General features: G+C 39.6%; 1 protein-coding gene across 1 annotated transcript; it reads left to right on the top strand.

Moving 5' to 3' along the window:
• The first annotated feature begins 421 nt into the window (after positions 1 to 421).
• Positions 422 to 24,399, top strand: rgs9a (regulator of G protein signaling 9a). Its single transcript, XM_070856101.1, has 17 exons — positions 422 to 490; positions 5,448 to 5,544; positions 7,899 to 7,949; positions 10,228 to 10,334; positions 11,234 to 11,285; positions 11,575 to 11,633; positions 12,789 to 12,865; positions 13,343 to 13,424; positions 13,575 to 13,637; positions 14,865 to 14,894; positions 15,156 to 15,217; positions 15,502 to 15,615; positions 19,500 to 19,615; positions 20,547 to 20,634; positions 21,902 to 22,040; positions 22,331 to 22,413; positions 23,633 to 24,399. Exons 1-17 carry the CDS (start codon positions 422 to 424, stop codon positions 23,787 to 23,789), a joined length of 1,446 nt encoding a protein of 481 aa, XP_070712202.1. The 3' UTR covers positions 23,790 to 24,399.
• The last annotated feature ends 47,690 nt before the right edge of the window (positions 24,400 to 72,089 follow it).

A 72,089-nucleotide genomic window follows, 5' to 3' on the forward strand; every position in this document is an offset into this window, starting at 1 on the left:
TGGTGAAGTGAGTCTTTTGTGATTGTGACATACTCCAGCTGAAGTGCTTGTAAACTGAATCTATCATGACTCTCTCTTCACATAAGTCAATTTAAGAACCTTCCAGACAGGATTTTTTCTGGGACTGGGGAATGACGGAAGAGGCTTCCTACAGCTGATTGGTGATAAATCCACCCTTCCCACCCTGTCTTTCAATCCCCACACAGGTGGACTGTGTTTAAGTCCACTGCATGCACACACTTGTCTTTCAGCAACTAAACTTCAACTATAACTCACACCAGGATTTTATCTATCTATCTATCTATCTATCTATCTATCTATCTATCTATCTATCTATCTATCTATCATTCTATCTATCTATCTATCTATCTATCTATCTATCTATCTATCTATCTATCTATCTATCTATCCGTCTGCAATTATGACAATTAGAACAGCCCGTCCAAACCAGGGACAACATTTCCGGCCCCGAATGCACTGCTTAAAAAAGGTGGGTGGATAACATAATTATTGTTCTTTTTGTTATTATTGTTATCATTATTGCTTTTATTTAGTTCTTCAACTCTGATATTTCATTCGTAATATCTTATCCTTATTTACTCAGCGAGGCAGACATTACAGCTATATCTATTGTTTAAGTTATTCTAAAGTTAAGGTAAATTTAATATGTCTGAATTATATACATTTGTTTTCATTGCATTAAAAAATAGAACACATGCATAGCTATAAATTTCTGCTCCTTAGTATTTTCAAAAATAGGCTTATTTTTTTATTTTGCTAGGTACACAAGATATCTCATTAAGTACATGCTTATTTGTAAAAGATTTACACTTGGTAGCACATGGTTTGTTTGCCACCAGAAGAGCAGGGGCTTGTTAAAGATCATTTCTAATTCAGCCTTAAAGCCAATTAGCTCTGCTGCTCTGCTGTGAGCCGTCACTGCAGTCTATATATACTTCAGCAGCATAATCTGACCTCACCTGATATGCACCTCAGATGAAGTGTTCATTTCAAACTCACTGATACACTGAAGCAAAAGACAGAACAGAATCAATTTGTTTATGATATGAAAGGATGCGGACAAACAGAAAGCACTGCTAATTGATGATGAAATGCACCCTGTGAGGTGTTGTACATTGTATATACAAGTATTAATAATATTTTGTCCACTCCCTGTGCATTTGAATATATATGCAATGTATATAGTCCACATGTATGACTATGGTCAGTATTGTTTATGGATTTATTTTCATGAGCCATGTGCAGTCTGAACAGATGAGTTTTCAGTTGGTAATGGAAGATGAGTGAGATGAGATGATATGGAAGAGTGCACTTGCACAGTTGGCAAGTACCACTGACTCAAATTGGATTGAAACGACCACCGGTAGCCAGTGCAGTTTGCTGAAGAATAGAGTAATGTGGGAGAACTTGGCTAGATTGAAGACACTCAGGCTGCTGTGTTCTGGACAAACTGCAGAGGTCAGATGGCGCATGTAAGCAGACCAGCCAGAAGGGAGTTGCAATAGTTTAGGCACGCGATGACAAGAGCTTGGACCAGAACCCCCTAGGTGAGGAAATGATGTATCCTCCTGGTATTGAGGAGCAGGAATCTGCAGGAGTTGCTTGTTGCAGTGATGTAGGCAGTGAAGGCCAGCTGGTCATCCAATGTCTCTAACCCAGGTTCTTTGCAGTCCAAGCCAGAGAGACCACTGAGTCCTCAATGGTAATGGAGGGGTCATGAACAGAAGGTGCCTTCCCTGGAAGGAGGAGCAGCTTGATCTTGTCAAGGTTGAGCTTCAGCAATTCTGCTCCTCTACTCCTTTATGATCACACATAGAACTGATCTTTATCAGTAACATTTATAACTTAAAGCACCCCCAAAGCACCAGTTGTAAGCCATCTCCAAGTCCACAAAGTACATGGCGTTCACAGGCACTGCCTCCGACCTCCATGTAACACTTAAAGAGGCATGTCAACCAAGACAGCTGAAAAATGTCAGACTTCTGCCTGGATATGGGGTATAATCACAAACCAAGTGCTACTGTGTTGGTCCCCTTCAGGGAATGAGAGAGTAGCCTCTGTGTGAATGAGAGTCGCCTTCGCGAAATCCGGCCATCTTGGAGTCACTGGATGCATCCTGGAAAGGTTACAGGGGGGGGGGGGACTCATCCATAGGCAAGGTAACCTTAAATGACTTCTGTTGTGATCTGACGCTATATAGAAGAATAAACTGTGGGTGCCGTTGGGGGTCCGCCCCCCTAATATAATGGTAGGGGAAACACTGGTGAGTGTAAAGGACCCAAATTTATTGTGGTTAAATATGTGCAGTTTTATTTTGAAATGTACTTCTTGTTTTTTATGTTCCCATTTCCTGTGATAAAGGAAGTTTTATTTTGAAATGTCACTGAACGTACGTAACGAACTGAAAGTTAAACAACACACGGTAATGACGGTAAGGTCCACGGAGAGAGAAACAAGTGATAAAGCAGTAAGGAGTAATAAGGAGTTTAGCTCCAGTTGAAAGTGGCAACTAGGTACGGTAATTGTATGCTCTCAACCTCATGGTTTAAAAGAAGTACTGTGGTAATTGTGAAGCAAGCTAATGTGACATTTTTGTGTTTTATTTTCTACTTAGCTCTTATGTTGGTTTTATGTTGCTCTACTCAATCAACGATACGGCCAGGCATTTGTTATTCAAAGAGCCTTTACAGGAAAGCAATCAAGCTGGCCAAAAATTCTGTCGAAAGATGTTGAAGGACTAAGAAACTTTGCAGACTTCACAAATACTTGTCTGTTAGCGATGCCTCATGTAAAGGGCCTGGAAATATTAAACGATTGTGAAGCCGCCAGATGGAACCGCCAGGTGACAAAGGCCCTGATGGAAGGTAAAGATTTCCCTAGCTTTAAGGATTTTGCATGCAACCCTGTCACTTCCATCCATGCTCTTCATTCTTCTGAGGTACACAGCGACAAAGAGAACCTAAAGGATATTAAAAGGAATAAGGCAAGTGTCTTCAGGACAAAGGCTGCACACAGTGTCCAGCACACATCAACCAGAGCATATATGGGATCTCTGTGCATGTTGTGCCAAAACACACATCAGCTTCAGAAGTGCCCAGGCCTCATGTAAAGGTTGCTGAAAAGTAGAAGGACATATGATAAAGACAATAAATTGTGTTATGGCTGTTTAAAGCAAGCCACAGTGCCAGGGATTGTCAACACCGCCTCATCTGTGACATTTGCATGAAAAGGCACTCGACCAGTCTTCATGATGAGAACTACATCAAATATGTGAAAGGAGAAAGGCATGTGAGTATGGAAAGTGCAACACAAAACAACACATTGGAAGCTCCTGTTATGTCACTTAAAGTTGCCAGAGAAAGGACACTCTGCTTCAATGATTCTTCCAGTGTGGGTGTCATCTGTTGCAAACCCATACAAAGAAAAACTGTAAAAGAGGTCCCTTCAGTAACCCCCATGGATGCAATTTGGGCATTAGAAAGTGACTTCAAAGAAGTAAGTGGAAATGACAAAACTGTTTCTCAAGAGGATCTCATCTTCCTCGACAGACTTAAAGCAGGCATAAAGAAAAATGAACAAGGACATTATGAGATGCCACTGCTCTTTAAGGGAAGGCCATACGTGCCTGATAACAGACAGCTTAACCAGACTAAACCACCAGAAAAAGAAATTTTCCAGAGATGAAAGATACAAGGAAGATTATGTCAGATACATGAGTGACATCATCGAAAGAGGTGACACGTAGAGGAAGTTCAGGATGAAGGAGTTCCTGGTGAGAAATGGTACATACCACATCACGGCATTTATCATCCAAAGAAACCAGAAAAACTGTGTCGTTTTTGACTGTTCAGCTAAGCATCAAGGAACCAGTCTCAATGAGCACCTCTGTCTGGACCAGACATGATAAACAATCTAACTGGTGTCCTTGTACACTACCGACAGCATCCAATAGTTCTGATGTGTGACATAGAAAAAATGTTTTATCAGTTTAAAGTCCAAGAGGGTGGTCGTAACTACCTCTGCTTCTTATGGTGGAAAAATGAAGACTAAAGTGCACAACCACAAGAGTACCGGATGACAGTACGTCTCTTTGGTGCAGTGTCTTCCCCAGGATGTGCAAACTATGGATTAAAACATCTGGCCCAAGAGAACAGCCTTGCATATCCATTAGGTGCACAGTTCATTGCCAGAGACTTTTATGTGGATGATGGTGTTGCCAGCGCAGAGATGGTGGAAAAGGGCATACAGCTGGCACAAGAGGCATGTGAAATGTGTGCTAAAGGTGGTCTGAGATTCCACAAGTTTGTATCAAACAACAGTGCCATTCTAAACAGTATACCAGCATCAGAACATACAACACACACCTGTTCTTTACATGCTTTTATTCTTGTGCCATTCATGTTGAGATGTTAGAGGATCTGTCAACTGATGCTTTCGTTGATTAATGGTCTACGCTGCTTTATTGCATTAAGAGGCTCAGTCAGACAAATTAAGTGTGATCAGGGTACCAATTTTGTTTTCCATGCAAGTCATGCAGGTGGAGTATAGGAACGACAGATAAGGACTGTAAGAACTGTTCTTATGTCTACACTCTCACTTTCTCCTGGTAGAGTCAATGACGCCTCCACCACTCCACTGCAGAATGTAAAAACTAAAGGTGCAAATGTACCTGTGTTCTATAAAAGGTTATTTCATGTTAAGAAATTATTTGTGTTTTAAGTTAACATAGGTAAAACACTTAATAATTTGGTGGGAGTGTAAACCCAAATTTATTGTGGTTAAATATGTGCAGTTTTATTTTGAAATGTACTTCTTGTGTTTTATGTTCCTATTTCCTGTGATGAAGGAAGTTTTATTTTGAAATGTAACTGAACGCACGTAACGAACTGAAAGGAGCACAGGGAGAGAAACAAGTGATAAAGAAGTAAAGAGAAACGGAGGAGTAATAAGGAGTTTAGCTCCAGTTGAAAGTGGCAACAAGGTACGGTAATTGTATGCTCTCAACCTCATGGTTTAAAAGAAATACTGTGGTAATTGTGAAGCAAGCTAATGTGACATTTTTGTGTTTTATTTTCTATTTAGCTCTTATGTTGGTTTTATGTTGCTCTACGGTGGTCTAAGTTGGACTTGCAAAACTGCAAGTTGGTTTTAAGACCTGCATTCACAATAAAAGACATTAGACCATCTCTAGCTTTCACTAATTTCGACTGCTACACTACAGTGAGGTGTCTACAAGTTCATAACTCCTTCCTCTGGAAGAATGAAAATCTGTCGTTTATCTCCAAGCTGATGCCTCTCTTTTCCTAAATGGTACATGGACATCTGATGTGACTGATGTACTGATATATTGTAATTACAGTATGTTTGAATGTCCTTTGTATTTGGTTCATGTAAATGAATCCTGATTGCTGTCCCTCTGCTTTCAGCTGGAGGCCATTGTGGTGGAAATGCAGGACCCCAAAGGTGGGGTCGAGGGCTCAGAGCAGAAACTCGTTGTCACTACAATCCCACATGTTGTTGCCGGTGAGACAGAGAAACACACATTCACAAAGCCTGAGTAGTGGTGTCAAAGTATTGAATTGTTCATATTGTTCAAAAGTTAATATAGTCATATTTTCCAAAGTGAGAGTATATTTTAAGATAAATGCAATCTGCATGCCATCAGATTTATAAGGTACTATAACAAAATCAGGACGTGTATCTTAAAAGATCCACAAATTAATAATCTTATATTAACAATTAATCAAATTAATCTGCGTGTGTGGTTAACACACAGAGAATTATTATCAACTCTTGTTCTTTTGCAAATTTTTTTGTTTTTTAATGACGGCATGCCTTTATTTATTGATTATGGTATTTATTGATTATTTATGATCAGGTTTTATTTATTTTGTGTAATTACAGTAACAGTAATTACTTATAAAGCCTTGAATTGTGTAAAGTTAGTTGTTTGTGAACTTAAATATCCCAATGACAGCACTTCGTCATTGCACTAATTAAAACACGGACTGAGTGAAGACACTGATGAGCCATCTTGCTGTCTAAGCTGCTAACAAAGGCTAAATAAGGCGGTCTATAATTGGATGAGATCTGGACAGTGCCTTAGTAGCCAAAGTGGCTTTTTAATCCGATCTAAGACCAGCAAGGGAAAGGTCAGACTGGCCACATAGGCTGAAACTGTCTTTAAAACTCAGTGAGCTAAGGTGCTCTGAGTTTAAGCACCTCTTCCTGTGGTAATGCTGTGTTCACACTGAAAGCGATGAAGTCACATCATACAAGTCTTTCAGTGCTCCAATGATGCAATTTAACACCAACCAATTATACGTTTTCGTTTCACTATTGCTGTTCTCTGTGTTCTCAGTTCTCTGTGCTATTTAACCACAGTGTTTTCACTAATGAATACAAAAAAAATGCAGGTTGGCAGAGGGTGGTAGGTATTGCAGGAGTATGTAATGTACATGTAATGTACGACAAATTGTGGTAGTATTATGTATGCTAGCTAATGTTAGCTTCCATTGCTACTAAATTGTCTTTTTTAGCTATTGAAGATAATTGTAAATTAATGTCAATGAGTGCTTGAACAACACTTCAACAGCGACTTGGTGTCAGTGTAGCTGGCCACGAATGTTGTTTTGTAGGTTTGTTGCTTGTAGTGATTAGGTGGAGCAGATGCCAAGCAGTTTGATTCAGCAAGAACAATTGTGATCCAGTTACTCATTTTGTTGTCATCTCTCCTGGCTGATGCTGCCTGTTATTGTGTTCCTACATCATCCCTACAATTAATTGCCGATGTGATGTCACAGTGACCACTTGACATAGATGATAGCTAGTGAAAAACTAAGAAGGTGAAAAGGTAAGACCAAAGAGTGTGAAAGTCTTAGGTTATTATTAACCATTACTTACTTAACTTGAGCAACAAAATTGAATAATATTGCTGGTAAACTTTTCACAAGTAATAATTACTTTTAATAATCACAGTTTTTCTAGTGCCTTATCTATCAAATGTATCATTTTAAACCCTCAAATCTTTCGAGATTGTCAAAGAAATTATCACTGTAATCACCATTTGTATTCACCATCTTGCACCTATTGCAATATTGTAGTGTCCTTTGAGTGCAGCAGTCCACTTTTTGAGGTCAAGCTCATGTCATCAGAGTCAGCATTGTCATCCACATGCCCAAATTATGCTTAAGAGTAGCTACTTTGTAGCTACAAAGTACTGTTGCAGTGAACCAAGCTCTACAACAGCATCTTGTCATGGAACAATAACATTTCATTTTTAAGGTGGCACACTGCTTACACATTTTTACATCACACATTGTCAGTTGGGCCAGTCAACCACTTCTGCCCAGAATGAAATATTTCAACAACTATTTGATCAATTGCCATAAATTTTGGTTTAGAGAGCCCAGACAATAAATCCTCAGAGCTGACTTTTCCCCTAATGCATCATTAGGTCTTCAGGGCTTCCTCCCACAGTTCAAAGATATGCAGGTAGTTTAATTGGTGACTCTAAATTGCCTGTAGGTGTGATTATAAGTGTGAATGATTGTCTGTCTCTGTGCATCAGCTCTGTGATTGACTGGTGACCTGTCAGGGTTGTACCCCGCCTCTTGCCCACTGTCAGGTACAGGGCCGGCTCTAGGCATAGGCCATATAGGCGGTCGCCTAGAGCGCCGGCTGCTGGAGGGGCGCTGCTGCAAGCCGGTAATAATTTGCATCCCCGAGTGGCGCCCCCCGTCCGTCCGCCGCTGTTGAGACGCGCGCGCCCCCCCGTCCGGCGCTCCTGAAACGCACGCACTCTCCCCCCCCCATTTCTTTATATGTGTGCGTGTAGTTTGTGCAGTGTTTCAACTCTTACCTTTCTTCCCACACAGGTAAGGACATCATTGCATGGATTGCCAATAAGATAAAGACCACCCCAGAAGGTAAAATGCTGTAAAGGTCAGGACTGGTACTAGACAGACAGACAGATAGATGAGCACAGTTGCACATTGTTAAATAAAAAAAACTGAAGTAGATAAAGCACTATTGCATACAGGGGGACAGGTGCCTGGGGAGAAAGAAAGAAAGCGCCTCTCTAGTCATTTCAACTACTCAAAGCACTTTTACATCACATCCTCATTCACCTATTCACACATTAGGAGGAATCTAAGTTGGAGGAGACTATTCTTTCACACACGGAAGCCATGCTTCAGGAGCAAGTTGGGGCTCAGTGTCTTGCCCAAGGACACTTCGACATGCTGACTCATAGCCGGGGATCGAACAACCGACCTTCCAATAGAGGGACAACCCACTCTACCTCTGAGCCACAGCCTCTCTGGGGACAAAGGATCCCTCTGTACCACTCAGTCCTCAGCTGCAGCGAGAGGAGCCATCCACTTCGGCAGCTCCTCTGTCCTACCAGGGTGTGGTGAAAAGGGTGACTGACATTGTTCATGGCCTGCAGCTTGCATTTGTGTGTCTCTCCACCACCATCCCCAGTGAATCCAGACTCCTACCGAGCAGTGAGCCAGCCTTATTAATCAGCGTATCCAGCCTCAGCTGTCATATTACCTCCCCAGCAGACTGCAGCACAAAACAGCCCCTATGCTGCTCGCCACCATCCTAGGGATACATTTCCAGAGCCTGGCAAAATGTGGGTGCCCTGTCAGGTAATCCGTGATCCAGGAAGAGAAGGAGGGATCCACCCCCATCTTTTCTGGCTTATCTCTAAGTGTGCACACTACTGGGGGGCACACTGCTGAAGTGGTGGAAGAGGGGATGGGTGAGGCTGTGCCATCATGGGCAGGGCAGGGCACTTGTGGCCAATGATCGTCCTCATACCCCTCAACATCTCTCTGGTGTTGTTGTGCTGCAGCTTTCTCTCTGCTTTCCTTTTGTAGACAAGCACTTGCTTGCAAATCTCTTTGCTTCCATCCCTAAAGGCCTCATTTTCTGGTTGAGGAGTGTCTTAATGTCACTGGTGATTCAGGATTTATTATTGGGAAAACAGCATACATACCTTGCTGGTATAACCGTGTCTCTACAGAAGTTAATGTTGTCTGTAGTGCAATCAACCATTCTGTCAGTGTCCTAGTTATTGTTATTTGCTGTGTCCCCAGCAGTATGTCCAACCTGTGCACTCAAAGCAGGCCCGAAGAGATTCACTGGCCTTTGGTGTCCACTTTCTGAATGTGCGGGTAGTGATCTGATCTGCCAAGTGGTGCAAGAGCCAAGCAGTGCCTCTTTTGCATTTGCATAAAGCAGATAAAGTGTTCTGTTCCCTTGTGTGACAACATACTGAGTAAAGCCAGTCAGATGGGAGATGAGGCTGACATGATTAAAATCTCAACAGTGTTGTGGATGACGTCACACGCTGCTCCAGGCCCGGCTTGTGTTTGAATGTAAACAGCTGAGACAGTCTGAGACCAACTGCCAACAGTTCAACATCCTGACAGCAGATCTTCTCCTTTACAGTGATGTGACCAGGGTTGTGCCATCTGTTGTTCAGAAACAAAATTAGTCGCCCACCTTTGTTCTTTCCACTTCCTCTAACGCCTCTGTCGGCTGGTACTGCCTTGAAGCCGTGTAAAGCCACACAGGATGCTATCATTCAGCTAGCTCTCCGTAAAACGCATGACACTGCACTCACAGTATGCTTGCAGGTTCTTCACAAGTGCCTCTAGCTTGTCACATGTTACATTTACTTGTTAACTTTTCCCATGATAATCAATGGAAAAGCTGACTTGTATCGCCCTCTCCTACCTGCTAGATTAGTCTTAAGCTTAGTACCAGCTCCACACCCATGGTATAGATTGTTCAGCCCAACTGGGAGGGGGTGTTTGGCTCCTTGTTCAGTCTTTTGCAACACAAGGAGTACTTCCATTGTGCATATATAACTTTCTTCGAACCTGTAGTCAATATCATTGGTTGAAAAACGTGAGAAAAGACACACGAAAAAAACTGTTAATATACTGTATAACTAACCACAACAGCTACAAGGATGTGCCACCACGCAGTATGGCTCATCATTTGAAGTTAATTCATTTAATTCCATTAAATTAATTAACTTCAAATGATGAGCCATACTGCATTTCATTTATTGAATTTAATGGAATTGATTAATCGAGTCAATACTAAAACATGAAATGTAAGCTATTTTTAAAAGACATATCCACATTATTTACAGTCTAATCCATTCATTTCTTCTCATTTGTGTTTCAGAAGCTCAGGCCTTTGGCACCATGTTAGTGGCCTTCGGCTACATCTACCCCCTGCAGAACCACAAGAAGCTGGTCATGTGCAATGACACCAGCCTATACCGCTTCCAGGTACAACTTAATCATTGTGCCTTCTTTACTGGCTATATTTGAAATCAATGTACTTCAACATCACAGGGAAACAGGGTTTAGAGAGGATTTTCTCTCACTTAAGATAGACTGGCTGATTTTGTTAAAAGAACAACAACAAACATGCCCTAATCACCACTTCCTGCACATGTTGCCACTGATGCCATCATGAGCTATTAAGAAGACAGTGAACTAGGAGGAGTTATATGTATTTCATTTCGTGCTCAGGCTTGCCAAGCACACCTGTGCTGGACTTCTGATTGGAAAGAATACAAATGATACATCATAGCCCATCTATGATGTATCAGAGGCATGCCAGAGGCTTTCACAACTATGAGCAATCACATTCACTACTTTAAAAACCCTTTAAACACAGACATCTCCCTGCCATGACACACTGAAAGTTAAGGAATCCTATACAGTGTTTTCCTCAGAGGAAATTGACTGTATGCTACAGTTTCAAATATGACACTTTTTGCTTCATTTCATTACTTACAGAATCATGGTTCTACTGTACTGGAGGTACATGTAGCTAACATTGGCAAGCTTCTGTGTACAGGCCAGGTTTTACAATTTTTAGCTGTTAAAGTTGGCCCAGGGTGTCCAGGACCCCAAACAAAAGTGTAAGAAAGCATTGGGTCAGGGCATAAAGTGACAAAACCCAGTTTTGTCACTTTGTCAATGGCCCAAACTAGCAGCTAAAACCTGTGCAGGTCAGGTAGCAAAGCTCTAGTGCAAATGCAGTGTGTATGGAACATTTTATCAGGTGTTACTTTGATACTACCACTATTATATTATAATAGATATATAGTTCAAATAGATCTATAGACACTCTACACACTGAATCACTAATACTGTATTTCCGATGTAAACCTTTTCAGACCCCATACTTCTGGCCTACACAGAAATGGGTTGCAGAGGACTGTGACTATGGTGAGTACAGCATGCGATTCAGGATGGGCATTGATTAAGACAGTGAAAACTGGATGAGTATCAATGATAGGCACTATTCCCTCCTTCAGCTCAACTGCCTACAAGTGAGCTTTTTAGATAGAAGATAAAACATGTAAGTATGGCAGCTGTGGAGTTGTAGGAAGGGTACTTGACAGATCTAGACTAGTTGTGTCTCCATATGTCTGCACTCAGGCTAAACATGTACAACTGTTTGCAAAACTATATAACAAGGGTGACTAGTAATGATTTTGTTTTCCTCTGTCCATAGCAATTTACTTGGCAAAGAGGAACATCCGCAAGAAAGGCATACTAGAACCCTATGAACAGGTTTGTGTAGAATTAAAATGATGTAACAAATGTGCTGCTTTCACTTTATATGGGAAAGGCTTCAAGTAGTACCTATAGTGCTCCAGAATCGATGTGTTGCAATGACTGCAGCTACTTCAGCTTTATATTTAATTGGGCTGGGCAAGTTAACACGTTATTATCACGTTAACACGTTAATTCATTAATTAATTTTATCGCGCATTAACGCAGTTGTTTTTATTATTATTTTGAAAGTCCGTTGCTCACTGGCTCTGAATACACATACAGACAAACCATGGGTCACAAGTTGGGTGGGATGTTGATCAGTATTGGCTTGGGCTGAGCGTCATCACATGTCTCAACCAATGAGAGCATTTGGGGTGGGCCTTAGGTCGCTTTCACACCAGAGCTGTTTGGGCCGCTTTAAACGGACCAGAGCTTTGTTTGGGCAAGTGTGAAAGCTCATCCGAACTCTGGTGCGGACCAAACAAGTGAACTCTGGTCCGCCTGAAAACGTGGGTCTTGGTTTGCTTGCAAGTGAACCCCGGTGCGGTTCGCTTACAGTGGGAAATGCATACGGGCTATCCAACGAACCAAAGAGAGGAAGTAACGTAGAGCGCAGTGCCAAAAAAACAAAGCCAACAGCGCGAATCCGAAGAAGCAGAGTAAACAAAGAAAAAGTTGGAAAATGTCTCGCGGATAGAGGTGGAGTAGTGAGGAGGTGCAGGCGCTTATTGATATATGGTCAGAGGACTATATATCGTGGTTGCTTGTGGCTTCCGTTTTCGTTTTAAGTTGAGATTTACAAGAAATATTTGAACTGCTACTGTGTAAAGGGAATACTGCTGTTAAAAGGCACCTTATTTGTTTAAAGTGTTTGCAAACCAAATGTTATTGCACTTTTGTTCATATAGCAGTACTTAAAAAAAATAAAGTACACTACTCTTGAATTCATTATTGAATTTTGTGCATAACAATGCGATTAATCGCAGAAAATCATGCGATTAATCGAGATTAATCGTTGCCTGGCACTAATATTTAATACAATGCAATTAACCACAATAGTTTATGATGCCTTTCTTTTGACTGTAACATCTGTTTCGTTCTACATAACAGATGAGGTGAGATTTTACAGTTTACTGCTTTATACTGTCACTGTATTTATGTTTTAAACAGGTACATTACAACCACCTCCATGAATGGCTGAATCACAAGTGGGACTTTATCGTGATGCAGGCCACCGAGCAATACAAGTAGGCAAAACTATGATACCTTGGTATTGAACCTCTGTGCTTTCTTTTTTTCCTAAGTAAATTTTTTGGGGGGGCATTTTACCTTTATTTTACAGTTACAAAAGTCAAATATTCTACAACAAGATTATGAATCTGACCAGACATCTGATGCCATCTTTCAGTTCTTGACAGTCTTAGATTCTCTGCACAGTATGATGGTATTGAGCTTCAATATCCAGCCCCAGATGGGTTCTTAAATCTTTCAAATATCAAAGGTTGGCACACAGGTCAGATTATTTAAGAAGTTAGATATTTTTGACAGCTATGGAGACCAATATAATTAGTTCAACTGACCAATCCATTGTTAACACAATGATTTTGTGTTGAGGTTTTAAAATTTGCCAATAAATTAATCTCAACACGCCTTACTTTCCATTCTGTTTGTGTGTCTGTTTGTGTATCTTTATGTGTGTGTGTGTGTGTGTGTGTGTGTGTCAGGGCTGGTAAGGAGAGAAAGAAGCCGGATCGTGTGGTGTTTGACTGCCAGGAGAGGGCTTACTGGATGGTGAACAAGCCACCGGTCAGTGCGTGACTCTGTGTGCCTCTCTCTCTGAAATGCATATTAGCGACATCTTCAGTAGTCGCAGAAATAATGTACTTATTATGCATTGTACTTTATCCTTATCATACTATATACTATTTATTATGAACTTGTCCTGTGTGTGTCCAGCGTCGTACTCACAGTGCTATGGACTGTGGTCCAGAGCGTCTTATTGATCCCACTGCAGATGAGGTAACAGGTCAGTTTATACACACACAGAAACATACACACAGTGGAGAGATTGAGGCCAGCTGGTCTAAGAAACTTACTGGAGCTTAACATAAAGAGTAGTACAGCTGGACTGATCTCATATCCACTTAGAGACAAACTTACACAACTCTCGTTCACTCTATCACTCCTGTCTTTCCTCTCCTTTGTTTTCCTTTTCTGTCTTTAACTTTCAATTCACAGAGATTCATCCACTTTTTACCACACCAAAATCAAGTAACTAAGGAATAACAATAACAGAACCTTTATACCTTCACCTTTATAGGGATGGCCCCCATTAGTGTTGAGAAGACCAGTTCTTTTACGTACAGTCCTTGCCCCATGCTATTTGAAAGAACAAAAATTGTGTGAATTGGCAACTCATCCTGGCAGTTGATTAGCTGCCTAGATTCAGACAGTTTCAACAACCTGACTCTGACGTCTGGCTCACTTGGTCTTTGGCTTGTAGGATTAGGGGGTTTGTAATCATGGAAGACTTGTATGTCGGCTCAAGGGGTGTGCTTGGTGTTGCACAGCTTAATGCCTGAGAGTCTATTACTAAGCAGCAGCTGTCACTTGTTCATTTCCTCAGGGGTCGTGCAGAATGAACAAGTTTTGCCAGTTTAATTTAAGTTAACCTATACACAATCAAGTTCGACACTACATTGCACTGATGGGGTTCTCATGATGTCTTGGATTTTATCAGTAATTTCACAGCCATACAATATCTAATTCTCCTGTAAAGAGAACATTTTTCATTCATTACACTTTTCCTTGTTCTGTCTTTTTCTCTTTTCAAACAGGCCTCTGTATACTGATGAAGATTAGAGAGTAAAGCTTTATAAAAATAGAATAGTGTAAAGTATTTGTACAGCTTGTTGTTCTTGTGTGTTAACTTCACTTGTGTCCCATGCTATCTTTAAATGGTCTCTTCAGGAAATAATGATGTGGCAATTGTGATAATTAATCTAAGATGAACAAGACATTGCATTATCTTCAAGGGATTGGAATTTTGTCTAATTCCCATGATAATGCCATAATAAATTGGTCATAGTGGAATATGCTTACAAAAGATCAAGTATGCTCTATCCTGGAGGGACTATTTTTTTTGGTTCTCTCTCTCTGTCTGTGTCTAGAGTAGTAGCTATCACACTAGCTTTCTTTAAGTGTAACACAAGTTGAAGCAAACATTTTTTTCCTCTTGTTTCTCAGAAAATCACCTTTGACCAGTACAGGCGAATGGTAAGTCTTGGTAATTAGTAATGAAAAATAAAAATACATACACTGAGAGATACTATTGAATTTGATAATAGGACACGTAAATCCCCCAAATTTCTCCAAACTCATTGTTGATTGTTGTAAGCAGGACATTTTCTCATGCAAACGTCTGTCTACAGATTTGAATGGATATAGTTTGATATCCTGTGATTCATAAAACTTCTAATAAGAAATTACAATTACAAGTTTATAGAAAAAGATTTTTGTGTTCCTCTTTCATCCTAGAACATGTTCTATCAACAAGCCATCATGAGGTCAAAGGTCAAATCCAGCGTGTCCCTTGGAGCGTAAGTTGCTCTGTCAATAGCTTTTTGGGAACCCTCTAGGGATTTCAAAGAATTTGGAGCATTTACGTGTTGTTAAGATCATCCTGTAATTATGCAATGCATCTTGTGAGTATGAGATCTCTATCTCCTTACTGATAATTGTATATGATAAAATATCTCTAATAACTAGAGCAGGGTCTGTTCATGATCAGTATATAGTGATCAGTGACAACATTGGCTGAATTTGTTTGGAAACACTAATGTAGAAAAGTTCCACTGGTCTGATAATAGTTCTGTTTCTGTAGACTGGTCAAGTACATCACAACCTACAAAAACCACGACCCATTCCTGGCTCCCTGTCTACCTAGCAATCCCTGGCAAACAGACAATGACGCATACTGGACTCTCAACACGAGAAGGTGAGACCTGCTGTCTGTCTGGTTTCATTATCATAGTACTTTAAGGTATCAATCTATAAATTATCACATTAGCCCCTTTTCCACCAACATTTCCAGGAACTTTTATTACCAGGAATTTATTTACCTGGGTAAAAGAAATCCTAGTAATCTGTGTGGTTTGCGTTTCCACTGCACCTCAAAGTTCCGGAACATTTATTCAAATCAGGCTGATGATGTATAAAATCTTGCACAAGTTTCTTCAACTTTGTGCGAATTTGTTTCGGTGTGTGCCCTACGTTTAGCTCCGCCAGTTTATCGGCTATTCTTCCATTGACTCGATCGTTTCAAGTCGCCGACTCGAAGTCCCGCTGAATTTCTTCCTCTGCAAATACACTCAAAAGAGCCTGGACCTCATCGTCCGTCCACTTCTCGTAGCTTCTCTTCTTTTGCTCCATTTTCCAAATGATCAAAACACAAACGAAGTAAAGCTTGTAGAAATTAATTTAACAAGTTTGCAGCCACACTGGCTTAAACACGGAAGTGAGGAACGCTGCAAGTGTGTTCCACCAATCAGCGTTCTTCAGCACACAGCCCCGCCCCTCAAGAATTCCGAGTAATCTGAAAAGTTCCTCCTCGCTACTAGGTACTTTTCCGGGGGAAAGTTTGGGGTTGAGGGAAAGTTTTTTCCCAGGGTAATTTCGGTTTTTCAAAATCCCGGGTAAATGAAAAAAGTTCCTGATGGAAAAAGGGCTATTGATGGTGAGACATTGGTATAGCAGTGGGACATTATAAGCCTCTTCAGATCTGTACACTGACTACACTATTGCGAACTTCTATTTTGGATTTGGGGTGAAAGATGAATGATGATGATATGGTTAAATTGCTTTGCAGCACAAAGTAGGAAGAAGTTTCTTTTGATATTTTTTTTATCTATTTGACAGTCAGACAGATAGCATGCAAGAAAGGGCTGGGGCCAGATTTGAATCCCTAGCTGCACAAAAGAGTAGCCACATTACAGCTGCTGTAGCCATCACCATAGCATCATGGTAGTGATCACAATTGTAGCCACAATCCCAACAATTCAGGAATTCAAAATTAAGGATTCAAGAATGCAAGTCCACATGAGGAAGCATCAATGGGAGGAAACCTTGAACAGACCCAGGCTCGGAGGTGGGCGGCTTTCTGTCGGGGTCCATGTTGGGTGGGGGTTGGACAGAGAGAGAGAGGGGTCAACCAAAATAATAACAGAAACTATAGTACTGACAATGGGACTATGATTAATAATGAGCAATGTGGTAACAGTGAAATACCTGACAATAGTTAATATATGAATAATGATAACATGACTAATATTATTAAAATGTGTCGGCGGCCGATGATTTGCAGCAGTGATTCATGGAAGCCAGAGAACCGCAACCATGAGAACCAGAGTAAACTGAGAGATGACCCTCAATCAGAAGGTCGGGGGTTCGATCCCCAGCTCCATGTCGAAGTGTCCTTGGGCAAGACACTGAACCCCAACTTGCTGGTGTTTGTGTGAATGAGTGTGAAAGAATAGTCTCCTCCATACTCCGTTCTGTATGAATGATGTGTGAATGAGGATGTCATGTAAAAGTGCTTTGAGTAGTTGAAATGACTAGAAAGGTGCTATACAAATACAGACCATTTACTACACTACTTTTGAGGACTTGTGGAAATGCAAAAAATGGAAATCAGGCTCCTCTCCTTCCAGTTTGAGTTCAGGGGGCAGACACCCTCTCTACATTTAAGATAAGGATAAAAACCATCCTTTTTGATAAAGCATATAGCTTAGGGCTGGCTCAGGCCCTGGAGCAGCCCCTATTTATACTGCTATAGACTTAGACTGCCAGGAGACTCCCCATGATGCACTGGGCTCCTCCTCCGCTCCATCCCTATGCCTCATGTCTCTTTAATGTCTGCTACTAACTTGGTATCTTCCCCGGAGCCTTTCTGTCGCTTTTTACTGATATTAGTCCTGTTATTCGTCATGCATTTCAATGCTACCATATTGCTAATTTCTTAGTCACATTCCTAATGTCAGTGCTATAGTTGCTGCTAGTATATTGGTTGCTGTTTGTTTTCTCTCTCTCTCTCTCTCTCTCTCTCTCTGTCTGTCTAACCTCCACCCAACACGGACCCCGACAGAAAGCCGCCCACCTCTGAGCCTGGTTCTGTTCGAGGTTTCTTCCCATTAAAGTGGAGTTTTTCCGTGCCACTGTTGCCTAATATAATATCTGATGCTTGCTCATGTGGGGATTCTCTTGGTTTTCTCTCTTACCTGCTTATGTAAAGCGTCTTGAGATAACAGTGTTATGAATTGCCGCTATATAAATAAAGAGAAAGAAAGAAGGACTTATTGGGGCAGCCTGATAATAAGGAGTTGCAATAGTCCAACCTGGAAGTGACAAATGCATAGACTAGTTTTTCTGTATCATTCATAGACAGGATGGCCCAGATTTTAGCATTATTAAGCAGATAAGAAAGGCAGTGCTGGAAATATGTTTTATGTGGGAATTAAAGGACAAATTCTGATCAAAGATAACTCCTGAAACTGAAAATATGTCTCTAAGGTGTTTAGGGCCAAGCACAATAACTTCAGTTTTGTCTGAGTTTAGCAGCAGAATATTGCGGGTCATCCAGGACTTCATGTCCTTAAGGCAGTCTTGGGAGTTTAGTCAACTAATTATTCAGGATTCATCTGGCTTTGGTATAGTATAATGTATAGTGTAGTAGTAGTATAGTATAGTGTTTCCTGATAATATTACCTAGAGGAAGCATATATAAGGTTATTTACCTTTTTATTATTTACCTCCATTGGAACTCCATGTCTAACTTTAGTGTGGATGGACTCATTGTTAACATGTACAAACTGAAATTGATCTGATAAATACAATTTAAACCAGCTTAATGTGGTTCCTTTTATGCCAATGAAGTGTTCCAGTCTCTGTAGTAGGATGTGATGGTCAGTGGAATCAAATGCAGCACTCAGATCTAACAAGACAAGCACAGAGAGTCCTCTGTCTGATGCCATATGGAGGTTGTTTGTAACCTTCACCAGTGCTGTGCTATGGTGTGCTCTAAAACCTGACTGAAAATCCTCAAATAGACTATATATAGCCACACAACCGTAACTATTTGTGCTCCTAGCAGTGGCTGTATTCTGTCAAATCTCTGCGTTCAAGAGGACTAATGAGCAATAAATAAATTATGTAAAATGTCACATCATCTTTAATCCTCCTTTCTGTAGTATTTCTAACTTTCTCAAGGACTGGCCTAAAACACAAACTGTTCTCATGAATCAAGAGAAATGCAAAAAGACCAAGGTGTAACAAACATAGTTCAGAATAAAAATCCTACCAGCCACCTTTCAGTGGCTTCATAACATGCTGATCTTTCAAACTTAACAGAAAAAAGGTTTTCAGAACGTCAAATACTATGATGGGATAATCAACTCCCACACGTTCTCTTTTGTAGGGAGAAGTAAAGAGGACAGACAGGATTTATGGAAAGAATGGTCTTTATCTGAGACACAGTAGCATCATAATCATATGAATGGTGAAGTTTAAATGTATCTAGTGTTGAAGTTCATACTTTACCCTGGAAACAGAAAAGAAAAAAGGAAACAACATTAATTCAATTTCCATTTACTGGCGTATTTATTAAACATTTATGAGGTTTTTATTTCATATGTATGATAAAAAACAAATTTGTTGTTTGAATTTTTATCGCACAAACACAACTCCATACAGATGGATCTGCATAATAAATTACTCATATAGCTGTAATCAAACTGTTTGCATGTCTGTAAAGGTGTAATGTGGATATTTTGTAAAGCTGAGCAGTGAGAGTTCCAGTGAGTGACTCAGCCTGTATTTGTTGTCCAGAGTTGATGTCCCCACTAAAATGCGAGTAGAGCGCTGGTCTTTTAGCTTGTTCGAGCTGCTGAGTGACCTGAGAGGCAGAGACGACTTCAAGATCTTCCTCAAGAAGGAGTTCAGCGGTATGTTGCCACATTTGAGTAACTAACATAACTTATTTTGGGTAGTAGTACCCTTGTCTGTATCTTCTTTAAATGCTTTTTTCAACCTTTCTCATAGTGGGGCTATGGGAAGTATTGGGTTAGCAATGCATAGTCTAAATTGTGATATTGTTGCTCCTTCCATGTCACTGAGATGAGATATTTTAGATTTTTTTCAGTCCATACTTGCAAAATATATATGACATGTAAATACATATGTATTTGAACGCACAAATAAGTGTTTCCCAAGACAATAAGTGAAGCACTTGGGACAATCTGTTTGATATGGCATCCACCATCCAAAACATCAGATAAGAGCAACACTTCAGAATGAAGTGTTGCTTGAGGGGGGTTGTTAAAGTTTCCCAGTAGGTGGCTCCTTGATTATGTACAGATTATGTACAGAACGCTGCTCATTGTAGCAAAATGAACCCCCAACAGGGTGATGCAGGACCCTGACGTGAAGCGGCAGGGTATTGAATCATTCTGAAGCCGTTTGTTTTGTAACAATTACTACTGCTCGCTGTATAATATCCTACACAGCCTCCTCAAATAGATTTTCTTGCTACCACTATCAGAACGGCATCCATAGCAACAGTCTGTTATACATGGCAATGGTCTGCTCTACAGAAATAACCAATCACAATCGAATATTCAACAAAACCATGCAATAAGTAAGGGATAATGTACAGCAAGCTGGTCATTATTGCAAAAGGATCCGACAGGGTGATGCAGGAAGGGATTTGTTTTGCAGAATGGCCCCCATAGCAATGGTCTGCTTTACATGGTTATGATCTGCTAGACAGAAACAACAGACCATAGGATGCTGTAACTGACAATTGAAACAAGTATTCAAGAGTTCAAGATATGTAATAAATAATTTCATACGTGTGTGTGTGTGTGTCCGTCCCAGGGGAGAACTTGGCTTTCTGGGAAGCAGCTGAAGAACTGAAGTTGGGCTCTGCAGCTTCCATGTCAACAAAAGCTGAGACCATCTTCAAGTAGGAGAATTAAATTGTCTGTGATTGTCTGTAATTGACTGTTTATTTGTGTGCGAGTCTATATGTGTGTGGTACCCATTGTCAGATACTATCAATAGGTCTCACATGTACAAATTTAGTTTGTTTTGTGAACATATACTTTTGAACCTTTTTATATAAAATGTATCTATCTATATACTAAACATACAATATGGTGATTGTACTCTTTCACAGTTTGCTTTAACATACTGCAGAATGGTCCTGGTCATCTTGTCCATTCATTCGTCATTCTTTAATCATACATAAGGGAAAGGTGTTTTGCTCACGTTTAACTCATAATCCTCCTGAACATGACATGCTGTGGTATTCAGTTAGGGTTATGAGCTACACTTTGAAGAATAAGACTTATGGCACTATCAACAACTTGTCGTGACAATGATGACAATCAAATAAGCTGAACTGCTTCAAGTACATCTATAAACAAGAGATAACATTTTTTTTAACTTCATAGGCCAAGGTGATATCTGAACAGATGTGTTTTCAGTCTGCAATGGAACATCTACAGTGTAGAGTTTCTGTCATGATGTCAGTGGGGAGCTTGTTCCACCATTGTAGAACCAGGGCAGCAAACAGTGGTGATTTTATTGAGTAGTAACTAGGCTGAAGCAAAGCCTAATGGATGAGCGGGTGGTAGAAAGAGCACTTTGGGGAACTCCTGAACCTGATCACATCCTCTGTGGAGAAGGCAGAATCTTAAGACTCGGGGGAAGCCTCACCTATATGCCTTGCAGAGGTCTCCAAGGTAGTTAAGAAGCTCCTCGGTGGCAAGGTGCCAGGGGTGGATGAGATTCGTCCTGAGATGCTGAAGACTGGACTTGTTGGGCTGTCATAGTTCACATTCTGTGGTCACAGAAAGTCTCAAAGGGCTTTTTCAGTCCACATGTTTTCAAAGAAACGTTGCATTGATGTATATTTCCCACTTTTCTGGCAGAATGATACACTAAGCATGATATCTTAATCATAATGTGTTGGTTTTAAGTAGCTGGGAATAACACAAGCATGTAAAAATTCAGAAAAAGGTAGTTGGTAGTTGACATCACCTTTCTCTAATAAAGCCACACCTCAATTCAATGAAAAGAGCAGAGACACATCACACAATATAAAAAGAAAAATAACTGTAATGACCGGTATGATGTCCAAAATATCAAATGGGATCCCTCAACCTCAACCCTCTTCAAATGTCAGTCATGCAGTATAATATTAATCTTGAGTGTGTGTGCATGATCAGGACCTTCCTGGCACCTGGTGCCCCCCGCTGGATCAACATTGATGGCAGGACAATGGGTCTGACAGTAAAAGGCTTGGATCATCCTCACCGTTACGTACTAGAAGCAGCCCAGACACACGTCTTTTTGCTCATGAAAAAGGTACGTCAGTTTATTGTTTAACACGTAAAAAAAGACCAGTTAACCCTGGAGGTAACTATGCCTGTTAGTCATATTTTAATTTGTTAATTAACACAAAAAAAAAAAGATGAATAGTTCATTTGAAGATCTACCGAGACTACTCTACTCTGACTTACTGTTTAGATAAAAAACAATGATTTGTGATTTGATTTGTGATACAAATAATTTACACATTTTCAGATTGCTATTAAATGCATTATCTGTAGTGAAGCTGAGGTCACCTGCAATCTCATGTGCTTTCACTGGTGCAGGACACTTTCTTCCGTTACCTCAAATCACCAGTCTACAAAGACATCCAGAAGAAGGCACTGAACCCTGGGCCTCATAACTTCAGGTTGGTGGCAGAACGGATCTGACCCATACCTTACCTTGTGTCATTATACAAAGCAAGGTTGTACAATGAAATGGAAGTTGTATCTCCATCATGCCACACACTGAATAGAATTAATTAAAAATGTACAATATTTACATTTAATTATATACATATAGACCCAGAAAATAATTCAGTTGTCCAATTTTTGAGATTTTGTCTTGAATTTAAACACAGAGCAAATTCCCCTATGCTGTCCTGCTCCACCTCATTGGCTGCGATTACCCTGCCCCTCAAGTGCCTATTAGCTTGATGCGGAGTGCTGAAATGAAGTTAGCTCTTTGTAAGAATGTGGAACCAGGTGTGATAGTCGCAGGACTCCGTGGACTGCAGTTGTCATGTCTCCTGCTCTCAAACCAAACCATGTTTAATTTTCCAGTGCTTATGAGAGTATTTTTAACATAGGTAAAAAGTGTTTTCAGCAATAAAGCTGAATTATTTAAGGACCTCCAGCTGTTGCGCCTATGCTACATGCACCGCTGATGCAATAGAGAATGGCAAATGACATTTAGCGATCACTGCACATTACTACATGCTGTACAACATTTGTTCTTTTTGACATCCAAATATAAGTTAAAAACATCCTCAAAATCTGCATATAATTGTGCCTGTGACAGGAGGCTTGATTAGGAAACTACCTACAGGTTAAACAACAATGTTGCAGCTGGAACTGGAGAGCTACAGTATATAAATGTTTTTGGCAGTGCTCCCAAATATAATCAAGTTCATGTCAATGGAATTTGTAGCCCAGAAAGATACTGAATAAGTCTGAAACATTTGAGCTCTGTGGATTATCCAGAGTAATGTGCAATGTTTCTCGAAAGAAAGGTTGCAAATTCCATTCACCTGTATTGCATTTGTGTGGAGGCATAAAAAATCTCAAGAGACATACAGTTGCACAAAATTATTCAACCGCCATTGCAAATCAGGTGCATTGGTAAAATTTCCAAACTTTCAGCTGTATTCAATGAATAACTCAAAAAAGTACAATTGAAATAGCTCAACACAACTAACATTACAAGTTGTTTCTCCATATTCAAGACAATATGGCACTTTTAATTACTACCACAGTTTCAAAATTATTCAACCCTTCCTGATAAGCAACTTTAGTACTTTAAGCACCCTTTCATTTAGCAAAGAAAAATACTGTCTTGATCTCATCATGTTTCTGTTTCCACTCTAGTCCGGCCCAGCTTGAGCAAAATGCTCAGAACCGCAGCCCAGGCATCCATCCCATCATCCTCTGGCAGCAGGAGCAGGAGGAAAATGCCAAGGCTGCTGCTGCCGCTGCTCCTGTTGATGTCAAGGCCATGATGAGCAAAATAGACAGGAAGAAGTAGAGACATACAGTGGACAAAATAAGTACAAATAGACTCAAGACTGGCACAAAGAGACTGACCACAAAACAACGCAAAATGACCACAAAGAGATACAAAACAACCCCAAAGACTCAAGATGGCCACAAAGACAATCAAAATGACCACAAGAGACGGCAAACAAAACAACTGTCTTGCCCTTTATGTTGTTGTGAGTGTTAAGAGCCGCTATTGGTATGTTATTTCTGTGCATGTTCAGCTAATGTCAACATTTTTATCAACAAATAATACTTACTGTTACATGACACTTTCTCAAAATTAAAGAATTATTATTATTATTATCATCAAGTGAGTTGAGTTGTTGAGTTGAGTTATGAACCATTATTACCATTACCATTATTATCATTATTATTACTTTCGTGTTTGAAGTTTATTCTTATTCTTTTGGAGCTGTATTAAAGTAATTCTGATTCTGATTCTGATGTGATAGGCTAGGCCAGGCCAGGTCAGGCCAGGCATCAATAACTGAATACTCAAAATGGATGTGATAACTGAATGTGAAACAGCACAATTTCAGTTTGTGCGTGTGTGTGAAATTCTGTCCACTGAGTTTAGAAATATATATTTTTGGCATTTGTGGCGACCCCTATGTATCAAGCTTAAAATGCTTTGGGAAGCTTATTCCAAAATAATAACTGAAGGTATGTACCTAGATTTCTGATCACTACAAAGTTTTTCATTGATTTGGGCCAATCTTGCCTAATTATTGTGTGTATGTGTATGTCAGTCCTTTAAGGTTGTATACCAAATTTAGAAATGATGAAGTTAAAACATTTTGTAATGCTGTTTTACAGATTATTGTCCAAGGGGCTTTCTTGTAGAGCAATTTGCAATTTGAGCTGGATCAATGTCAAATATGTCAATCAGACTCACAGTCAGGGTGTGCTGGCATTTCAGTATTTGCTTTGCTTTGGCTGTTGATTATAGCACCACCATCAAGCTGATTCTTATATTTCTTAGAGAAGACAACAAATAATGACCACCTTTGTGGTTTTAATCCTAATTATATATTTTATATTAGCTGCTTTGTTCATGGTCAAGCCTATTGTTTGTCTGATTTTCACTAGAAATGATTAAAGAACATATATTTTTAGCTGATCGATAGTTATCTTTTTCATGCATATTACTTCGTACAGGTAATGGTGTGAGGAGATACTGGAGATCTCTCTGTTGTGTATATTGCAAACAGTAGGTTTTGTTTCTGCAGTATGAATGAAAATACTGTAAAATATTTGTGCTGTCTACATGTTTAATCAGACTTTCAGACATCAATCAGACATTTTTGTCACTGAAGTTACTGTCCTCTGTAAGTTAAACAGATCGAATTTCTCTATGGAAGGTTTGTACGGTACATAAATCTGATTACTTGCCCAAATTTAATAAATGAGATCAAGATAAAGCAGACTTTTGCCATGTATGTGTATGTGTATTATCAAATAACAACACTAAAATTTCTAAACTTGAATGACCCATAGTAGTGACTTCAAACCAGTTTTTTCACCCTCACTAGAAATGATTGCATGTTCAATAATCAGCACTATCTCCAGCTGTGCCATGGGCCGGAAGTATACACCATCTTATGCGGACATTTACCTGGCCCACTAGGAGGAAACGGTCTCCACCAAGATATGGTCTGTATGGTGGTCTGTATTTGTATAGCGCCTTTCTAGTCATTTCAACTATTCAAAGTACTTTTACATCACATCCTACATCCTCATTCACCCATTCACACATCATTCATACAAGGAGGAATCAAATTTTTTTTGGAGGAGACAATTCACACACATTCACACACTGAAGCTTCAGGAGCAAGTTGGGGTTCAGTGTCTTGCCCAAGGACACTTCGACATGTTGACAAACAAGAGCTGGGGATCGAACCCCCGACCTTCTGATTGAGGGACAACCCACTCTAGCTGAGCCACAGCCGCCCAAGATACCCACCAAAGGGTTAGGGTTAGCTTACAAACATGACCAGACCAGAGAAAAACACTACTATGTACTACAAAAGTAAATTTCAAGAATACTGCCATGCACTCCTCCATAAAACAAGGTACCACCCTAGGCACACCTACAGAGGCCTGATTAAATCCCAGCTGACCGCTTCCACAGGATCTTCACCTTCCCGGAGGACGTGGAAGAGGTCACCAGCAACTTCTTTAGTGCGCTGAGGTCAAGGAACCCCTTGATTAGGGTGGGGGTCGGCCGGATGTTCATAGATAGATATAAGACCATCCACTACCCAGCCGTCTGGCCCTACCCTCGACGAGGGAGGACTGTGACGCATGGAGACTGCCAGCTGATCTCCGCTTACCATAGAAATTAGAACCTTAAAGATCTTTTGGTACATACCAACCTCAATAGAGAGAGGAAACCTGGGGAACCTCTGTGTGGCTCTGAGGTTGGTTTAATCCATCTCCCCCACATCTTTAATGGAAGGAATGAGTCCTCTGGCTGGCTGCTGCTAAGTACACAAGCGGACTCACCGGAAAGTCAGCGGACTCACCAGAAACACCGCGGACTCAGGTGACTTCACTCCAGTCAGTGAATCTAAGTAATAAGTTAAATAGTGCGTGAAGTCCAGACACTGCTATTAAGGAAAAAAACATCAGGAAAGCGTGATCCAAACTATATAATTTTACATTCTTATGCTAAACCATGCAGAACTTTTTATCTGACAGCTTATATTAAGTAAATTCACCTCAAGAGTCAAAAATGAGTTCATCTCAGAGATAGTAAAAGCACTTTTACTATCAGGACTCAAACCCATCAGTAAAACGTAATCCAAAATGCATTAACTACTAATATTTAACATTCCCACACTAAACCATGCATAACTTTGCAGGTGACTCCTGCTGGCAAGTCAGTGTCACTGCAGTGTTAAAAATGAGCTTAATCCAGAGAGGTCACAAAGCACTTTTACTATCAGGACTCAAACTCATCATTAAAACTTCATCCAAAATGCATTAACTACTATGATTTAATATTCCCCCACTAAACCATGCATAACTTTGTATCTGAAAGATTATATTAAGTAAATTAACCTAACCTTCAGCATCCTCACGACTCCTCCAGTGTATAAGAGTGAAACCCCTGCCGGCTGTCAATCACAGGGAAAGACTCTTATGGCCCCACCCCCGCTGCAGTTTATTATCCTGCCCACTCGAATGGCAACCGACTGGGATTTTATTATTCCCAGTGGAGGTCAAGTGTGCATAGCATAGTATGTATAATAAGTGTCTGTGTATATGTCGTTGTCTGCGATCTATCACTGATCCCTAATTGGTGACACAGAGATTCACTCTGCACGCCACCTGACAATAGTCTGGATACTGATAGAGCTGAGCATGCTCTGTTAAAAGGAGTGTGTTAACTTCCCCTCACTAGTTAGTTTGATTCCATCGCTGTTGCAGTTTAGGGGCAGCGTTCGACTTACACCCCAGTTGTCTTCCTCAACGTCTCATCTTACCAACAGGTGTGTTGATTATACATCTGTAGAAGTTGCCCAGATGCTTTGATGATGCCGAAACACTGGCAAAGAGAGGTTCAGGGACCCCTTGGTTTGGTCCTTCCCAACGTGGCTCGAGCCACTTCCTTCAGAACACTTTGATGTACACCAGGTCTCCTGGCACCACAGGTTTCTCCATTTCCTGCTCCAAGCTCGCCTCTCTGGCTTTTTCTTGGAAGTAGATAGTTCTATGGATAGCAGTTAGTTATCTCATATAAGCTTTTTGCTCTGTTTGCAACTGCTGGGGAGTCCTTTAAAAGGACCTCTCAACTGTGTCATAGGTCGACCCGTAAGCATTAGCATTTCATGCGTGTTAGATGCGTACTTCTGTGCGTCTGCATGCGGTGGCTCATAGGTGTTAGTGGTAAAGCATTTATCCAATTCAAATTAGTAGAAGCACAAATTTTGTTTAGCTTGGCTTTCAAGGTTTCATTTATTCTCTCCACTGTTATCAATCACCAGAAGCATGTATCTTTTGCCCTGCGCTGATTTTACCATGTCAACATAATCAATGACCAAGTGTTTAAATGGACCCTCTGGTAACGGAATATGTCTCACAGGTGTTTTTGTGCTCTTTCTCACATTGCTCTGGATGTCTAGATGACGTATTTTACATTGACTAAACACATCACATCCACCATGGCTTGCATATAGGGCGACCAATACCCTTGCTGTTTAATCTTCCTCCTCACTTCCCCCCTGGCACAGTGGTCTACAACTGTGCACTTCTGAGATGAGAATAGATAACAATGTCATAGATAACATGCCATATTGTGACATTTAGTTTACACAGTGCATCTCTTCTTGATAAACTGATTGATGTTTGGTCGGATACTAGAATGGGAATTTTAATTTTGGCTTTTTCTGTGGTTATGTGCACTGGAGCCATTATGGAAATCAATCAATCAATCAATCAATCAATCAATCTTTATTTATATAGCGCCAATTCACAACAGCGTTATCTCAAAACGCTTTACATAAAGAGCAGGTCTAGACCAAACTCTTTAATTAGAGAGAGAGAGAGAGAGAGAGAGACCCAACGATTCAGGAATTCAAAATTAAGGATTCAAGAATTCCCATATGCGCAAGCATCAGATATTATATTGAGCAACAATCACAAGGAAAAACTCCCCTTTAACGGAAGGAACCTCAAACAGGCCCAGGCTCAATGTGGGCGGCTTCTGTCAGGGTCCCCGTTGGGTGGAGGCTGGACAGAGATAGGGAGAGAGAGAGAGAGAGAGAGAGAGACAACAGCAACCAACGTACTAACAGTGACTATAGCACTGACAATAGGAGTGTGACTAAAAGATCAGCAGTATGGTATTATTGAAAAGCACTAACAGCACTAACAATTGGAGTGTGACTAGCATAGCAGTATGATATTACTGACGAGTGGCTGACGATCCGCAGCAGTGATTCATGAAGCAGAGAACTACATCAGCAGGACCAGGACCAGGATCCACAGGAACCTGAGAGATGAGAAAGCACAGAAAGGCTCCGGGGAAGATAGCAAGTTAGTGGCAGACATTAGGCGGACATGAAACATAATGATGGAGAGGAAGAGGAGGATAGAGAATAGAGAGGAGCCCAGTGCACCATAGAAGTCCCCCGGCAGTCTAAGCCTATTGCAGCATAACTAGGGGCTGGTCTAAGGCCTGATCCAGCCTTGTCAAAAAGGAAGGTTTTTAGTCTACTCTTAAATGTAGAGAGGGTGTCTGCCCCCTGAACCCAAACTGGAAGGAGGTTCCACAGGAGAGGAGCCTGATAGCTGAAAGCTCTGCCTCCTGCACTACTTTTGGAGACTTTGGTAACCACCAGTAGGCCTGCAGTCTGGGAGCTCAGTGGGGTAGTACGGTACTATGAGTTCTTTAAGGTATGATGGAGCCTGACCCTTAAGAACCTTGTAGGTGAGGAGAAGGATTTTAAACTCTATTCTAGATTTTACTGGAAGCCAATGAAGAGAAGCCAGTACAGGAGAAATGTGGTCTCTTCTTTTAGTTCTCGTCAGTACATGAGCAGCAGCGTTCTGGACCAGCTGGAGAGTCTTTAACGACTTATTGGGGCAGCCTGATAATAAGGAGTTACAATAGTCCAACCTAGAAGTGACAAATGCATGGACTAATTTTTCTGCATCATCTATGGATATGATGGGCCTGATTTTAGCAATATTACGTAGATGGAAAAAGGCAGTTCTAGAAATCTGTTTAATGTGGGAGTTAAAGGACAAATCTTGATCAAATAAGACTCCCAGTTGAGCTGGAGGCCAGAGTAATGCCTTCCAGAGCATATATGTTGTTGGAAAAGGTGTCTCTGAGGTGTCTGGGGCCAAGCAGTATAACTATTTTTTAAGTTAAGTTTTATCTGAGTTTAGCAGTAGCAAGTTGCTGCTCATCCAGGACTTAAGGACCATGTCCTTAAGGCAGACTTGAAGTTTACTCAACTGATTGGGTACTAAATATAATTGTGTATCATCTGCATAACAGTGGAAATTAATGGAGTGCTTCCTGATAATATTACCCAGAGGAAGCATGTATAAGATAAAAAGTATTGGTCCAAGCACTGAACCTTGTGGAACTCCATGTCTAACCTTAGTGTGGACAGAGGACTCATTGTTAACATGTACAAACTGAAATCGATCTAATAAATAGGACTTAAACCAGCTTAATGCAGTTCCTTTTATGCCAATGAACTGTTCCAGTCTCTGTAACAGGATGCGATGGTCAATGGTGTCAAAAGCAGCACTCAGGTCTAACAAGACCAGTATAGAGAGAAGTCCTCTGTCTGATGCCATAAGGAGGTCGTTTGTAACCTTCACCAGTGCTCTGTGCTATGGTTCGCTCTAAAACCTGACTGAAAATCCTCAAATAGACTATTAGAATTTAGAAAATTACACAGCTACAACTTTCTCCAGGATCTTGGAGAGAAAGGGAAGGTTGGATATAGGTCTATAGTTGGCTAATGCACCTGAATCAAGAGTGGGCTTTTTCAGAAGAGGTTTAATTACTGCAACTTTGAAGGACTGTGGTACGTAGCCTGTTAGTAAAGACTGATTTGTCATATCCAGTAAGGACGTGTCAATTAGGGGCAGGACCTCCTTAAGTAGTCCAGTAGGAACGGAGTCTAGGAGACATGTTGACGGCCTGGATGAGGAGATTATTGAGGCCAATTCAGAAAGATCAATTGGAGAAAAACAGTCCAAATACACATCAGGTCTAACAGCTGTTTCTATGGTTCCTAGGTTTGAAGTTGGATCAGACCCTGTTGAGGGCAGGAGGTGATGAATTTTGTCTCTAATAGTTAGAATTTTATCATTAAAGAAGCTCATGAAGTCGTTGCTGCTGAGCTCTAAGGGAACACGAGGATCAATAGAGTTCTGGCTCTGGCATTACAGAGGGCCTTTCTATAGGTTTTAAGACTATCTTGCCAGATTAAACGGGAGTCTTCCAATTTGGTGGCACGCCATATCCTTTCTAGTTTTCATGAATATTGCTTAAGCTCGCGTGTCTGGGAGTATACCAGGGAGCTTGTCTCTTTTCTTTAATTATCTTCTTTTTTAGAGGGGCGATAGAGTCTAGTGTCATTCGCAGTGAACCTGCAGCACTATCGACCAAATAATCAATTTGGAAGGGGCTAAGATTAGCATGGGGATCATCTATAGCACAGGGACACACTGGCTGAAATACTGAAAGAATCACCTCCTTAAATTTGGCAACAGCACTATCAGATAAGCGTCTAGTGAGGACCTCTCTGTCATATAGTGCATAGTCCAGTAACAAGAAATCAAATGTTATCAGGTAATGGTCTGATAGAATATTATATATTCTATATAGAATATATATATATTCTATATAGAATATTTTTTAGTAACCAAAATCTGGCCCTGATCAGGGGTTTGCTGGGCCTCTCGTTGCGAGGGCTGATAAGGATGTCCATATTCATTCCGTGGGCTGTGCAATTGTGGATATACATTAACAACTGCTGGTGGCTGCACTGGTGATGCTGCTGGTGTAGGAGGAAAAATATGTTAAAGTCTGATAACAGAACACACATTGCACGGGGTGCCTGACTGTCCTGTCCTGGAAATTAGGACATCCATAACAATTCCTGGCATGGTAAGGTAACCCAAGTTAGAAACAGTATAACATACACACACTCTGCAGCAGCAGAGAGATATGCACACAAGTTACTGGAATACTACACACACACAAAGTGAAAAGCAGGATGTCACACACATACAATTCACCAGAATAATCATACACACACCAAGTGAACGCCCAGTGCAATACACACACACACACTATCACAGTTTAAGACTTATCTATAGATGGTGTTATTGCTAATGGCTAATTGCTATTACAACTGTGACGCAGTATTAAAGTATAAAACCCCCTGAAGTTGATCAGAACTTTGGAATTTAATTGAAATTGATATCAATACTGAATTGCTTTGTGAAGCTGTGTTGAATTTATGCTCAGGAGACGTTTTTTAACATTACTCATCCATGCATTACCACAGACAAAGTTTTTGCTTATGAGTTTAAAATACTGGCGTGCGCTTCACCAGTTTTATGTGATTGACCTCTATATTGGCACATTCGTCTCCAAATATTTAATTGACGTTCAGATTAGAATTTTGTTCACTTTCAACAAGGTCTCAGGCACATAATAATAACTGTATGACTAAATCAATTAAAACGGCTATCTTTTCCTCGTTTTTCGAGGTGGTGCCCCAATCGAGGTGGACTTTATTCAAAGTTCCATTCATTCTAATAATTATTAATTATCTTTGATAATTATTAATTATTTCTGATAGCCAAATTTAACTTTACCACATGTTAATGCACAACAGTAGGTTACCTTGCCCTGTCAGGAATTTGTTCTGACTCCTGTTGTGAGCCTTGTGTTTATCAGAACTTAACCTATTAGGTTACAAACTTTGTATGTGACGCTTTCTGGCAAGTCAGTTCAGTGTCAAAAATGAGCTTCAATTCACAGAGAGAACAGCATACAAACTCATCAATAAAACATGATCAGAACTATGTTAATCTTCATCCCTTACCATTCTGAGAGCGTGCAGTCCAGACATTTTCATGGAAGAGCCAGTTCCTCAACTAAAATTCAAAAATAAACAACGTCAGTGAGAGAAGGTAACAATGCCCATCTGTTATTAAATAAAAAAAAACATCAGTAAAACATGATCCAAACTTCCATCCATCCATCCATCCATTGTCCCTGACCCTGACTAACGGATAACGTCAGGGGGAGCTGGAGCCAATCCCAGCTGACGGGCGAGACCCTACATCCTGAACTGGTTGCCAGCCAATCACAGGGCCAACACATATAGATACAGACAAACACTCACAGGCAATTTTAGAGTCACCAATGCACCAATAATGTGCACGTCTTTGGATTGTGGGAGGAAGCCGGAGCACCTGGAGAGAAGGTGCATGCAAACTCCACACAGACAGACCCCAGATTCAAACTGGGATTCAAACCTGGAACCACCATGCTGCCCCTGATCCAAACTTCATCATCCATTATTATTTTACATTCTTATACTAAACCATGCTTTGTATCTGAAAGCTTATATTAAGTAAATTCCCCTCGAGTGTCAAAAATGAGCTTAATTCACAGAGAGAAGGTCAAAAAGCACTAACAGCACACAATCTCATCAGTAAAACATCATTACAAAAATGCATTAACTACTATGACTTAACATTCCCACACTAAACCATGCATAACTTTGTAGGTGACACCTGCTGGCAGACTTGCAGTGTCAAAAATGAGCTTAATTCAGAGAGAGGTCAAAAGGTACTTTTACTAGCAGCACACAAAGTCATCAGCATGTTTACCAATTTTAAGTGTCATCTGCCAGCCTTTGGGAAGTTTTCCACCTACTATGTCAAAAATCAGCTTATTTTAATTTATTTAAACAACATTTGTTTTAAAAAAAAGACTTGTTAGTCAGAGAGACTTCATTCATAACAAATAAAGCATCATCTTTATTTGTTCTAAATATTTTCTATGTTGAAATATACAATCATAGAGACAAAAGAAGCCCAAAATTAACATTTCTGACTGGAACACTTGTTAGAAAAGAATGTTTACCTATGTGGACTTTGGCAAAACTACTCAAAAGTAACATATTTGAGTTTATTTTCCATTTTAATTTTTTAATGCCTGTTGTGCTTTTTTAGCAGTATGAGTTCACATTTTACACACAAGCAGCATGGTGATCCTCTGACTTTGTCAAGCCCCATCATCAGGTCAGAAATGTCATTTGTTTAATACTTTGGTTTATGACAAAATATCATGCAGAGCTAATGACCTCCTCATCAGCCTCATCTGTACTTTGTGTTGAAACTAGTAAATAATAGCGTGTTAACACTACATTAACATTGTGAACATGGTAAACATCAGCATGTTAATTACAAACACTGTGTGTGTGTGTGTGTGTGTGTGTGTTTGTGATTATGTTATTTGTATTAATGCAAAGGATTTTCTGTGTGTGCTGTGTAATGTTATGGAAGGCTGAACGATGAGCAAATCTTCGTACAAACGTGGAAGCAGAAGTAGTTTTTTTGCCTTCATATTAATAGGAATGTAGTGCCTCATTGGAGACCTTACCTCATAGTCCTGGAGATATGCGGAAAGGTGACCCATCTTGGGTTGAAATGGTTGCTTGGATCCAGCTGGAAGGACAAAAAAGGAGTAAGAGAATGAATATGCCAGTAAATACTTAAGGGTGTCGGATCAGGACAGCATTTTGACCGTAATCATTACCTAGGAGCAACCTTCAGTACAACCTGGGTCTTATCTTAAACTATCTCTTCTCTGAACTGTCTCTCCACCTCTCCAGGAGCGATCACAACCTGGCTGGGTGGTCAGAAGATGCCTTGGACTCAAGTTCTGCTTTAGTTCAAAAACTCAATTCAAAGGTGTAATTCTACCAAGTCAAAAGTGTTACAACAATGAATGCAATAATGTAGTGAAGTTTGAACAGCTGCATCTGGCTGCAGATGCAATCTGCAGGAATTTTAGGTGAAAACTGAATGTATATTTGTTTGAAATGACCTGTACCAATGGAAAATCTAGCATAGGCAGTAAAGGAAAGCATAAAGTAGACCTAGGCATTGTCAGGGATAACAGCTAGTTTACTGAGCAAACTAATAGTGGCCATGTAATTAAGGTATCAAAGGAGATTATAAAACACTAAGCATTAGGTACATAAAACGACATGAAATGGCGACTGCGGTGCACAGAAACTGTAGCTAACTAAATGCAGTGCACATTATAAGCTCACAACTTGCTCTGTATTGTGAAAGTTGTGTAAATGCATTCTACTATCATCGCTGTGCATTTCGGTCGATATTTTCTGCGTTCTTTAAAACTTTGTGCAAGAGCTCATACATGTGTTTGCTAATGGGTAATCCTAGTTATTACATCGTCATTACCAGGCTCACGGGGAGCTTGCAGAATTCCGACAACAGACAACAATTTTAAATTTACCTTGTTGTTTTAGGTGAATATTGTCGATTCACATTACAAGCAACAACGTAATCCACTGGATTACGCCAATCTTCATTCTGAAAACCAGGCATGAGAGCATGCATGGCATGATTCCCTCTGCACATGCTTGCCTTTGATCTCTTCATGTTCACGCTTTTTGCCGTTCGTCTGTTCACGCCCTGTTCCCGTGAAGTGTGCCCGCGTGCTGCAGTGACTGGGACGGCCGGCGGATGAAAGAACTGGTTCTTGGCTACGTTGGACCAAGGCGACCACCAGATTGAATTTATGCATCTGTAAAAATGTGAGTCAGATATTCTCATGTTTATAGGCCGCAGTGTTCATGTATTAAGTCGTGAGTTCGTGAGTCGTTGTTCAGTTGCTCCGACTCAGAGTTGCTGTTTTCTGTGGTTTAACATGGCAAATCAGAGCTAGCTGCTGGCTTATAATGTGCGTTGCTTTTGCTAGCTACAGGTACTGTGCATTTCAATGGCTACTTTATGAATTGAATGCATCTTCAACGTTTGCTAGCTCATTACTGGGTGATTACTTGTTAGTTAGGTATGCTAGCAGTGATCTGATCTGATCTAATCTTTGAATCATTTTCTAGCAATTGTTTGTCTGTCATCAGCAGATTTATTTTGAAATTCTGCGTATACACTAGAGCTGGTCGCTTCCAGAATCACCCGGGTTAATGATTCGAATCTTCGTACTGAATCAGGAATCACGTGTCCGAGGTCTCCATTAACTCGGATCCTATGAGTCCTCTGGCTGGCTGCTGCTAAGTACACAAGGGGAGTTAGGGGACTCACGGAAAGACAGCAGTCTTGTGGTGACAACACTCACCAGAACCACCTTGACTCAGATAATTCGGTTAAATCTGTTCACTGATTTTAGATTAGATTAGATAGACTTTATTGATCCCCCATAGGGGGGAATTTACATATTACAGCAGTAACAGTGACAAGGCAAGATAAGCAGTTATAGAGAGAAAAGAAATAAAATAAACAACAGTAGAAAAATAAGCAATAGTAAATAAATATATATTGTAATGTATATTGTAATGAGAATAAATCTATATTTACACTATGAACATAAATGTATAGTATGGAGAGGTATATGAAATGATGAGTGAAAAAACGGTGCCAATCATCTACCGTGTAGTGACTATGGACTGTTTCTCGGTGTGTTAACATTAGCCAGTGATGCTGCTGTTAAAGAGTCTGATGGCTGATGGGAGGAATGACCTGCGGTAGCGTTCCTTCTTGCAGGGTGGGTGTCAGAGCCGGCTCTACCCAATGTGGCGCCCTAGGCGAGATTTTAGATGGCGCCCCCCTCCATCGGCGATTTACATGCACTTACAAAAGAAATCGAATAGCATTGCTTTTATCATTGTCTTTAATTTGTAAGGTAACATGTCACCAAATTTACATACTTAACAAATCTCAAATTAATACAAAAAAATCTGAAATACAATATAACACAATACAATTAACATGCTTTAGATAATATGAACTGTAACACAACCAACAACTAGCGTTAAAAATCAGATCCATGAAGGGTTGAAAATGGAACAGCATTCTGACTGACTATTAAAAGCAGGAAAAACATTAGCTAGCCAGAATGCCAGATGGAAATAAAACAAGCATAGATTAGGCCAATGTAGACACCTACTGAGTAGGTTTAATCTATACAAATGTTCCATAACAGTAAAGACCTCTCCATGCCGCTCAGCTACAGAGATATAAAACTGCTTATTTACTGATTAGCATACGATGTTGAGGCTGATCGCTCAGAAGCAAATTAACAACTTGCTGTTACACTGTGATAACTGCTACACCTGATGCTCACTGTGATAACTGCTACACCTGATGCTCACTGTGATAACTGCTACACCTGATGTTACACTGTGATAACTGCTACACCTGATGCTCACTGTGATAACTGCTACACCTGATGTTACACTGTGATAACTGCTACACCTGATGTTACACTGTGATAACTGCTACACCTGATGCTCACTGTGATAACTGCTACACCTGATGCTCCCTGTGATAACTGCTACACCTGATGTTACACTGTGATAACTGCTACACCTGATGCTCACTGTGATAACTGCTACACCTGAACCTCACTGTGATAACTGCTACACCTGATGCTCACTGTGATAACTGCTACACCTGATGCTCACTGTGATAACTGCTACACCTGAACCTCACTGTGATAACTGCTACACCTGATGCTCACTGTGATAACTGCTACACCTGATGCTCACTGTGATAACTGCTACACCTGATGCTCTCTGTGATAACTGCTACACCTGATGCTGCTTCATGTCATGACTGGATCTTTACTTTACCTCTTTCTTTCTCCCGTTTTTCCTCTTCTTCTTTTCTTTTTTTTCTTCCCTGTGCTCCAGACAGTTTCGGTCGTTTTGACATGTTTACAAGGTTCTCTGGAGTCACATCAATAAATTCGCCCCTGCCCCCACAGAGAGCGAGCAGGTAACGATCAGCCGGAGGAGGGGGGGGGGGGGGTAATTTAAAAAAAAAATAAACGTCTGTTACACGAGTAACCTAATAATGCATATGTGGATCGTTACCATGGGTGAATCCACAGCGACAGTGTTTACAGTAGTATACACTAGTGGTGGTAAACTCGATTCATTTTATGGACTCGAGTTACTCTGAGGCACCCACTAAAGTGAACTGGTTCACGTGAGTCAGTGCATTTTTACACATTACTTTTCTCAGAGGACTCATTTCACACACAACTTTTATTGTGTACCTAGTTTTGATATAGACAAGCGGTCTATACCGTAGACATGGACTCCTTTTTCCACTCTCATCTGACCATCAAAAAACAGTCCTGATCCAATACCCCAAAGTATTTGCTGACACACCAACCATAAACATTCTCTCACACCATTTTTTTTTGTCCTTGCAGTTGGATCCAAGCAACCCCACTTCAATCCAAGATATTCAGGCCTGGTGAGGGAGACTGAGATGAAGATCATCCATACAGATGCAGCCACCTCTGAGCATGTCCCTAGTGAGGTAATCTGTGTTGACAAAAAGACCACACAAACGACTATTGATGATTATTGTTAGATGTATTCGTGGCATGAAAGAGGAAAATTACTATCTGTGACAAGATGAACTACATCTTGCAGACATGATCTCTAGCTCCCTTTTGCTACCCTCACAGTATGAAGGTAGCAAATGAGAGTCACAATGAGAACAAGATACAACGATAACAAGAAACTCTGTTTGGAGAAATTTGGTGAATGATATGATTTGGAATTTGGATTTGAAGTATGAATTGATTTGAATCATTTGATTGATTTGAAGCAATTGTTTGAACTTCTTAAGGTGAAATTAGTTGATTTATAAAGATAAATAGATTGACAACTAGATAGACAGATACAGATAGACAGATACTTTATTCCCAAGAGGAAATTCAGGACTCCAGCAGCTCTTACAGTCAATTGACAGTCATAGTTAGTGAGACAATGAAGTTGACATTGAGCTGATACAGAGTATCAATGAAAAGCCACTATTGCACATTTGCCAGGGTGACACCTGATGAGTCTTTCTGAGTGGGGGTTATGAGCCACTGTCCCCAACTGATGTATACCGTCTGATGGCTATGGGAACAAATGATCCTCTGTACTGCTCAGTCCTTATCCGCAGCGAGGAGCCTTCCACTGTGACTGCTGTTCTGTCCTGCCAGGCTGTACTGACATTGTCCATGATGGCCCGCAGCTTGATCCATGTGCATCTCTCCACCACCATCCCCAGTGAATCCAGGCTCCTCCTCGGATCCTATGAGTCCTCTGGCTGGCTGCTGCTAAGTACACAAGTGAAATGTTGCAAATGTTCTACAAGTCAGTTGTGGCAAGTGCACTGTTTTATGCTGCAGTCTGCTGGGGAGGTAACAAGACAAGCTGAGAACACCAGGCAGTTGGACAAGGTGGTTAATAAGGCTAGCTTAGCAACACCAGAGGACCTGAGCCTCCTGAGGAAAAATAGAGGGCTCTTTATTCATGGACCAGTCCAGCTTTTTTTCCAGCTGCAAACCTCGGTATTTGTAGGATTGCACCACCTCGATGTCCTTTCCCTGAATGTTGACTGGGTGAGGTGGTGGCTTAGACCTTCAGATGTCCGTGTCCATCTTCTTGGCCTTGGAGATGCCCAGTAGAAGACCATTCTTCCCTTTCAGTCTGTAAAAGCTATCACCAAGTTCCTGTGTCTTCCTCACACACGCTACGCGCGCGCATCTCAACAGCGGCGGACGGACGGGGGGCGCCACTCGGGGATGCAAATTATTACCGGCTTGCAGCAGCGCCCCTCCAGCTAGCCTAGCCTATGCCTATGCCTCAGGAGGCAGAAAAGCAGCCACTACTGTGTTTTCATAATGTGTGATGTGAGGGCAACTGGGCTGTTGTCGTGTGGCTTGTTTGGGTGCCCTACTCTGGGAACTGGAACGGGACATTATGTTTCCACTGAACTGGAACCCTTTCTGTCTGCAGGCTCAGGTTGAAGGTCCTCTGGAGAGGCTCCGTCATTTGAGCTACACAGACCCTAAGCAGTCTCTGACACACACCATCCTGGCCAGCTGCTTTTCCTGGATGCAACCTTTTGAGAGACAGAGGAAGCTCAGGTGAGAGAGGAGATGCAGCCACAGTGTTGGGGCTGTGACGAAAAGGAGGAGATGCTGGAGCAAAGATGATAAACAGCAGAGATGAAGTTATGATGATGTGTTTATATAAGATGTGCTATACCTGAATGTCCATTTTGATGTTCTTTTGCTCTAACTAGCTTGATTTTGGCACTTGATGTGAATACACTTAAAAAAAGCTGGAACATGGAAATCTCTGCTTTGTTTATACTTAGAGTGGTTAATAATGCAAGTAAACATAGTGCAGATGAAGTTATGAGGATGTGTTTGGGTGCTATACCTGAATGTCCATTTTGATGTTCTCTCCCTCAAATAAGCTTGATTTTGGCACTTGATGTGAAAACACTTAAAAAAAGCTGGAACATGGAAATCTCTGCTTTGTTTATACTTAGAGTGGTTAATAATGCAAGTATACACAGTGCAGATGAAGTTATGAGGATGTGTTTTGGGTGCTATACCTGAATGTCCATTTTGATGTTCTCTCGCTCTAATGAGCTTGATTTTGACACTTGATGTGACTACACTTAAAACAGCTGGAGCATGGAAATCTCTGCTTTGTTTATACTTAGAATGGTAAATAATGGAAGTATACACAGTACAGATGAAGTTATGAGGATGTGAATGTCCATTTTAATGTTCTCTCGCTCTAACGAGCTTGATTTTGGCACTTGCTGTGAATACACTTAAAAACAGCTGGAACACGGAAATCTCTGCTTTGTTTATGCTTAAAATGGAAATAATGGAAGTATACACAGTACACATGAAGTTATGATGATGTGATTGGGGAAAGAGACCTGTATGTGCATTTTGATGTTCTCTCGCTCTAATAAGCTTGATTTGGGCACTTGATGTGAATACACTTAAAAACAGCTGGAACATGTACAGCTGTCAGGCTGTGAGAACTTATTTTAGCTCCAGTGTCAAAAACGAGCTAAGTTTGAGGAAAGAAAGCCAAAAATGACACTTGTTTAATAAACATTTTTTAGTTATACAAACTTCATTCAAAACAACTAAACATCATGTTTAGTAGTTCTCAAGGCTTTCCATATTGAAATATACAGCTGTCAGTGTTACACTTCTTTGAATGACGCCTTGGTCGATCCTTTGGGTAGCACATTAATTTTTATTTCTGCAAAAGTGGTAACACAAACATTTCAGTTTTTAACGTCCGCGTCGCTCCGTGTTAACTGTAGAGTCTGACGTCTAACTCTATTAGCGACCATCATATCTCAGAACACATTAACAGTTGATCAAATCAAAAACATTCAAATTATAATCAGGCGATCATGTAACAATCGACCCTGTAATCAACCTTTTTACCAAAAGTATTTCTACTCAATTAACATCCTTTTTTAATCCACCCTTAGTCTTCCACATACACCCTTATTTTACATGTGACCAGACCACCTATATTCGATCTATCGTTCCGCTCTTATTCTGTAAACCGACCAGAACTGTGTACTGCCGGCCAAACTGCAATGTGCGCGACTTTACTATTAGCATCATTAGCATCTGTGTCATTTGTCTTCACTCATTCATTCGAATCACCATCTGTCACATTCACAGGCTAAGGCTTATACATGTTATTTGTATCATTTTCCTATTTCCTTCTGGTTCTGATTCTTGAGCGTTTTACCTGCAAAAGTGGTAACACAAACATTTCAGTTTTTAACGTCCGCGTCGCTCCGTGTTAACTGTAGAGTCTGACGTCTAACTCTATTAGCGACCATCATATCTCAGAACACATTAACAGTTGATCAAATCAAAAACATTCAAATTATAATCAGGCGATCATGTAACAATCGACCCTGTAATCAACCTTTTTACCAAAAGTATTTCTACTCAATTAACATCCTTTTTTAATCCACCCTTAGTCTTCCACATACACCCTTATTTTACATGTGACCAGACCACCTATATTCGATCTATCGTTCCGCTCTTATTCTGTAAACCGACCGGAACTATGTACTGCCGGCCAAACTGCAATGTGCGCGGACTTTACTATTAGCATCATTAGCATCTGTGTCATTTGTCTTCACTCATTCATTCGAATCACCATCTGTCACATTCACAGGCTAAGGCTTATACATGTTATTTGTATCATTTTCCTATTTCCTTCTGGTTCTGATTCTTGAGCGTTTTACCTGCAAAAGTGGTAACACAAACATTTCAGTTTTTAACGTCCGCGTCGCTCCGTGTTAACTGTAGAGTCTGACGTCTAACTCTATCAGCGACCGGCGTCCGCTATTGGCGCCTAATGCACCCAGCTCCACCTACTGGTCAAGTACTGCAACTATACACATAGTAACCAGACCTGCTAGAAACAGAATGAAATCACCCAGAGGATACTAATACAGTCATTTTTCACATGTTTTAAAGTCCTTAGCTATTTCTTATGAATACAGATTTTAAATGGGGGGGCAAGATATTTCAATCAAGTCTTTGCAATCATGTCTTTGCACACTCTGTGTCTCTAAAACACTCAGTGCCACACTCTCCCCCACAATTTTTAATGTCTCCTGACATTACAACCAAAAGTCTACCAAGGTCGCCATAAGTGTCTCTGCTCATTATACTGAGTCTCTATCACTTCGCAGTGTCTTGCGACCAATGATGGCTGCCCTGGTGTCTCATAGTACAATCTGACAGGTGGCTGTCTGAGTCTGGGTGGGTGTGACTGTACTTTTAGAGACAGTTCCTCTCCCAACTCACCACCCTCAGTAACTACAGAAGCAGCTGGATCTCGTTCATGTCGCTTAGTCAGGTGTGACACATCAGCCACCTCCTCGCTCTGTAGTGGCACATCCTCTTCGCTCTGTAGTGGCACATCCTCTTCGCTCTGTAGTGGCACATCCTCTTCTGAAGGTGGAGAACTCTGTTGAGGCTGAAAGGATGCTGCCTCAGGATTCAGCGACGCCTGATGCTGCTGTCCCCCTCTACCAGATACCACTGGTAGATGCCGCCACCATCGTCTTCTTCTGAGCTGCTGTCTGATGCTGGCTGCCGCTGCTGGTCAGGACGTGGCATCCTCTTCCCCTTTGCAGGTCTCCCGACGTTTCTCTGCTGCAGCGGAGTCCGCACCGAAGGTAGCTCAAGGGGTAAGTGGTCACATGCCAGTAGCAGGTTTCTATGGACCACTCTGTCCCTCCCAATACCGTTCTCTGGGCTGATCTGGTAAACTGGGCTGCCATCACCCTTCTGGTCTTTCACCCTGAAAACCTGATCCTCCCAGTAGGACTGGATCTTTCCTGTACCTCCTCTTGGAGTGAGATTTCGGATGAGGACCCGATCACCTGGTAGAAGGTCTCTGCCTAGCACTTTCTTGTCATAGTTTGCTTTTCCCCGAGCTGCTCCTTTATCTGCATTTCTCGCAGCAATCTGATAGGCCTCCTGCATTCTTTCTTTCCAGTGGCTCACGTAGTCCTCATAGCTTCCATGGGCATTGTCTCTTTCAATGTTGAAAAGCAGGTCGATTGGCAGGCGTGGAGAGCGCCCAAAGATGAGGTAATACGGTGTGTAGCCCGTGCTCTCATTCTTTGTGCAGTTGTACGCATGAATGACCTTGGTTAGTGACTCCTTCCAATCCTTCTTTTCCTCTTCCTCCAAGGTGCGCAGCATGGAGAGCAGAGTTCGGTTGAATCTCTCCACCTGTCCGTTACCCTGAGGGTGGTACGGTGTCGTGTGTGAGCCCCGGATACCAGAGAGTTCTTTCAGCCTGGTCATCAGTCTGTTTTCAAACTCTCCTCCCATATCATGGTGCAGCTTGCTGGGGAAACCGAACTTCAGAGCAAAATCATTAAAGAGCTTGTCAGCCACAGTCTTCGCTGATTTGTTCTTTGTAGCGTAGGCCTGTGCAAACCTTGTGAAGTGATCCATAACCACTAATATATATTCGTAGCCATGCTTGCACTTGTCCAGGTGGAGAAAGTCGATTGAAACTAGCTCGAATGGATATGCAGTCTGGATCGGAGTCAGGGGTGCACGGATCTGCCTACATGGTTTCTTCTTCTTTACACACTCACAGACTTTGGTCACAAAATGTTCTATATCCTGGTGCATTTGCGGCCAGTAGAACCTCTCACGGACCAGGTCAAGTGTCCTTTCGACCCCCAAATGGCCCATGTCTTGGTGCAGTTCTTTGAAGATCAGTGGGTGGTATGACTTGGGAGCCACTAGCTGTTCTCGTTGGAACGTCCTACGGCGTAGGACACCATTTTCATCCAAGCCGATTTTTAACCACTGCTTTAGCAGTGTAGCAACTGCTGGCCGCTCTGCTTTGGTCTCAGCTCTACTTGGTCTATGCTTGCGGCTCTTGTACCAGATGACTCGTGACAGTACTTCATCCTCTTCTTGAGCCTTACGGATCTGTGATGGGGTTAGGGGCTGGCCAGTCATGCTGCTACAGTCTCTGATAAGGCTCAAGGCACAGGTCTGGATTACTCCAACACCCTGGCAAGGATCTCTCCTTTCAACCTTTACATTCTCCATGAGGGCATTCACAGTCTCCCCATTGACCTCTCTCGTGCAGCTGTTCATGTAGTCCTCGATGCTGAGCGGCATTCGAGACAGCCCATCAGCATCATTGTTGTTTTTTCCGGGGCGGTAGCGTATTGTGAAGTGATAATCGGCAAGCTCCGCCACCCATCTGTGTCCTGCAGCGTTGAGTTTGGCAGTTGTGCGTACATACGTCAATGGATTGTTGTCCGTATAAACCACAAATGACTGGGCGTGGTACAGGTAGTCCCTGAAGCGTTCACAAATGGCCCACTTCAACGCTAAAAATTCAAGCTTTCCCGAGTGGTACCTTTTCTCTGCCTGACTAAGGCTGCGGGAGCCATACGCCACCACTTTCATCTTCCCCTGTTGCCGCTGGTACAGCACCGCACCCAACCCATCCTGGGAGGCATCACAGTGAAGTGCAAAGGGCTGGTCGAAGTCAGGGTACCCAAGGATGGGGGGTTTGGTGAGGGTCTCGATCAGCTGATTCAGCACTTTCTGGTGCTCTGTAGTCCAATGAATCGGTGTGTGAGAGGGTAAGTGACCTTTCTTTGTCTTCCTCAGTCTCTTTTGTTTTCCCGGCAGTGGTTCTGGGTCATTTTGTCCGGATTTGGGCGGGGCAAGGAGGTTGTACAATGGCTTGGCTTTGCTGGCAAAGTTGGGAATGAAGGAGCGATAATAGGACAGGAAGCCTAGCATCTGGCGTAGGTCCCCCACAGTTGCAGGCATTCTCTCCTTCAGAGCCAACACAGGTGCAATCTCTGCTGGGTCCATTGTGTAGCCTTCTCCTGTTACCATTTTTCCCAAGAACCTTACTTTCCGTTTGAACAGTTCACATTTCCTTGGTGTCAACTTTACACCGTGCTCCTTGTAACGCTGGAGGACGAGGCGGACATGCTCCAGATGTTCATCGAAGCTGGCTGCCACTGTGTACTAAGTTGTCATCCAGGTATGGGAGGCAAATCCTGTCCCTCAGGCCAACTAAACAGTGCTCCATGCTACGTTGGAACTCAGCAGGTGCAGAGCTCAAGCCAAAAGGAATGCGGACCCATTCATAGAGCCCCCAGGGCGTGATGAAGGCTGTTAACGGACGGCTCTCTTCATCCAAGAAGCCCTGGTCCAATACAGAAAACCACGAGCTCCCACCAAGTGTGTCCAGCAGGTCCTGTATCCTTGGAATAGGATGGCGGTCCGGCACTGATTTGCAGTTCAGTTCTCTGTAATCACAACAGAGACGTAGGCTGCCATCTTTCTTTCGGACACACACCACCGGTGAAGAATAAGGGGATCGTGAAGACGTTATCCAGCCCCTATTCAACAAATCCTGCAGGTACTCCTTCACTTCTTCATGAAGTGGTCTTGGGACCGACATGTAGGTCTTTTGTACTGGACTTGTATCGTGAAGTGTAATGTGCATCCTCAAAGATGGAATACAGCCTACATCATCACCATCATATGCAAAGGCTTCACATTCCTTTCTCAGCATTATCCTAGCCACTTCCTGTTGGGCCTCAGGAAGGTGGCTGAGGTCAACTGGCGGGTCCCATACCTTTGGCCTCTCCGCTCTGGCGGTCTCTGGTTGTGTTTTGTTCAATGTCTCTTTTTGTTTGTTGTCTTCGGGCTGAGAGCCCACTGAGTACACTGTCTTTACTGTTTCTAGATGTCCAATAATTTTATGTTGATCCAGATAAATGGGGTGGTCAGTGGTGTTGGTAATGGGGATTGGTATGTATGGGATTTTTCTTTCAGGGATATGCACCAGTACTTCACTGAGAGACAAACCTTCAGGTGGGGGATTGAGCATGTCTGGTGTGAACAGCATGTCCTGGCCTCGTGCTCGTGCATTTACATGTACCCTAACATAGACAGTCTGGACTTGGTTGGCTGGCAAGAGCACTCTTTTCCCACCTGTACGGGCCACACCGGTGTCTGGATCTGAACCATTTTCCATTAGCTTGACCACATTTTGAGCAGTTTTCACAGTGATGGAGAATGCTTTGCTCATTTCGTGTGCCAGCTGCTTTCTTTCTCCTTTCGTCTTTGCATCCGCTCCATTTATCACTGCTTCAACCACGTTGTAGCCTATGATGGGGTCACTGGCAACTGCTGGGTCACTGGACACCAGTATTGGGACTTGCAGTTCATTTCTGTCATCATCCAGCCGGAAGCTGACTTCAATCCAGCCATCATAGGGTATTGGTGTGTCGTTAGCAGCCAGAACTGTCAGCGTGTCACCCTCTAACAGCTCTGCAATGGGCCTTATGACAGTGTGGGGCAAGTGCTGTTGACGCCAGGGCTCATTAATAATGCAGGATTGAGCACCTGTGTCCCATAATACTTTCACCGGATAATTGTCCATATAACAGCTGACCATACACCTCTTCCCAACCAGTCCCACCAGCTGTGATTGATGCCTGGAGGGCAGGTACTGGACTGTGTTCACTGCTGCTGTTGTGTCCTTGTGTATTGTCAATGGTGATGTGGAGCTGACAGGTCTCTGCTGGCTTTGGGACCCTCTGCCCTGAACTACTGGTGGTCCCGCCCCTGTAGCCCTGGCCCGTTTCCCGGCAACTGTCTCTGTACCCTGCATCCACGGGAGAAGTGGCCCTCTTGCCCACACTTAAAGCAGTGTGAACAGTTTTCACCTGCTCCCTCGTTTCTGCACCTTTGACAACATCTCAGTCTTTGTCTCACCACAGGGGGGTGATGGTTGGCCTCCATGACCGTGAGCAACATTTGCTTCATCTCGGTACGCAGTTCTTCCATCATCTGTTGTGTGCTCATAGTCTGTTCTGCTTTGTTTTCTTTACCTTTCACAGCTTTGACAGTCATCGTTGTACTGGGCTCCTTAGCTTCACAGGGGCCCTTGAAGGGGGTGGAGCCGGTCTGCATAGTGGAGTTGAGCTCTTGTACTTTGGGGCCTTTAGCCACAGTGACCCTCCTTCGCTTTTCTTGTCGCTCGTTTTCCACTCTTGAGGCTTCATTTACTTTCTCTATGAGGTCCTCATCGGTGATTTTAATGTCATTGAGGTGGGGCAGGATGTTAAATTTTATAGAGTCACTCAATAGTCCAGTCTCAATGGATCTGAGGAACTTACGCTGGATGGTGGCTCGGCTATAATGCTCCTCAGCCTTCTCATTTTCAGCTTTCCATAACAACTTTTCCTTTAACTCAATAGCACGAAACACAAAGTTCAAGGCTGTCTCTTTAGGCTCTTGCGATAGGCTAATGAGTTGGTGGTAAAGGTCTGTGGCGCTATCAACTTTATAGTGACCTCTCAGGATGGTCAGGAGCCCTGAGAGTGTCAGTCCACGCTTTATTTCCAACATGTCTCTCAACGGCAGTCCTGGGCTCAAAGCTCTAATCACCGCTTCAGTTATCTCAGTCTCTGTATGACCTTTTTCTGCTCCAACCTCAATCTGTCTGACGAGGCTGAGGTATGACAACTTATCCTTCTGCCCACTTTCTCCTATTTGTCCGCAAATTCGAAACTCTCTCCTCAGCGTGACCTCCGGCGGTGTGTATGCTGTGCCTTGGAGTGTAGGTTCTGGGCTCTTAAAGAGAGGGTGACGTGGCGAGAAGGACTTCTCCCCCAGTCCTCTTGATGAAACAGTCTCATGTCCTTTGTCTTGTTTCTCTATTTCTTTCAAGACATTATCCAGGATCTTTTTAACTTCACCATCGCTATGATCGATTTCAATCCCATCCAGTGCATCCTCTGCTTTCCTGATGAGCAGCCTCCGGGGCACACTGCCGGGCTCTCTATTGTCCAGGCCGTCACATTTCAGGGACCTGCAGACATCCATGAGAGGTTCCTCCCTCAGCTGCCATAGAGCTGCACTCACTCGGTCTCGCAGAAGCTGAATTTCCTCCATTTCGCTGAAGATTGATGAAGGTTCGTCTCTTGGGTAAAGGAGGGGGGTTGATGGTCTTGGGGTCCACCTACGCCCTCTCCTGGCTGGCTCGCCAAAATATGTTACACTTCTTTGAATGACGCCTTGGTCGATCCTTTGGGTAGCACATTAATTTTTATTTCTGCAAAAGTGGTAACACAAACATTTCAGTTTTTAACGTCCGCGTCGCTCCGTGTTAACTGTAGAGTCTGACGTCTAACTCTATTAGCGACCATCATATCTCAGAACACATTAACAGTTGATCAAATCAAAAACATTCAAATTATAATCAGGCGATCATGTAACAATCGACCCTGTAATCAACCTTTTTACCAAAAGTATTTCTACTCAATTAACATCCTTTTTTAATCCACCCTTAGTCTTCCACATACACCCTTATTTTACATGTGACCAGACCACCTATATTCGATCTATCGTTCCGCTCTTATTCTGTAAACCGACCAGAACTGTGTACTGCCGGCCAAACTGCAATGTGCGCGACTTTACTATTAGCATCATTAGCATCTGTGTCATTTGTCTTCACTCATTCATTCGAATCACCATCTGTCACATTCACAGGCTAAGGCTTATACATGTTATTTGTATCATTTTCCTATTTCCTTCTGGTTCTGATTCTTGAGCGTTTTACCTGCAAAAGTGGTAACACAAACATTTCAGTTTTTAACGTCCGCGTCGCTCCGTGTTAACTGTAGAGTCTGACGTCTAACTCTATCAGCGACCGGCGTCCGCTATTGGCGCCTAATGCACCCAGCTCCACCTACTGGTCAAGTACTGCAACTATACACATAGTAACCAGACCTGCTAGAAACAGAATGAAATCACCCAGAGGATACTAATACAGTCATTTTTCACATGTTTTAAAGTCCTTAGCTATTTCTTATGAATACAGATTTTAAATGGGGGGGCAAGATATTTCAATCAAGTCTTTGCAATCATGTCTTTGCACACTCTGTGTCTCTAAAACACTCAGTGCCACATCAGCCTGTGAGTACTTATTCTAGCTCCAACGTCAAAACGAGCTTAGTTTGAGGAAAGAAAGCCAAAAATGACACTTGTTTAATGAACCTTTTTTAGTTATGCAAATGTTATTCCAAACAACTAAACATCATGTTTAGTAGTTCTCAAGGCTTTCCATGTTGAAACATACAGCTGTCAGCCTGTAAGTACTTATTCTAGCTCCAACGTCAAAAACGAGCTTAGTTTGAGGAAAGAAAGCCAAAAATGACACTTGTTTAATGAACATTTTTTAGTTATGCAAACTTCATTCAAAATAACTAAACATCACGTTTAGTAGTTCTCAAGGCTTTCCATATTGAAACATACAGCTGTCAGCCTGTGAGTGCTTCTTCTAGCTCCAATGTCAGAAACGTGCTTAGTTTGAGGTGAGAAAGCTAAAATGGACACTTGTTTATAAACATTTTTTTAGTTGTGAAAACTTCATTTAAAACAACTAAACATCATGTTTAGTAGTTCTCAAGGCTTTCCATATTGAAACATAATGCTGTCAGCCTGTGAGTGCTTTAATATAGCTCCATTGTCAGAAACGTGCTTAGTTTGAGGAGAGAAAGCTAAAATGGACACTTGTTTATAAACAGTTTTTTAGTTGTGAAAACTTCATTTCAAACAACTAAACATCATGTTTAGTAGTTCTCAAGGCTTTCCATATTGAAACATACAGCTGTCAGCCTGTGAGTGCTTTAATATAGCTCCAATGTCAGAAACGTGCTTAGTTTGAGGAGAGAAAGCTAAAACGGACACTTGTTTCTAACAGTTTTTTAGTTGTGAAAACTTCATTTAAAACAACTAAACATCATGTTTAGTAGTTCTCAAGGCTTTCCATATTGAAACATACAGCTGTCAGCCTGTGAGTGCTTTAATATAGCTCCAATGTCAGAAACGTGCTTAGTTTGAGGAGAGAAAGCTAAAATGGACACTTGTTTCTAACAGTTTTTTAGTTGTGAAAACTTCATTTCAAACAACTAAACATCATGTTTAGTAGTTCTCAAGGCTTTCCATATTGAAACATACAGCTGTCAGCCTGTGAGTGCTTTAATATAGCTCCAATGTCAGAAACGTGCTTAGTTTGAGGAGAGAAAGCTAAAATGGACACTTGTTTATAAACAGTTTTTTAGTTGTGAAAACTTCATTTCAAACAACTAAACATCATGTTTAGTAGTTCTCAAGGCTTTCCATATTGAAACATACAGCTGTCAGCCTGTGTGCTTCTTCTAGCTCCAATGTCAGAAACGTGCTTAGTTTGAGGAGAGAAAGCTAAAATGGACACTTGTTTATAAACAGTTTTTTAGTTGTGAAAACTTCATTTCAAACAACTAAACATCATGTTTAGTAGTTCTCAAGGCTTTCCATATTGAAACATACAGCTGTCAGCCTTTGAGTGCTTCTTCTAGCTCCAATGTCAGAAACGTGCTTAGTTTGAGGAGAGAAAGCTAAAATGGACACTTGTTTATAAACAGTTTTTTAGTTGTGAAAACTTCATTTCAAACAACTAAACATCATGTTTAGTAGTTCTCAAGGCTTTCCATATTGAAACATACAGCTGTCAGCCTTTGAGTGCTTCTTCTAGCTCCAATGTCAGAAACGTGCTTAGTTTGAGGAGAGAAAGCTAAAATGGACACTTGTTTATAAACAGTTTTTTAGTTGTGAAAACTTCATTTCAAACAACTAAACATCATGTTTAGTAGTTCTCAAGGCTTTCCATATTGAAACATACAGCTGTCAGCCTGTGAGTGCTTTAATATAGCTCCAATGTCAGAAACGTGCTTAGTTTGAGGAGAGAAAGCTAAAATGGACACTTGTTTCTAACAGTTTTTTAGTTGTGAAAACTTCATTTCAAACAACTAAACATCATGTTTAGTAGTTCTCAAGGCTTTCCATATTGAAACATACAGCTGTCAGCCTTTGAGTGCTTCTTCTAGCTCCAATGTCAGAAACGTGCTTAGTTTGAGGAGAGAAAGCTAAAATGGACACTTGTTTATAAACAGTTTTTTAGTTGTGAAAACTTCATTTCAAACTACTAAACATCATGTTTAGTAGTTCTCAAGGCTTTCCATATTGAAACATACAGCTGTCAGCCTGTGAGTGCTTTAATCTAGCTCCAATGTCAGAAACGTGCTTAGTTTGAGGAGAGAAAGCTAAAATGGACACTTGTTTATAAACAGTTTTTTAGTTGTGAAAACTTCATTTCAAACAACTAAACATCATGTTTAGTAGTTCTCAAGGCTTTCCATATTGAAACATACAGCTGTCAGCCTGTGAGTGCTTCTTCTAGCTCCAATGTCAGAAACGTGCTTAGTTTGAGGAGAGAAAGCTAAAATGGACACTTGTTTATAAACAGTTTTTTAGTTGTGAAAACTTCATTTCAAACAACTAAACATCATGTTTAGTAGTTCTCAAGGCTTTCCATATTGAAACATACAGCTGTCAGCCTTTGAGTGCTTCTTCTAGCTCCAATGTCAGAAACGTGCTTAGTTTGAGGAGAGAAAGCTAAAATGGACACTTGTTTATAAACAGTTTTTTAGTTGTGAAAACTTCATTTCAAACAACTAAACATCATGTTTAGTAGTTCTCAAGGCTTTCCATATCGAAACATACAGCTGTCAGCCTGTGAGTGCTTTAATATAGCTCCAATGTCAGAAACGTGCTTAGTTTGAGGAGAGAAAGCTAAAATGGACACTTGTTTATAAACAGTTTTTTAGTTGTGAAAACTTCATTTCAAACAACTAAACATCATGTTTAGTAGTTCTCAAGGCTTTCCATATTGAAACATACAGCTGTCAGCCTGTGAGTGCTTTAATATAGCTCCAATGTCAGAAACGTGCTTAGTTTGAGGAGAGAAAGCTAAAATGGACACTTGTTTATAAACAGTTTTTTAGTTGTGAAAACTTCATTTCAAACAACTAAACATCATGTTTAGTAGTTCTCAAGGCTTTCCATATTGAAACATACAGCTGTCAGCCTGTGAGTGCTTTAATATAGCTCCAATGTCAGAAACGTGCTTAGTTTGAGGAGAGAAAGCTAAAATGGACACTTGTTTTTAAACAGTTTTTTTGTTGTACAAACTTCATTTCAAACAACTAAACATCATGTTTAGTAGTTCTCAAGGCTTTCCATATTGAAACATACAGCTGTCAGCCTGTGAGTGCTTTAATATAGCTCCAATGTCAGAAACGTGCTTAGTTTGAGGAGAGAAAGCTAAAATGGACACTTGTTTATAAACAGTTTTTTAGTTGTGAAAACTTCATTTCAAACAACTAAACATCATGTTTAGTAGTTCTCAAGGCTTTCCATATTGAAACATACAGCTGTCAGCCTGTGAGTGCTTCTTCTAGCTCCAATGTCAGAAACGTGCTTAGTTTGAGGAGAGAAAGCTAAAATGGACACTTGTTTATAAACAGTTTTTTAGTTGTGAAAACTTCATTTCAAACAACTAAACATCATGTTTAGTAGTTCTCAAGGCTTTCCATATTGAAACATACAGCTGTCAGCCTGTGAGTGCTTCTTCTAGCTCCAATGTCAGAAACGTGCTTAGTTTGAGGAGAGAAAGCTAAAATGGACACTTGTTTATAAACAGTTTTTTAGTTGTGAAAACTTCATTTCAAACAACTAAACATCATGTTTAGTAGTTCTCAAGGCTTTCCATATCGAAACATACAGCTGTCAGCCTGTGAGTGCTTTAATATAGCTCCAATGTCAGAAACGTGCTTAGTTTGAGGAGAGAAAGCTAAAATGGACACTTGTTTATAAACAGTTTTTTAGTTGTGAAAACTTCATTTAAAACAACTAAACATCATGTTTAGTAGTTCTCAAGGCTTTCCATATTGAAACATACAGCTGTCAGCCTGTGAGTGCTTTAATATAGCTCCAATGTCAGAAACGTGCTTAGTTTGAGGAGAGAAAGCTAAAATGGACACTTGTTTATAAACAGTTTTTTAGTTGTGAAAACTTCATTTCAAACAACTAAACATCATGTTTAGTAGTTCTCAAGGCTTTCCATATTGAAACATACAGCTGTCAGCCTGTGAGTGCTTCTTCTAGCTCCAATGTCAGAAACGCGCTTAGTTTGAGGAGAGAAAGCTAAAATGGACACTTGTTTATAAACAGTTTTTTAGTTGTGAAAACTTCATTTCAAACAACTAAACATCATGTTTAGTAGTTCTCAAGGCTTTCCATATTGAAACATACAGCTGTCAGCCTGTGAGTGCTTTAATATAGCTCCAATGTCAGAAACGTGCTTAGTTTGAGGAGAGAAAGCTAAAATGGACACTTGTTTATAAACAGTTTTTTAGTTGTGAAAACTTCATTTCAAACAACTAAACATCATGTTTAGTAGTTCTCAAGGCTTTCCATATTGAAACATACAGCTGTCAGCCTGTGAGTGCTTTAATATAGCTCCAATGTCAGAAACGTGCTTAGTTTGAGGAGAGAAAGCTAAAATGGACACTTGTTTCTAACAGTTTTTTAGTTGTGAAAACTTCATTTCAAACAACTAAACATCATGTTTAGTAGTTCTCAAGGCTTTCCATATTGAAACATACAGCTGTCAGCCTGTGAGTGCTTTAATATAGCTCCAATGTCAGAAACGTGCTTAGTTTGAGGAGAGAAAGCTAAAATGGACACTTGTTTATAAACAGTTTTTTAGTTGTGAAAACTTCATTTCAAACAACTAAACATCATGTTTAGTAGTTCTCAAGGCTTTCCATATTGAAACATACAGCTGTCAGCCTGTGTGCTTCTTCTAGCTCCAATGTCAGAAACGTGCTTAGTTTGAGGAGAGAAAGCTAAAATGGACACTTGTTTATAAACAGTTTTTTAGTTGTGAAAACTTCATTTCAAACAACTAAACATCATGTTTAGTAGTTCTCAAGGCTTTCCATATTGAAACATACAGCTGTCAGCCTTTGAGTGCTTCTTCTAGCTCCAATGTCAGAAACGTGCTTAGTTTGAGGAGAGAAAGCTAAAATGGACACTTGTTTATAAACAGTTTTTTAGTTGTGAAAACTTCATTTAAAACAACTAAACATCATGTTTAGTAGTTCTCAAGGCTTTCCATATTGAAACATACAGCTGTCAGCCTGTGAGTGCTTTAATATAGCTCCAATGTCAGAAACGTGCTTAGTTTGAGGAGAGAAAGCTAAAATGGACACTTGTTTATAAACAGTTTTTTAGTTGTGAAAACTTCATTTCAAACAACTAAACATCATGTTTAGTAGTTCTCAAGGCTTTCCATATTGAAACATACAGCTGTCAGCCTGTGAGTGCTTTAATATAGCTCCAATGTCAGAAACGTGCTTAGTTTGAGGAGAGAAAGCTAAAATGGACACTTGTTTATAAACAGTTTTTTAGTTGTGAAAACTTCATTTCAAACAACTAAACATCATGTTTAGTAGTTCTCAAGGCTTTCCATATTGAAACATACAGCTGTCAGCCTGTGAGTGCTTTAATATAGCTCCAATGTCAGAAACGTGCTTAGTTTGAGGAGAGAAAGCTAAAATGGACACTTGTTTTTAAACAGTTTTTTTGTTGTACAAACTTCATTTCAAACAACTAAACATCATGTTTAGTAGTTCTCAAGGCTTTCCATATTGAAACATACAGCTGTCAGCCTGTGAGTGCTTTAATATAGCTCCAATGTCAGAAACGTGCTTAGTTTGAGGAGAGAAAGCTAAAATGGACACTTGTTTATAAACAGTTTTTTAGTTGTGAAAACTTCATTTCAAACAACTAAACATCATGTTTAGTAGTTCTCAAGGCTTTCCATATTGAAACATACAGCTGTCAGCCTGTGAGTGCTTTAATATAGCTCCAATGTCAGAAACGTGCTTAGTTTGAGGAGAGAAAGCTAAAATGGACACTTGTTTTTAAACAGTTTTTTTGTTGTACAAACTTCATTTCAAACAACTAAACATCATGTTTAGTAGTTCTCAAGGCTTTCCATATTGAAACATACAGCTGTCAGCCTGTGAGTGCTTTAATATAGCTCCAATGTCAGAAACGTGCTTAGTTTGAGGAGAGAAAGCTAAAATGGACACTTGTTTATAAACAGTTTTTTAGTTGTGAAAACTTCATTTCAAACAACTAAACATCATGTTTAGTAGTTCTCAAGGCTTTCCATATTGAAACATACAGCTGTCAGCCTGTGAGTGCTTCTTCTAGCTCCAATGTCAGAAACGTGCTTAGTTTGAGGAGAGAAAGCTAAAATGGACACTTGTTTATAAACAGTTTTTTAGTTGTGAAAACTTCATTTCAAACAACTAAACATCATGTTTAGTAGTTCTCAAGGCTTTCCATATTGAAACATACAGCTGTCAGCCTGTGAGTGCTTCTTCTAGCTCCAATGTCAGAAACGTGCTTAGTTTGAGGAGAGAAAGCTAAAATGGACACTTGTTTATAAACAGTTTTTTAGTTGTGAAAACTTCATTTCAAACAACTAAACATCATGTTTAGTAGTTCTCAAGGCTTTCCATATTGAAACATACAGCTGTCAGCCTTTGAGTGCTTCTTCTAGCTCCAATGTCAGAAACGTGCTTAGTTTGAGGAGAGAAAGCTAAAATGGACACTTGTTTATAAACAGTTTTTTAGTTGTGAAAACTTCATTTCAAACAACTAAACATCATGTTTAGTAGTTCTCAAGGCTTTCCATATCGAAACATACAGCTGTCAGCCTGTGAGTGCTTTAATATAGCTCCAATGTCAGAAACGTGCTTAGTTTGAGGAGAGAAAGCTAAAATGGACACTTGTTTATAAACAGTTTTTTAGTTGTGAAAACTTCATTTAAAACAACTAAACATCATGTTTAGTAGTTCTCAAGGCTTTCCATATTGAAACATACAGCTGTCAGCCTGTGAGTGCTTTAATATAGCTCCAATGTCAGAAACGTGCTTAGTTTGAGGAGAGAAAGCTAAAATGGACACTTGTTTATAAACAGTTTTTTAGTTGTGAAAACTTCATTTCAAACAACTAAACATCATGTTTAGTAGTTCTCAAGGCTTTCCATATTGAAACATACAGCTGTCAGCCTGTGAGTGCTTTAATATAGCTCCAATGTCAGAAACGTGCTTAGTTTGAGGAGAGAAAGCTAAAATGGACACTTGTTTTTAAACAGTTTTTTTGTTGTACAAACTTCATTTCAAACAACTAAACATCATGTTTAGTAGTTCTCAAGGCTTTCCATATTGAAACATACAGCTGTCAGCCTGTGAGTGCTTTAATATAGCTCCAATGTCAGAAACGTGCTTAGTTTGAGGAGAGAAAGCTAAAATGGACACTTGTTTATAAACAGTTTTTTAGTTGTGAAAACTTCATTTCAAACAACTAAACATCATGTTTAGTAGTTCTCAAGGCTTTCCATATTGAAACATACAGCTGTCAGCCTGTGAGTGCTTCTTCTAGCTCCAATGTCAGAAACGTGCTTAGTTTGAGGAGAGAAAGCTAAAATGGACACTTGTTTATAAACAGTTTTTTAGTTGTGAAAACTTCATTTCAAACAACTAAACATCATGTTTAGTAGTTCTCAAGGCTTTCCATATTGAAACATACAGCTGTCAGCCTGTGAGTGCTTCTTCTAGCTCCAATGTCAGAAACGTGCTTAGTTTGAGGAGAGAAAGCTAAAATGGACACTTGTTTATAAACAGTTTTTTAGTTGTGAAAACTTCATTTCAAACAACTAAACATCATGTTTAGTAGTTCTCAAGGCTTTCCATATCGAAACATACAGCTGTCAGCCTGTGAGTGCTTTAATATAGCTCCAATGTCAGAAACGTGCTTAGTTTGAGGAGAGAAAGCTAAAATGGACACTTGTTTATAAACAGTTTTTTAGTTGTGAAAACTTCATTTAAAACAACTAAACATCATGTTTAGTAGTTCTCAAGGCTTTCCATATTGAAACATACAGCTGTCAGCCTGTGAGTGCTTTAATATAGCTCCAATGTCAGAAACGTGCTTAGTTTGAGGAGAGAAAGCTAAAATGGACACTTGTTTATAAACAGTTTTTTAGTTGTGAAAACTTCATTTCAAACAACTAAACATCATGTTTAGTAGTTCTCAAGGCTTTCCATATTGAAACATACAGCTGTCAGCCTGTGAGTGCTTTAATATAGCTCCAATGTCAGAAACGTGCTTAGTTTGAGGAGAGAAAGCTAAAATGGACACTTGTTTATAAACAGTTTTTTAGTTGTGAAAACTTCATTTCAAACAACTAAACATCATGTTTAGTAGTTCTCAAGGCTTTCCATATTGAAACATACAGCTGTCAGCCTGTGAGTGCTTCTTCTAGCTCCAATGTCAGAAACGTGCTTAGTTTGAGGAGAGAAAGCTAAAATGGACACTTGTTTATAAACAGTTTTTTAGTTGTGAAAACTTCATTTCAAACAACTAAACATCATGTTTAGTAGTTCTCAAGGCTTTCCATATTGAAACATACAGCTGTCAGCCTGTGAGTGCTTTAATATAGCTCCAATGTCAGAAACGTGCTTAGTTTGAGGAGAGAAAGCTAAAATGGACACTTGTTTATAAACAGTTTTTTAGTTGTGAAAACTTCATTTCAAACAACTAAACATCATGTTTAGTAGTTCTCAAGGCTTTCCATATTGAAACATACAGCTGTCAGCCTGTGAGTGCTTTAATATAGCTCCAATGTCAGAAACGTGCTTAGTTTGAGGAGAGAAAGCTAAAATGGACACTTGTTTCTAACAGTTTTTTAGTTGTGAAAACTTCATTTCAAACAACTAAACATCATGTTTAGTAGTTCTCAAGGCTTTCCATATTGAAACATACAGCTGTCAGCCTGTGAGTGCTTTAATATAGCTCCAATGTCAGAAACGTGCTTAGTTTGAGGAGAGAAAGCTAAAATGGACACTTGTTTATAAACAGTTTTTTAGTTGTGAAAACTTCATTTCAAACAACTAAACATCATGTTTAGTAGTTCTCAAGGCTTTCCATATTGAAACATACAGCTGTCAGCCTTTGAGTGCTTCTTCTAGCTCCAATGTCAGAAACGTGCTTAGTTTGAGGAGAGAAAGCTAAAATGGACACTTGTTTATAAACAGTTTTTTAGTTGTGAAAACTTCATTTCAAACAACTAAACATCATGTTTAGTAGTTCTCAAGGCTTTCCATATTGAAACATACAGCTGTCAGCCTTTGAGTGCTTCTTCTAGCTCCAATGTCAGAAACGTGCTTAGTTTGAGGAGAGAAAGCTAAAATGGACACTTGTTTATAAACAGTTTTTTAGTTGTGAAAACTTCATTTAAAACAACTAAACATCATGTTTAGTAGTTCTCAAGGCTTTCCATATTGAAACATACAGCTGTCAGCCTGTGAGTGCTTTAATATAGCTCCAATGTCAGAAACGTGCTTAGTTTGAGGAGAGAAAGCTAAAATGGACACTTGTTTATAAACAGTTTTTTAGTTGTGAAAACTTCATTTCAAACAACTAAACATCATGTTTAGTAGTTCTCAAGGCTTTCCATATTGAAACATACAGCTGTCAGCCTTTGAGTGCTTTAATATAGCTCCAATGTCAGAAACGTGCTTAGTTTGAGGAGAGAAAGCTAAAATGGACACTTGTTTCTAACAGTTTTTTAGTTGTGAAAACTTCATTTCAAACAACTAAACATCATGTTTAGTAGTTCTCAAGGCTTTCCATATTGAAACATACAGCTGTCAGCCTGTGAGTGCTTTAATATAGCTCCAATGTCAGAAACGTGCTTAGTTTGAGGAGAGAAAGCTAAAATGGACACTTGTTTATAAACAGTTTTTTAGTTGTGAAAACTTCATTTCAAACAACTAAACATCATGTTTAGTAGTTCTCAAGGCTTTCCATATTGAAACATACAGCTGTCAGCCTGTGTGCTTCTTCTAGCTCCAATGTCAGAAACGTGCTTAGTTTGAGGAGAGAAAGCTAAAATGGACACTTGTTTATAAACAGTTTTTTAGTTGTGAAAACTTCATTTCAAACAACTAAACATCATGTTTAGTAGTTCTCAAGGCTTTCCATATTGAAACATACAGCTGTCAGCCTGTGAGTGCTTTAATATAGCTCCAATGTCAGAAACGTGCTTAGTTTGAGGAGAGAAAGCTAAAATGGACACTTGTTTATAAACAGTTTTTTAGTTGTGAAAACTTCATTTCAAACAACTAAACATCATGTTTAGTAGTTCTCAAGGCTTTCCATATTGAAACATACAGCTGTCAGCCTGTGAGTGCTTTAATATAGCTCCAATGTCAGAAACGTGCTTAGTTTGAGGAGAGAAAGCTAAAATGGACACTTGTTTTTAAACAGTTTTTTGTTGTACAAACTTCATTTCAAACAACTAAACATCATGTTTAGTAGTTCTCAAGGCTTTCCATATTGAAACATACAGCTGTCAGCCTGTGAGTGCTTTAATATAGCTCCAATGTCAGAAACGTGCTTAGTTTGAGGAGAGAAAGCTAAAATGGACACTTGTTTATAAACAGTTTTTTAGTTGTGAAAACTTCATTTCAAACAACTAAACATCATGTTTAGTAGTTCTCAAGGCTTTCCATATTGAAACATACAGCTGTCAGCCTGTGAGTGCTTCTTCTAGCTCCAATGTCAGAAACGTGCTTAGTTTGAGGAGAGAAAGCTAAAATGGACACTTGTTTATAAACAGTTTTTTAGTTGTGAAAACTTCATTTCAAACAACTAAACATCATGTTTAGTAGTTCTCAAGGCTTTCCATATTGAAACATACAGCTGTCAGCCTTTGAGTGCTTCTTCTAGCTCCAATGTCAGAAACGTGCTTAGTTTGAGGAGAGAAAGCTAAAATGGACACTTGTTTATAAACAGTTTTTTAGTTGTGAAAACTTCATTTCAAACAACTAAACATCATGTTTAGTAGTTCTCAAGGCTTTCCATATCGAAACATACAGCTGTCAGCCTGTGAGTGCTTTAATATAGCTCCAATGTCAGAAACGTGCTTAGTTTGAGGAGAGAAAGCTAAAATGGACACTTGTTTATAAACAGTTTTTTAGTTGTGAAAACTTCATTTAAAACAACTAAACATCATGTTTAGTAGTTCTCAAGGCTTTCCATATTGAAACATACAGCTGTCAGCCTGTGAGTGCTTTAATATAGCTCCAATGTCAGAAACGTGCTTAGTTTGAGGAGAGAAAGCTAAAATGGACACTTGTTTATAAACAGTTTTTTAGTTGTGAAAACTTCATTTCAAACAACTAAACATCATGTTTAGTAGTTCTCAAGGCTTTCCATATTGAAACATACAGCTGTCAGCCTGTGAGTGCTTTAATATAGCTCCAATGTCAGAAACGTGCTTAGTTTGAGGAGAGAAAGCTAAAATGGACACTTGTTTTTAAACAGTTTTTTTGTTGTACAAACTTCATTTCAAACAACTAAACATCATGTTTAGTAGTTCTCAAGGCTTTCCATATTGAAACATACAGCTGTCAGCCTGTGAGTGCTTTAATATAGCTCCAATGTCAGAAACGTGCTTAGTTTGAGGAGAGAAAGCTAAAATGGACACTTGTTTATAAACAGTTTTTTAGTTGTGAAAACTTCATTTCAAACAACTAAACATCATGTTTAGTAGTTCTCAAGGCTTTCCATATTGAAACATACAGCTGTCAGCCTGTGAGTGCTTCTTCTAGCTCCAATGTCAGAAACGTGCTTAGTTTGAGGAGAGAAAGCTAAAATGGACACTTGTTTATAAACAGTTTTTTAGTTGTGAAAACTTCATTTCAAACAACTAAACATCATGTTTAGTAGTTCTCAAGGCTTTCCATATTGAAACATACAGCTGTCAGCCTGTGAGTGCTTCTTCTAGCTCCAATGTCAGAAACGTGCTTAGTTTGAGGAGAGAAAGCTAAAATGGACACTTGTTTATAAACAGTTTTTTAGTTGTGAAAACTTCATTTCAAACAACTAAACATCATGTTTAGTAGTTCTCAAGGCTTTCCATATCGAAACATACAGCTGTCAGCCTGTGAGTGCTTTAATATAGCTCCAATGTCAGAAACGTGCTTAGTTTGAGGAGAGAAAGCTAAAATGGACACTTGTTTATAAACAGTTTTTTAGTTGTGAAAACTTCATTTAAAACAACTAAACATCATGTTTAGTAGTTCTCAAGGCTTTCCATATTGAAACATACAGCTGTCAGCCTGTGAGTGCTTTAATATAGCTCCAATGTCAGAAACGTGCTTAGTTTGAGGAGAGAAAGCTAAAATGGACACTTGTTTATAAACAGTTTTTTAGTTGTGAAAACTTCATTTCAAACAACTAAACATCATGTTTAGTAGTTCTCAAGGCTTTCCATATTGAAACATACAGCTGTCAGCCTGTGAGTGCTTCTTCTAGCTCCAATGTCAGAAACGTGCTTAGTTTGAGGAGAGAAAGCTAAAATGGACACTTGTTTATAAACAGTTTTTTAGTTGTGAAAACTTCATTTCAAACAACTAAACATCATGTTTAGTAGTTCTCAAGGCTTTCCATATTGAAACATACAGCTGTCAGCCTGTGAGTGCTTTAATATAGCTCCAATGTCAGAAACGTGCTTAGTTTGAGGAGAGAAAGCTAAAATGGACACTTGTTTATAAACAGTTTTTTAGTTGTGAAAACTTCATTTCAAACAACTAAACATCATGTTTAGTAGTTCTCAAGGCTTTCCATATTGAAACATACAGCTGTCAGCCTGTGAGTGCTTTAATATAGCTCCAATGTCAGAAACGTGCTTAGTTTGAGGAGAGAAAGCTAAAATGGACACTTGTTTCTAACAGTTTTTTAGTTGTGAAAACTTCATTTCAAACAACTAAACATCATGTTTAGTAGTTCTCAAGGCTTTCCATATTGAAACATACAGCTGTCAGCCTGTGAGTGCTTTAATATAGCTCCAATGTCAGAAACGTGCTTAGTTTGAGGAGAGAAAGCTAAAATGGACACTTGTTTATAAACAGTTTTTTAGTTGTGAAAACTTCATTTCAAACAACTAAACATCATGTTTAGTAGTTCTCAAGGCTTTCCATATTGAAACATACAGCTGTCAGCCTTTGAGTGCTTCTTCTAGCTCCAATGTCAGAAACGTGCTTAGTTTGAGGAGAGAAAGCTAAAATGGACACTTGTTTATAAACAGTTTTTTAGTTGTGAAAACTTCATTTCAAACAACTAAACATCATGTTTAGTAGTTCTCAAGGCTTTCCATATTGAAACATACAGCTGTCAGCCTTTGAGTGCTTCTTCTAGCTCCAATGTCAGAAACGTGCTTAGTTTGAGGAGAGAAAGCTAAAATGGACACTTGTTTATAAACAGTTTTTTAGTTGTGAAAACTTCATTTAAAACAACTAAACATCATGTTTAGTAGTTCTCAAGGCTTTCCATATTGAAACATACAGCTGTCAGCCTGTGAGTGCTTTAATATAGCTCCAATGTCAGAAACGTGCTTAGTTTGAGGAGAGAAAGCTAAAATGGACACTTGTTTATAAACAGTTTTTTAGTTGTGAAAACTTCATTTCAAACAACTAAACATCATGTTTAGTAGTTCTCAAGGCTTTCCATATTGAAACATACAGCTGTCAGCCTTTGAGTGCTTTAATATAGCTCCAATGTCAGAAACGTGCTTAGTTTGAGGAGAGAAAGCTAAAATGGACACTTGTTTCTAACAGTTTTTTAGTTGTGAAAACTTCATTTCAAACAACTAAACATCATGTTTAGTAGTTCTCAAGGCTTTCCATATTGAAACATACAGCTGTCAGCCTGTGAGTGCTTTAATATAGCTCCAATGTCAGAAACGTGCTTAGTTTGAGGAGAGAAAGCTAAAATGGACACTTGTTTATAAACAGTTTTTTAGTTGTGAAAACTTCATTTCAAACAACTAAACATCATGTTTAGTAGTTCTCAAGGCTTTCCATATTGAAACATACAGCTGTCAGCCTGTGTGCTTCTTCTAGCTCCAATGTCAGAAACGTGCTTAGTTTGAGGAGAGAAAGCTAAAATGGACACTTGTTTATAAACAGTTTTTTAGTTGTGAAAACTTCATTTCAAACAACTAAACATCATGTTTAGTAGTTCTCAAGGCTTTCCATATTGAAACATACAGCTGTCAGCCTGTGAGTGCTTTAATATAGCTCCAATGTCAGAAACGTGCTTAGTTTGAGGAGAGAAAGCTAAAATGGACACTTGTTTATAAACAGTTTTTTAGTTGTGAAAACTTCATTTCAAACAACTAAACATCATGTTTAGTAGTTCTCAAGGCTTTCCATATTGAAACATACAGCTGTCAGCCTGTGAGTGCTTTAATATAGCTCCAATGTCAGAAACGTGCTTAGTTTGAGGAGAGAAAGCTAAAATGGACACTTGTTTTTAAACAGTTTTTTGTTGTACAAACTTCATTTCAAACAACTAAACATCATGTTTAGTAGTTCTCAAGGCTTTCCATATTGAAACATACAGCTGTCAGCCTGTGAGTGCTTTAATATAGCTCCAATGTCAGAAACGTGCTTAGTTTGAGGAGAGAAAGCTAAAATGGACACTTGTTTATAAACAGTTTTTTAGTTGTGAAAACTTCATTTCAAACAACTAAACATCATGTTTAGTAGTTCTCAAGGCTTTCCATATTGAAACATACAGCTGTCAGCCTGTGAGTGCTTCTTCTAGCTCCAATGTCAGAAACGTGCTTAGTTTGAGGAGAGAAAGCTAAAATGGACACTTGTTTATAAACAGTTTTTTAGTTGTGAAAACTTCATTTCAAACAACTAAACATCATGTTTAGTAGTTCTCAAGGCTTTCCATATTGAAACATACAGCTGTCAGCCTGTGAGTGCTTCTTCTAGCTCCAATGTCAGAAACGTGCTTAGTTTGAGGAGAGAAAGCTAAAATGGACACTTGTTTATAAACAGTTTTTTAGTTGTGAAAACTTCATTTCAAACAACTAAACATCATGTTTAGTAGTTCTCAAGGCTTTCCATATCGAAACATACAGCTGTCAGCCTGTGAGTGCTTTAATATAGCTCCAATGTCAGAAACGTGCTTAGTTTGAGGAGAGAAAGCTAAAATGGACACTTGTTTATAAACAGTTTTTTAGTTGTGAAAACTTCATTTAAAACAACTAAACATCATGTTTAGTAGTTCTCAAGGCTTTCCATATTGAAACATACAGCTGTCAGCCTGTGAGTGCTTTAATATAGCTCCAATGTCAGAAACGTGCTTAGTTTGAGGAGAGAAAGCTAAAATGGACACTTGTTTATAAACAGTTTTTTAGTTGTGAAAACTTCATTTCAAACAACTAAACATCATGTTTAGTAGTTCTCAAGGCTTTCCATATTGAAACATACAGCTGTCAGCCTGTGAGTGCTTCTTCTAGCTCCAATGTCAGAAACGCGCTTAGTTTGAGGAGAGAAAGCTAAAATGGACACTTGTTTATAAACAGTTTTTTAGTTGTGAAAACTTCATTTCAAACAACTAAACATCATGTTTAGTAGTTCTCAAGGCTTTCCATATTGAAACATACAGCTGTCAGCCTGTGAGTGCTTTAATATAGCTCCAATGTCAGAAACGTGCTTAGTTTGAGGAGAGAAAGCTAAAATGGACACTTGTTTATAAACAGTTTTTTAGTTGTGAAAACTTCATTTCAAACAACTAAACATCATGTTTAGTAGTTCTCAAGGCTTTCCATATTGAAACATACAGCTGTCAGCCTGTGAGTGCTTTAATATAGCTCCAATGTCAGAAACGTGCTTAGTTTGAGGAGAGAAAGCTAAAATGGACACTTGTTTCTAACAGTTTTTTAGTTGTGAAAACTTCATTTCAAACAACTAAACATCATGTTTAGTAGTTCTCAAGGCTTTCCATATTGAAACATACAGCTGTCAGCCTGTGAGTGCTTTAATATAGCTCCAATGTCAGAAACGTGCTTAGTTTGAGGAGAGAAAGCTAAAATGGACACTTGTTTATAAACAGTTTTTTAGTTGTGAAAACTTCATTTCAAACAACTAAACATCATGTTTAGTAGTTCTCAAGGCTTTCCATATTGAAACATACAGCTGTCAGCCTGTGTGCTTCTTCTAGCTCCAATGTCAGAAACGTGCTTAGTTTGAGGAGAGAAAGCTAAAATGGACACTTGTTTATAAACAGTTTTTTAGTTGTGAAAACTTCATTTCAAACAACTAAACATCATGTTTAGTAGTTCTCAAGGCTTTCCATATTGAAACATACAGCTGTCAGCCTTTGAGTGCTTCTTCTAGCTCCAATGTCAGAAACGTGCTTAGTTTGAGGAGAGAAAGCTAAAATGGACACTTGTTTATAAACAGTTTTTTAGTTGTGAAAACTTCATTTAAAACAACTAAACATCATGTTTAGTAGTTCTCAAGGCTTTCCATATTGAAACATACAGCTGTCAGCCTGTGAGTGCTTTAATATAGCTCCAATGTCAGAAACGTGCTTAGTTTGAGGAGAGAAAGCTAAAATGGACACTTGTTTATAAACAGTTTTTTAGTTGTGAAAACTTCATTTCAAACAACTAAACATCATGTTTAGTAGTTCTCAAGGCTTTCCATATTGAAACATACAGCTGTCAGCCTGTGAGTGCTTTAATATAGCTCCAATGTCAGAAACGTGCTTAGTTTGAGGAGAGAAAGCTAAAATGGACACTTGTTTCTAACAGTTTTTTAGTTGTGAAAACTTCATTTCAAACAACTAAACATCATGTTTAGTAGTTCTCAAGGCTTTCCATATTGAAACATACAGCTGTCAGCCTGTGAGTGCTTTAATATAGCTCCAATGTCAGAAACGTGCTTAGTTTGAGGAGAGAAAGCTAAAATGGACACTTGTTTATAAACAGTTTTTTAGTTGTGAAAACTTCATTTCAAACAACTAAACATCATGTTTAGTAGTTCTCAAGGCTTTCCATATTGAAACATACAGCTGTCAGCCTGTGTGCTTCTTCTAGCTCCAATGTCAGAAACGTGCTTAGTTTGAGGAGAGAAAGCTAAAATGGACACTTGTTTATAAACAGTTTTTTAGTTGTGAAAACTTCATTTCAAACAACTAAACATCATGTTTAGTAGTTCTCAAGGCTTTCCATATTGAAACATACAGCTGTCAGCCTGTGAGTGCTTTAATCTAGCTCCAATGTCAGAAACGTGCTTAGTTTGAGGAGAGAAAGCTAAAATGGACACTTGTTTATAAACAGTTTTTTAGTTGTGAAAACTTCATTTCAAACAACTAAACATCATGTTTAGTAGTTCTCAAGGCTTTCCATATTGAAACATACAGCTGTCAGCCTTTGAGTGCTTCTTCTAGCTCCAATGTCAGAAACGTGCTTAGTTTGAGGAGAGAAAGCTAAAATGGACACTTGTTTATAAACAGTTTTTTAGTTGTGAAAACTTCATTTCAAACAACTAAACATCATGTTTAGTAGTTCTCAAGGCTTTCCATATTGAAACATACAGCTGTCAGCCTGTGAGTGCTTTAATATAGCTCCAATGTCAGAAACGTGCTTAGTTTGAGGAGAGAAAGCTAAAATGGACACTTGTTTATAAACAGTTTTTTAGTTGTGAAAACTTCATTTCAAACAACTAAACATCATGTTTAGTAGTTCTCAAGGCTTTCCATATTGAAACATACAGCTGTCAGCCTTTGAGTGCTTCTTCTAGCTCCAATGTCAGAAACGTGCTTAGTTTGAGGAGAGAAAGCTAAAATGGACACTTGTTTATAAACAGTTTTTTAGTTGTGAAAACTTCATTTCAAACAACTAAACATCATGTTTAGTAGTTCTCAAGGCTTTCCATATTGAAACATACAGCTGTCAGCCTGTGAGTGCTTTAATCTAGCTCCAATGTCAGAAACGTGCTTAGTTTGAGGAGAGAAAGCTAAAATGGACACTTGTTTATAAACAGTTTTTTAGTTGTGAAAACTTCATTTCAAACAACTAAACATCATGTTTAGTAGTTCTCAAGGCTTTCCATATTGAAACATACAGCTGTCAGCCTTTGAGTGCTTCTTCTAGCTCCAATGTCAGAAACGTGCTTAGTTTGAGGAGAGAAAGCTAAAATGGACACTTGTTTATAAACAGTTTTTTAGTTGTGAAAACTTCATTTAAAACAACTAAACATCATGTTTAGTAGTTCTCAAGGCTTTCCATATTGAAACATACAGCTGTCAGCCTGTGAGTGCTTTAATATAGCTCCAATGTCAGAAACGTGCTTAGTTTGAGGAGAGAAAGCTAAAATGGACACTTGTTTCTAACAGTTTTTTAGTTGTGAAAACTTCATTTCAAACAACTAAACATCATGTTTAGTAGTTCTCAAGGCTTTCCATATTGAAACATACAGCTGTCAGCCTTTGAGTGCTTCTTCTAGCTCCAATGTCAGAAACGTGCTTAGTTTGAGGAGAGAAAGCTAAAATGGACACTTGTTTATAAACAGTTTTTTAGTTGTGAAAACTTCATTTCAAACAACTAAACATCATGTTTAGTAGTTCTCAAGGCTTTCCATATTGAAACATACAGCTGTCAGCCTGTGAGTGCTTCTTCTAGCTCCAATGTCAGAAACGCGCTTAGTTTGAGGAGAGAAAGCTAAAATGGACACTTGTTTATAAACAGTTTTTTAGTTGTGAAAACTTCATTTCAAACAACTAAACATCATGTTTAGTAGTTCTCAAGGCTTTCCATATTGAAACATACAGCTGTCAGCCTGTGAGTGCTTTAATATAGCTCCAATGTCAGAAACGTGCTTAGTTTGAGGAGAGAAAGCTAAAATGGACACTTGTTTATAAACAGTTTTTTAGTTGTGAAAACTTCATTTAAAACAACTAAACATCATGTTTAGTAGTTCTCAAGGCTTTCCATATTGAAACATACAGCTGTCAGCCTGTGAGTGCTTTAATATAGCTCCAATGTCAGAAACGTGCTTAGTTTGAGGAGAGAAAGCTAAAATGGACACTTGTTTCTAACAGTTTTTTAGTTGTGAAAACTTCATTTCAAACAACTAAACATCATGTTTAGTAGTTCTCAAGGCTTTCCATATTGAAACATACAGCTGTCAGCCTTTGAGTGCTTCTTCTAGCTCCAATGTCAGAAACGTGCTTAGTTTGAGGAGAGAAAGCTAAAATGGACACTTGTTTATAAACAGTTTTTTAGTTGTGAAAACTTCATTTCAAACAACTAAACATCATGTTTAGTAGTTCTCAAGGCTTTCCATATTGAAACATACAGCTGTCAGCCTGTGAGTGCTTCTTCTAGCTCCAATGTCAGAAACGCGCTTAGTTTGAGGAGAGAAAGCTAAAATGGACACTTGTTTATAAACAGTTTTTTAGTTGTGAAAACTTCATTTCAAACAACTAAACATCATGTTTAGTAGTTCTCAAGGCTTTCCATATTGAAACATACAGCTGTCAGCCTGTGAGTGCTTTAATATAGCTCCAATGTCAGAAACGTGCTTAGTTTGAGGAGAGAAAGCTAAAATGGACACTTGTTTATAAACAGTTTTTTAGTTGTGAAAACTTCATTTCAAACAACTAAACATCATGTTTAGTAGTTCTCAAGGCTTTCCATATTGAAACATACAGCTGTCAGCCTGTGAGTGCTTTAATATAGCTCCAATGTCAGAAACGTGCTTAGTTTGAGGAGAGAAAGCTAAAATGGACACTTGTTTCTAACAGTTTTTTAGTTGTGAAAACTTCATTTCAAACAACTAAACATCATGTTTAGTAGTTCTCAAGGCTTTCCATATTGAAACATACAGCTGTCAGCCTGTGAGTGCTTTAATATAGCTCCAATGTCAGAAACGTGCTTAGTTTGAGGAGAGAAAGCTAAAATGGACACTTGTTTATAAACAGTTTTTTAGTTGTGAAAACTTCATTTCAAACAACTAAACATCATGTTTAGTAGTTCTCAAGGCTTTCCATATTGAAACATACAGCTGTCAGCCTGTGTGCTTCTTCTAGCTCCAATGTCAGAAACGTGCTTAGTTTGAGGAGAGAAAGCTAAAATGGACACTTGTTTATAAACAGTTTTTTAGTTGTGAAAACTTCATTTCAAACAACTAAACATCATGTTTAGTAGTTCTCAAGGCTTTCCATATTGAAACATACAGCTGTCAGCCTTTGAGTGCTTCTTCTAGCTCCAATGTCAGAAACGTGCTTAGTTTGAGGAGAGAAAGCTAAAATGGACACTTGTTTATAAACAGTTTTTTAGTTGTGAAAACTTCATTTCAAACAACTAAACATCATGTTTAGTAGTTCTCAAGGCTTTCCATATTGAAACATACAGCTGTCAGCCTGTGAGTGCTTTAATATAGCTCCAATGTCAGAAACGTGCTTAGTTTGAGGAGAGAAAGCTAAAATGGACACTTGTTTATAAACAGTTTTTTAGTTGTGAAAACTTCATTTCAAACAACTAAACATCATGTTTAGTAGTTCTCAAGGCTTTCCATATTGAAACATACAGCTGTCAGCCTGTGAGTGCTTTAATATAGCTCCAATGTCAGAAACGTGCTTAGTTTGAGGAGAGAAAGCTAAAATGGACACTTGTTTATAAACAATTTTTTAGTTGTGAAAACTTCATTTCAAACAACTAAACATCATGTTTAGTAGTTCTCAAGGCTTTCCATATTGAAGCATACAGCTGTCAGCCTGTGAGTGCTTCTTCTAGCTCCAATGTCAGAAACGTGCTTAGTTTGAGGAGAGAAAGCTAAAATGGACACTTGTTTATAAACAGTTTTTTAGTTGTGAAAACTTCATTTCAAACAACTAAACATCATGTTTAGTAGTTCTCAAGGCTTTCCATATTGAAACATACAGCTGTCAGCCTGTGAGTGCTTCTTCTAGCTCCAATGTCAGAAACGTGCTTAGTTTGAGGAGAGAAAGCTAAAATGGACACTTGTTTTTAAACAGTTTTTTTGTTGTACAAACTTCATTTCAAACAACTAAACATCATGTTTAGTAGTTCTCAAGGCTTTCCATATTGAAACATACAGCTGTCAGCCTGTGAGTGCTTTAATATAGCTCCAATGTCAGAAACGTGCTTAGTTTGAGGAGAGAAAGCTAAAATGGACACTTGTTTATAAACAGTTTTTTAGTTGTGAAAACTTCATTTCAAACAACTAAACATCATGTTTAGTAGTTCTCAAGGCTTTCCATATTGAAACATACAGCTGTCAGCCTGTGAGTGCTTTAATATAGCTCCAATGTCAGAAACGTGCTTAGTTTGAGGAGAGAAAGCTAAAATGGACACTTGTTTATAAACAGTTTTTTAGTTGTGAAAACTTCATTTAAAACAACTAAACATCATGTTTAGTAGTTCTCAAGGCTTTCCATATTGAAACATACAGCTGTCAGCCTGTGAGTGCTTTAATATAGCTCCAATGTCAGAAACGTGCTTAGTTTGAGGAGAGAAAGCTAAAATGGACACTTGTTTCTAACAGTTTTTTAGTTGTGAAAACTTCATTTCAAACAACTAAACATCATGTTTAGTAGTTCTCAAGGCTTTCCATATTGAAACATACAGCTGTCAGCCTTTGAGTGCTTCTTCTAGCTCCAATGTCAGAAACGTGCTTAGTTTGAGGAGAGAAAGCTAAAATGGACACTTGTTTATAAACAGTTTTTTAGTTGTGAAAACTTCATTTCAAACAACTAAACATCATGTTTAGTAGTTCTCAAGGCTTTCCATATTGAAACATACAGCTGTCAGCCTGTGAGTGCTTCTTCTAGCTCCAATGTCAGAAACGCGCTTAGTTTGAGGAGAGAAAGCTAAAATGGACACTTGTTTATAAACAGTTTTTTAGTTGTGAAAACTTCATTTCAAACAACTAAACATCATGTTTAGTAGTTCTCAAGGCTTTCCATATTGAAACATACAGCTGTCAGCCTGTGAGTGCTTTAATATAGCTCCAATGTCAGAAACGTGCTTAGTTTGAGGAGAGAAAGCTAAAATGGACACTTGTTTATAAACAGTTTTTTAGTTGTGAAAACTTCATTTCAAACAACTAAACATCATGTTTAGTAGTTCTCAAGGCTTTCCATATTGAAACATACAGCTGTCAGCCTGTGAGTGCTTTAATATAGCTCCAATGTCAGAAACGTGCTTAGTTTGAGGAGAGAAAGCTAAAATGGACACTTGTTTCTAACAGTTTTTTAGTTGTGAAAACTTCATTTCAAACAACTAAACATCATGTTTAGTAGTTCTCAAGGCTTTCCATATTGAAACATACAGCTGTCAGCCTGTGAGTGCTTTAATATAGCTCCAATGTCAGAAACGTGCTTAGTTTGAGGAGAGAAAGCTAAAATGGACACTTGTTTATAAACAGTTTTTTAGTTGTGAAAACTTCATTTCAAACAACTAAACATCATGTTTAGTAGTTCTCAAGGCTTTCCATATTGAAACATACAGCTGTCAGCCTGTGTGCTTCTTCTAGCTCCAATGTCAGAAACGTGCTTAGTTTGAGGAGAGAAAGCTAAAATGGACACTTGTTTATAAACAGTTTTTTAGTTGTGAAAACTTCATTTCAAACAACTAAACATCATGTTTAGTAGTTCTCAAGGCTTTCCATATTGAAACATACAGCTGTCAGCCTTTGAGTGCTTCTTCTAGCTCCAATGTCAGAAACGTGCTTAGTTTGAGGAGAGAAAGCTAAAATGGACACTTGTTTATAAACAGTTTTTTAGTTGTGAAAACTTCATTTCAAACAACTAAACATCATGTTTAGTAGTTCTCAAGGCTTTCCATATTGAAACATACAGCTGTCAGCCTGTGAGTGCTTTAATATAGCTCCAATGTCAGAAACGTGCTTAGTTTGAGGAGAGAAAGCTAAAATGGACACTTGTTTATAAACAGTTTTTTAGTTGTGAAAACTTCATTTCAAACAACTAAACATCATGTTTAGTAGTTCTCAAGGCTTTCCATATTGAAACATACAGCTGTCAGCCTGTGAGTGCTTTAATATAGCTCCAATGTCAGAAACGTGCTTAGTTTGAGGAGAGAAAGCTAAAATGGACACTTGTTTATAAACAATTTTTTAGTTGTGAAAACTTCATTTCAAACAACTAAACATCATGTTTAGTAGTTCTCAAGGCTTTCCATATTGAAGCATACAGCTGTCAGCCTGTGAGTGCTTCTTCTAGCTCCAATGTCAGAAACGTGCTTAGTTTGAGGAGAGAAAGCTAAAATGGACACTTGTTTAT

This window comes from Pempheris klunzingeri, unplaced genomic scaffold (assembly GCF_042242105.1).
Source record: "Pempheris klunzingeri isolate RE-2024b unplaced genomic scaffold, fPemKlu1.hap1 Scaffold_54, whole genome shotgun sequence".
Lineage (NCBI taxonomy): Eukaryota > Metazoa > Chordata > Actinopteri > Acropomatiformes > Pempheridae > Pempheris > Pempheris klunzingeri.

Excerpts from the sequence above, each read along its gene's own strand:
- rgs9a (XM_070856101.1), top strand. The coding sequence starts at position 422 with ATGACAATTAGAACAGCCCGTCCAAACCAGGGACAACATTTCCGGCCC. Across the intron at positions 13,638-14,864 it reads TTGATCCCACTGCAGATGAG|AAAATCACCTTTGACCAGTA; the intron begins GTAACAGGTCAG and ends CTTGTTTCTCAG. Across the intron at positions 19,616-20,546 it reads CCTCAAGAAGGAGTTCAGCG|GGGAGAACTTGGCTTTCTGG; the intron begins GTATGTTGCCAC and ends TGTCCGTCCCAG.